This window comes from Haemaphysalis longicornis, unplaced genomic scaffold (assembly GCF_048455015.1).
Source record: "Haemaphysalis longicornis isolate Haplotype H1 unplaced genomic scaffold, Haemaphysalis longicornis Haplotype H1 scaffold_3, whole genome shotgun sequence".
NCBI classification, from domain to species: domain Eukaryota; kingdom Metazoa; phylum Arthropoda; class Arachnida; order Ixodida; family Ixodidae; genus Haemaphysalis; species Haemaphysalis longicornis.
The window spans coordinates 216,802,976-216,875,064 of record NW_027526335.1 but is presented as its reverse complement, the minus strand read 5'-3'; the positions used below and the strand labels follow the sequence as shown (position 1 = coordinate 216,875,064).

Genomic DNA, 72,089 nt, shown 5'->3' with positions numbered 1-72,089 from the left:
GTTGTAAAACAATGTTGCATTATTTTTGTCTAGGTAGGCGTGTTTTGCTTGTCTATGGACTGAAAGGACATGTCACAAGAGATTGCGGACTTGTCCCAAGGCGGAACTGAGTCAGCAATAGAGGACTTCATACTCTCCGCAAATGAAATTCCTCGTTCCTCCCCATGGGCTCTGACTCAACGTTTATAGATACTTTTTCAGTTCCTTATCTCCCCGCCGCGACCATGGAAAGAAGGCGGCCGGCTGCGACTCTCGCCACCGCGGCGCTGCGGTTGCGAGTTGCGCTAGGAAAGCGAGCGTCGTCTGCTAGCGGGGAGCGTTCCGCTCGGCAATTCCGGTCTCACAACTTGTAGCTGCATACTGCAAAAGAAATAAATGTTCGCGGACGTTTCATCATGTTATTGCGGACGTTGCAGTTCGAGATCTATTTGAAACGGACGGTATTATGGAAGGATTCGTGTACGTACGCCTAGGGATTTGAAGCGGTGGCTAAAATATCAAGAACGACAGCGTTTTAAATGAACGTTCGCGTAGCAGTGGCTGTCAAGCGTGTACACAAGTTATCTTGTCATGCCAATTGCGCAAATTTACTGCATCACAAATATTTCCTCACACAACTGTTAGAGCAGCTCTCCGTTTTGTGGACAACAGTGATATCGTCCCTCACAACAACGCTCTTCAGTTTAGACCCCCGCTTTCATTCCGGTTGCGTAAAGAACAATTTGACGACGCTGCCTCAGTTCTTTTTCGAGTGATGCCGTTCTCCAGTTGGCTGGGAACCGTATTGCAGCACTATTCTCGACTACCTGAGCAAAATCGGTGCACTGCAGGGGAACAGGCGCCTCATGGTTGGACAACTCCTCTTGTGGCTCCATGGGCAACTGGTCTCCTTTTGTAATCACTTAGCTAGTGCGCAGACGCCCCCTTCCTCTTTTTTAGACATCGCCGCCGAGTCTGCTTCCTCAACAAATAAATTGCTGGGAAAGTGGGGAAAGCAAACGGAAACTGCACCTTCCTTCAGTGTAAGCGCGGTCGACCTCGGCGACTTTACGTTAATGATACCTTAATACTTCTTCGCAACGTCCTTTTCGAGAAAATGAAGTCCACATACCTTGCGAGTCTTCCTTAGCTTTTTGACCGCGCGGGGAAATATAGATCCGATGGCGGCGCTAAAAAGTAACGCTTCTGAGTGTTGCTTCTGTATCTGCTCCTACAGCCAGGTGCGGAGCACGTTGGCATTTCGGTAAGCCAGGCTCATCAAAGAAAACACAGCGTATTGACGGAGTCAACGAAATCCTCGATGAAATCGGCACTGTTCAATAGCGCGTCACAAACTGAACGCACTGAAAGGGCAAGCTTCGCGCACAGGTCTAAAAAACAAACCATCGCCTCATGTATACAGGAGGCGACGAACAAATGCAAACGATAGGAAGAAACTCGCAGAGACACGCAATTTACTGGAGCACGCGTCTACGCTCTTCTGGAGGAATGTACTCAGAAGAACCACGTAAAGGGGCAAAAATGGTTTTGCATGCAATCTGTTTATTGTAGCAGTTTGTTGCAAAGAGCGTACACAATTACCAGATGTGTGCGCCCACCCAAGCTAGGAAGGACAGCACAACTGAAACCGAATATGAGCGCCGGGATTTCAGCGCGCAAGAAAAGCTCGGCGCGCTTGAACCTACGGCAGGCACGGAGAAGAATAATCAGCACATGAGAACGCCGACTTTGCGGAGCGTGCGTGCAACGCCGTGCAAATGCAGCGCGCGAGAGAGAGAGATTTAAAAGAATGGCAAAAAATATATGAACGCTCTGGGGAAAAAACAAACTACGCGGCGTAATTACACGTTACGTAGGGTTGGTGGTCACGTAATTTTTTTCGCTGTTGGCCTCCTTCGACCTCATGCAAATGCCGGCCCTACCGTAAGGTTACGCCCTGGCATCTCAGGTTATTACCAGCTAGCTCTGGCTGCGTACTCGAAAAGAAATAACTGTTCTCGGAAGTTGCTCAACGTTGTTGCCATGCTCTTCCAGTTCGTGATTTATTTGAAACGGGCCTAATTATGCAAGGAGGTGTACGTACGCGCAGTGATTTTTAGCGGGGGGATAAAATACCAATAAGCGCGACAGCATTTCAAATGAATGTTCACGTAGCAGTATAGCTATCAAGTGGGCCCACGATTTCGCTTGCCATGCTAATCGCGCAAATTCGTTGCATCGCGAATGATATTTCCTCATAGACATGCGCAGCAACTGCATGCTTTCTTTATGAAAGGCATCCGCGTATCCTTTGTAGTTTCAAAGAAACCAAATTGTACCGCTGGTTAAAGCTAACCCATTATCCTGGACAAATTAGGAAGTTTTGTATTTAGATTTCAATAAAATTCTGGTTTGAATAAAATCTGAATAAAATTTGATTTGAATTCTGGTTGTAGTATTAGCATTAGGAATTTTTGTTTTTGTTCACAAGTCTGTTTTGTTTTACTTATAGTTTTTTAGCATGAGGAGCTACACATTCCGTCCTCCTGCTCACAGTTGTACATTTTGTAAAGGGCACGTGCCCCATGCACGATGCGTCTTTCCCAGCCTCCTCACAAGCATCACTGCTAAAGTGGGCTGGAAAATCTCGTACAAACGTTTGCGGATTAAGCAGGTCGGCATTGCACCAAGCCCAGCACATGAAGAAAATTTCTCGCGCAATGGTGAAGACAAACGCAAGCGAAAAGAAGAAACTCGTAGAGCAGACACGCAACTACAGCGCGGCCGCAACTTTGAGACCAGCGGACCGGCCGCGCACGCCATCAACGCTGCCGCCGGAGCCGCCGCCGCCGCCGCCGACACAGCGCAACTCGCGATCGGAGCGCCCTCTCAGCGCCTAGGGTGAAGTCGCGCCCGCTTTGGAAGGCGCAGTTCCGAAACTAAAAAAGTATCTATAAACGTTGCTCTCATTATCAGGAGACTGGAGCAGGTGAAGATGGACGTGCTCTGTACAAATGAGTGGATGAAATGTCGTTAAGAATAAATTACAAGGGTGATTTTTTATGGACGTCACCTTAATGGTATACATGTCGCGACCGGCGCAGTGACAACCAGCCACGACAGCGTTTGGGCTCGAACTGATTTTTATTCCTCCAGCACGAGCGCACGTGAGCGTGCGCCTCGTGGTTCCGCCTTCGTCGTCGTCGTCGCCTCGGCGCGGTGGACACGCGCCGCTACAGGGCTCCCCCCCGTAGAGCCGGAGGCCGTTGTTGAAGACCACGTGACAGTTTTCGACGGTTGATGGTGCAAAGTTCTGGGCATGGTTGTTGAGACGGGGAAGGTCTGGTTGGGTCGAAGAGAGGCGAGGTATGCATGCTTTACGCGGTCAGCGGCGACGACGTCTTGGCGGCCGTTGATGTCGAGGGTGAAAGTCTTGCGGTGCCGCTCGATGACGCGGTATGGGCCATCTAAAGCGGGAGTGAGGGGTCGACGGGCAGCGTCGTGGCGCACGAACACGTGAGTGCAGGAAGAAAGGTCCTGGCTCACGAAGACGGAGTGGTCGCTGCGTTGTCGAGGAAGGACAGGCCGGATGTGCTCGAAAAGGCGACGAAGTTCAGCCACGTAACCGGCGGGGCCCGAAGGACCATCGGCAGGCGGAGGTGTGAGGAGGTCGCCCGGGAGACGAAAAGGGCAGCCGTACACCAGCTCGGCAGATGTGCAATGCAGGTCTGCCTTAAAAGCCGAGCGTAGTCCGAGCAAGACGAGGGGAAGGTGGTCGGCCCAGTGTTCCCTCGGCTCGTAGGTGGTGGGAGCTGCCTTGAGTTGGCGGTGTAAACGCTCCACCATCCCGTTGGCAGACGGATGGTAGGAGGTGGTGTGTATGTGGCGTACTCCCAAGATGGCAGCGAGAGCGTTGAACAGGGCTGATTGGAATTGACGCCCGCGATCAGTGGTGACAACAGCGGGGCAGCCGAAACGGGACACCCAACCACCAACAAATGCTTTGGCGACTGTTTCCGCCGTAATATCAGGTATCGGGATTGCCTCTGGCCAGCGCGTGAAGCGGTCGACGCACGTCAACAAGTAGGTGGCGCATCGCGACGGTGGTAGGGGGCCGACCAGGTCAATGTGCACGTGCGCGAAACGGCTGTCCGGTGGATGGAATGGCGAGGCAGGAGTGACCGTGTGCCTGGTTACTTTGACACGTTGGCACTGGAGGCAGGTGCGTGCCCACCGGCGGACATCTGCATTCATGGAGGGCCAGAACCACCGAGCTGTGACGAGGTGTTGAGTTGCTCGGATGCCGTTGTGACTCTTGCCGTGCAGGGTGTCAAAAACGGCTCGACGAAATGCCGGTGGAACATAAGGTCGGGAGACGCCGGCTGATGTCTCACATGTGATTGTGCCTTCGGTAAACGGCAACGGCACATCCGTGAAACTCAGCGTGGAGGTGTCAGAGCGGCGTTGCTGGAGCTCAGGGTCTTGTCGCTGTGCAGAAGCAAGCTCTTCCATGGAAATTGGTTGGGGTGTAGACGAAAGTGCTTTGACGCGAGACAGCGCGTCAGCAGCAGTGTTGATCGGGCCGCTGACATGGCGGAGATCGACAGTAAACTTCGAGACGAAGGAGAGGTGACGGATCTCACGCGACGAGTACGAGCTGTGGTTGCGCTGGAAAGCGAACGTCAGGGGCTTGTGATCCGTAAGGACATAGAAGTCCCTGCCTTCCAGGAAATGCCGGAAATGTTTCATGGCAAGGTAGACAGCCAGTAGCTCGCGCCCGAAGGTGCTGTACCTCGTCTCGGCAGGTGTCAGCCTCTGGGAGTAGAAACCAAGTGGCTGCCAACCAGAGACGAACTGCTCAACCACAGCACCGACAGCCACGCTGGAGGCGTCGGTTATAAGACGAAGTTGAGCATCAGGAACGGGGTGTATAAGCATGGCAGCGTCGGAGAGGGCCTTCTTCGCCGCAGAAAAGGCGGACGCTGCTTGCTCGCTCCACTCGAAGTGCTCTGCAGGGCCTGTCTTGGCGGCGAGCAGATCAGTGAGGGGCTGGACTAGTTCGGCACAGTTGGGAATGAACAGCCGATAGAAGTTCAGCAGGCCCAAGAACTCTCTAAGATTCTTAATTGAGGTGGGCTGTGGAAAGTCCTGGATGGCCTTCACCTTGGTGTCGAGAGGTCTGATGCCCTGTGGAGTGACCAAGTGGCCCAGGAACTTGATGGTCTGCACGCCGAAGACGCACTTTTTGGGGTTGATGACGAAGCCATATTCGTCAAGCCGAGTGAAAAGGGGTCGCAAGTGCACTTCGTGCTCGGATGGTGATGAGCTTGCGATCAAGAGGTCGTCGAGGTAGGCAAAGACAAAGTCGAAACCGCGGGTAACCTTGCCGATGGCACGTTGAAAGGTGTGGGCGGCGTTACGCAGGCCGAAGGGCATGCGGACATATTCGAAGAGACCAAATGGTGTAATGATGGCAGTCTTCGGTATGTCTGCTGGCTCCACAGGTATCTGGTGATAAGCTTTGACCAAGTCCACCTTGCTGAATATCTTGCAGCCTGCCAGATTCGCGGTGAAGTCCTGCAAATGAGGGAGCGGGTACCGGTCCGGCACGGTGATCGCATTGAGGGCACGGTAGTCACCGCATGGCCTCCAGTCACCGGGGTCCTTATTGGGTACCATATGCAGGGCTGACGCGTAGTTGCTCGAGGATGGACGGACAATTCCCAGTTCCAGCATGTGCTCGAACTCCCGGCGAGCAATGGCATAACGTGATCCGGCGAGACGACGCGCTCGAGCGAAGACAGGGGGTCCCTTCGTGACGATGTGGTGGGTGATGGTGTGCTTCACTGGGGACTCTCCCGTGTGGGATCTTGTGATCGCGGGAAAATCTGCAAGTATCTTCTCGTACACGGAAGATGGCACAAAGGCTCAAAGTCCGGTCGCCGTGGCAGAGGAGAGAATGCCATGTACTGAAAGGCTCGTCGTCATGTCCACGAGGCGTCGAGAGTGCACGTCCACGGCCAGGTTGTAGAAAGCCAGGAAATCAGCACCGAGAATGGGCTGCTTGATGTCAGCAATTGTGAAAAGCCACCGGAAGGTGCGACGTAGGCCAAAATTGACTGTGAGCGACCGCTGGCCGTAGGTGTTGATCGGCGAGTTGTTGACGGCAATTAACGGGGAGGTCATTTCTCGGCGTCGTCGGTCTAGCGAAGAGGCCGGTATGACGCTGACCTCTGCTCCCGTATCGACCAAGAAGCGGTGGCCGGCAACCTTGTCGGTGACGTAGAAGAGGCGGCTGACTGCATGACCGGGTTCACTTGCCGCCGCCAGTGTCCGGTCTCCTAGTTTCCCGTCCATGAGCAAGGCTGGCTGCACTTGCGGGCGGCAGTACCGAAGGTACGATGATACCAACAGACGCCCGAAGGGCCAGGCTCACCGCGTGTTGCAGAGGAGCCATGTTGAGAACGGGACGGGGATGGGGAGTACCGTCGGTCGCGGGATGCACGTCGGCGTCGGTGCAAGAGGGGTGCGAGGGATGACAGCTGATGGCTGAGTTCATCAATGCGGCTCTCAAGTCGACCAAGCCTGGAGTCGTCCCTTGAGGTGGAGGGCGTATCGACGACCGCGGCGATGCTTGGGGACCGGGAATAGTCCGCGATGCGGTCAGCCAGTTCCGCGAGTTGGTCGAGTGACATGTCAGCGGCTGCCGCAAGTACCAATACCATGTTCTGGGGGAGGCGTTGAAGGAAGATCTCCCGAACAAGTGGATTGTTGAGGTCCTGGCCATGATCGCCCAATAGCTGCCGCATGCGATGTAGCAACTGCGAGTGTCGCCTGTCACCGAGCTCCTCGGTGTTCAGAAGCTGCTGCAGCCTGCTGCGCTCCGACTCCGACTTGCGTTGGGTGATCGCTGCCTTCAGGTGGTCGTACGGGCGCTTCAGGATGTGGGGCGTCGAGGATGTCGGCTAGGTCGTCCGCGATGCTGCCTGGCAAGGAGGTCACGACGCTGTTATATTTCGTCTCCTGGCTGGTGATGCGATGCAGACGGAAGCGCGCTTCGGCTTGCGTGAACTATGTCCGCGGGTTCCGAGTCCAAAACGGGGGTAGAGTAGCGCTGTGCAGAGCCGCGGTTGTAGCGTGAGCAGGCGGAGCTGCTTCGTGGGCGGGCGTAGCTGCGCCGGGTCGTAGTTGGCCCGCAGAATCCGGCGAAGCCGAAGGGTCCGACATGGCGCGGTCAGAAGGGGCGAGTTCGGTCCACGTCACCAAATCATGTCGCGACCGGCGCAGTGACAACCAGCCACGACAGCGTTTGGGTTCGAACTGATTTTTATTCCTCCAGCACGAGCGCACGTGAGCGTGCGCCTCGTGGTGCCGCCTTCGTCGTCGTCGTCGCCTCGGCGTGGTGGACACGCGCCGCTGCAGTATACAGCAGTGAAATATTTTCGTTTCACCACCCGCTGGCCCGCTGGTGCTCAAGGCTCCACTTACTGCGCTCAGCATATAGAGTTTCAATGGGGCTCGTCCGGAAAGTTCCGGATACAAGATGTAGCCCCAAGTAGAGCACTGGGTCAAACATTTTCAATGCGATTTTACAGGCGGTCCCATAGGCGACACTGCCATAGTCCAACCGTGAGCCAACAAGACTGGCGACCCCGCACGGGGCAGCTTGAGCAATCTTGGTGACGGTACTGGCGATACCGCGGACCCCGAGCCCCCAAACATAAGCTGGATCCAACCGTGGCGATGTGTTTATAGGTGGAGGGTTAGAAACCACGAACGGTGGCCGTCGGAGCCCAGGTCAAGCTCCGGCGGATGGGCTCCCTGTCTGTTCACCAGGCAGGGAGCTCCGGGACCTCGTTGACTACCAGGGTAAGGTCAAAAAAGAAAGTACCCCCGTCTCCCTGCTTTCCCATGTATCATATGGCATTTTCAACCCCCCCCAGACGTGATCGGCCCCCGAAAAGGGGCCGCACCAAAGTTTCATTCCCACCCCTTCCAACAACTGTCTTTTCAACAACCGTGAATAACTATGCTCGTTTCCTTGTAATAGAGTCAGCTGACTCAGCAAGACCTGTCGCTTCCCTGTCTGTATTCCTGGTTTCGAAATTCCTGCAAAACACAATAGGCGGAAAGTATCAAGCTAAAAAGCTTAGGACGGGAGAAATCCTTGTAGAACTCAATGCCGAACAACAAGCCCGCACTCTTCTTGAACAAACCCGCATCCAAGATCTGGACATCAGGGTCACACCCCACCGGAGCCTCAACAGCTCCCAGGGTGTGATTTCTGAGGCAGATCTTCTTACGGAAACAGATGCCGACTTGCTTGAAGGTTTAAAGGATCAGAGAGTCACAGCTGTGCGCCGCATCACGATGCGCAGGGATGATAACATAATCCCCACGAAACATATTATCCTGACCTTTAACCGTTCCTCACTTCCTGAACATATCAGCGGCGGCTTCATTCGATGCTCCATTCGTCCTTACATTCCGAACCTGCGCCGCTGTTTGAAGAGCCAGCGGTTCGGGCACAGTACAACCTCTTGCCGCGGCAAAACAACGTGTGCGAAATGCGCCGCGCAGGACCACCCCACCGACAACTGTAATTCTGACATCCTCACTTGTGGAAACTGCAGGGGCCCACATGCGGCCTACTCCAGGAAATGCGAAAAGTTCCAAATAGAAAAGAAAATAATCAATCTCAAGGTAACAGAAAACATCACTTTCCCAGAGGCGCGGAAGAGGTTCGCCTCTTCCCCTCTGGGGAGGTACGCCAACGCAGCTCGCCGGGGGGCGGAGCGGCGTCTGGTTTCCACAGGGACCCAGTTCAGCGAGTCTGACCTGGTCCCTCCTACGCCCCCCCCCCCTGGGTTGCCTCTGGCAGCCCAACCCGCCACCACGCCGCTTGCTGAGGCAGCAGCGGTTGTGGTGGCAACGTCTTCCGTCGGGACCGGTGCCGCTCCTGCCCCTGCTTTCCCATCCTCCAGTGCGTTGGAGGGTACCGAGGTGATGGACACCACTGGCCCCGCACCGGCTCCCACCGCCACCGCACCGCCCGTGCCACCTCTGGCCCCCCGGACGCCCTCGGCGGTGGCGGCTCAAACGAAGGGCTCCCGAGGGGGGGCCAAGTCCGGGGGGCCCGGTCCGTCGGGCACCCCTCGGACATCCGACGGTGAGATGGATGTCGGGCCATTCCTGCCTGCAACGCAGCGCAAGGAGCGGCCACCGACTTCCAAGCCTACAGAGAGGCCCATAAAGCCCTATCCCAGAGTAACAGCCCCGAAAGATGACACATGAACACACACACACACACTCCAGTCATTCTTAAATGTAAATAATGGGAACAGACAACATCATTCAATGAAACTGTAGAGGCCTTATCAACAATCTAGATGATGTGTACGAGATACTTCATTTACATCAGCCAAGTCTCATGTGTCTTCAGGAAACACATCTAAATAGTAAACATAATAACTTCTTGAATAGCTACTTGGTTTTTCTAAAAGACAGGCACACTTGCACTTATTCTTCAGGTAGTGTGGCCATAGTAGCTGGAAAATACTTAGCGTGTCGCACCATCCACCATGCCTGAAGCTGTCGCCATTCGAACAATTATTTATCATAGGTTAATAACGGTATGCTGGCTCTACTTCCCTCCGGATTACCAACTATCGAACACTGATTTTGAGGCCCTGATAGATCAACTACCTCAACCGTACTTAGTCTTAGGCGACCTCAATGCACATAATTCAATCTGGGGCTCTTCCCGCGCAGATGCCCGAGGTCGCCTAGTTGAAAAATGTCTAACATCATCGGGAGCATGCCTTTTTAACAAAAAGCAAGCTACATATTAAAACATAAGACAAAACAGTTATTCACATCTTGACTTGGCTCTTGGCTCTGCAGTTCTTTTCCCATTTCTTGAGTGGCATGCGGACACAAACCTATATAGTAGTGACCGCTTCCCCACCAAATTGACATACAGAGGCATAGGCACAAACACTTCCCCCTCTCATAAAAGGTTCAATGAGGGAAGAGAAAACTGGAGTACATTCACAGAAACATCTAAACTGCACTACACATCCATAAAACACCTACACGAAGAAGAGGCGACCCAACTGCTCACGGCGCACATCCTCGACGCCGCCTTAAAGTCCATTCCCCAGGCCTCCGGTGCCCCACGCAACCCAAGGAGGCCCTGGTGGAACGAGGACTGCAGGCGAGCGCGAGTGGCCCAGAACAAGGCGTGGGGTGTCCTTCGCCGGTGCCCCACGTCGGCTAACTTAATTTCTTGTAAAAGAGCAAAATGCCTTGGGAAAGCGCGTGCGCCGTGAGGCAAAACAGGATAGTTGGCGCTCCTTCATAACATCCGTAAATTCATACACAGACACACGCTAGGTATGGACACGAATACGTAAACTTAAGGGACAACATACACATAGCCTGCCCTTGGTCAGCACGACTGCGGACGCACTAGAAGATCAGGCTAACACACTTGCACAACACTTTCAACATGTGTCAAGCTCTGCACACTACACAAACACTTTCCTGAAACATAAAGCCTCTTGTGAAAAGACGTTTCTACGTGACAACAACAAATCACAGACTTACAACTCCCTGTTTTCATTACATGAGCTGAGGGCTGCTCTAAGCACGTGTAAACCCTCAGCTCCAGGCCCAGACAACGTTACATATACAATGATACAGTACTTACACACAGACACTCTTGTAACACTCCTTCACCTTTACAACAAGATATTTCTTTCAGGGCACATTCCAAAGTCTTGGAGGGAGGCCATAGTTGTAGTATTCTTGATAGAAGGGAAGGACCCTTCCTCTCCTGCTAGCTATCGACCCATTGCCCTGGCCAGCTGCCTATAGCTTCTCGAGAAGATGATAAATCGCAGGCTCGTGTACTTCCTTGTGTACAACGGTCTTCTCGAGAGCTGCCAGGCAGGCTTCAGGGCGGGGCGATCAAGGAACGATCAACTCGTAGCTCTTGAAACATATATAAGGGATGCCTTTGTGCATAAACAATTTTGTCTTATGGAGTTTTTCGACAGAGAGAAAGCCTATGACACCGCTTGGCGGTACGGTATCCTCAGTGACCTAAAGTTAATCGGTGTTGTGGGCAACATGTTGAACATCCTTTGTAGTTATATGTCGGAGAGAACCTTTTGCGTCAGAGTTGGTTGTGCACTGTCAAATGATCGCGTGAAAGAAAATGGCGTGCCGCAAGGTGGAGTGTTGAGCTGCACCCTCTTCATAGTAAAAATGAACTCTCTTGGAAAGGCACTGCCACCTACAATTTCTTATTCTATGTATGTAGATGACGTGCAGATATCCTTTAAATCGTGCAACTTGTCCATCTGCGAACGTCAAGTCCAGCTCGGCGTCAAGAAACTTACCGGCTGGGCTGACAAGAATGGCTTTAATCTTAATCCCGCGAAGAGCTCTTGTGTTCTGTTCTCCAGGAGGCGTGGCGTCCACCCGGACCCAGACATCACTCTTGCGAATGTGCCAATTTCTGTGCACAAGGAGCACAAGTTTTTAGGTATTTTATTTGACGAAAAACTTACATTCATTCCAAATATCAGGCAACTCAAATGCAAATGCCTAAACACAATGAATATTCTTAAGGTCCTCTCACATCAATCTTATGGGGCCGACAAACAACTCCTGCTGTGCCTGTACACAGCGTTGGTGGGGTCTCGGCTCGACTACGGCAGTGTTGTGTATGGGTGGACTACAAAAACAGCACTCAAAATGCTCGACCCAGTGCTGCATCTTGGCCTTCGCCTCTCATGTGGCGCATTCCGCACTAGCCCTGTTGAAAGTCTTTATGTGGAGTGCGACAAATGGTGCCTAGGGCATCAGCGGGAGTACGTTGACCTGTTGTATGCATCCAAGATCGTGTCTCTGACCAACCATCCTTTTAATCGCATCATAAACGATACATCAAATTTACAACTATTTTTAAACAGGCCATCTATTTCCTTACCGTTCTCTCTCAGAGTTAGGGAGGAGGCGTCTGCACTCAATGTCCCCCTTTCAGACACGCACAAGACACCCATTCATAATTTCATCGCACCATGGCATCTTCGTCCTGTAACATGCGACCTGTCATTCACTGTTGTAGAAAAAAATAGGGTACCCAGGAATGCAATTCTGCAGCACTTCCTGTTCCTGCAGGAAAGTACAGGTGCGCAGAATTCTGTAGCGACGCGTCCAAAACTGGTTCTACTGTCTCTTGTGCAGCGCAGGGACCAAATTTTAGAGTTATCAAAACAATGAATATTCACTGCAGTATTCACACGGCAGCAGCGTATGGCATTTTACTCGTGTCAAATCACATCCTCGAACATAAGATTTCAAAGTCCATTGTCTACACAGATTCTCTAAGCGTTGTGCAGGCATTGTCATCATTAAGGTCGTCAAAAAACTATGTAATCAATGTTCTTTTAAAGGTCATAATGACTGCATATGCTTCAGATTTAGAAATAACCATATGCTGGCTACCAGGTCACTGTGGGATCCCTGGAAATGAGACCGCTGATCAAATGGCTGGTGCAGCTGCTCTCATGACCACAGCTGACATAACAACAGTACCTTACACCGACCTAAAGACACACATCAGACGACAGCTTCGTAACACATAGCAGCTACACTGGAGGCAACAAACAGACAACAAACTACACGTAATAAAACCACAACTGGGACGCTACATAACTGACTCACACAACAGATACACTGAAGTCGCCCTGGCTAGGCTGCGGATAGGCCACACACATGCGACGCACTCCCACCTGCTCACCGGAACTTCGGGACCCACATGTAGCAGGTGTGGAAAGGGCCTATCCGTAGTCCACATACTAATCACATGCAGAGCACTTGACACAACACGACACAAACATTTCCCTGAATTATACAGACGACACATTCCTTTGCACCCATCATATTTTTTAGCCGACGAACCAATGTTTTCTAGTCAGCGTGTTTTTAAGTTTTTAGCTGAGGTAAACTTTCTGCAGCTCTTGTCATATCACGTGTAATCATCCTGGCCCTATACACCAGCCATCTCCATTGTCGTTTGTTTTGCATCACTTTTACTTTTAGTCACATGTTCTAGTATTTACGGTCTCATCACAATTCAGTAACTTCTTTTTGGCGCTCGTTGCCCATAGTCGGCCTTGCGCCAATAAAACCCAACTATCATCATCATCAACAAGACTGGCGAAAACACTGAGGAATATTTGTTTGTCTGCGCCGTAGGAGCAATGCAAGTGGAGCAATGCAAGAAGCAATGCAAGTGGAGCAACTCGTCGCCGCGACGAGTTGCTCCAGTCGTTCGCACAGGTGATCGACACTGGCAGGCGACACAGACGCACCTTGGTCGGCAGGAGCTGGCGTCGGGCGAAGAGCAGGTGATACTGACGTCGTGGTTACAGCAGCAATAGGTAAAGCTGTGCTGGCTACTTCCATTACCTTGACGGCCAGGGACGTGAGCGAAGGGAGATCCATGGATGGCGCTGGCGCTGTTGCGAGGACCATTTGCACGTTCGCACGCAGGCGCTGCAGAAAGAGCTCGCGCAGCAATGCGCAGTCCATGGCTTGGGCACGTGAGCCGAGGAGTTGGGTCATGCGCTGCAGGGGTTGGCTCGGTCTGCGGTGGCCAAGCTCTTCGGTGTAAAGTAGCTGCTTCAGGCACGTGCGCTCAGATGGTGCTGTGCGTTTGAGTAGCGCTCAACGGCGGCAAGTGGATAGCCAGGGCGGCGATCTCGTTGCCGACTGCTTGCGGTGCTCGCTGGTCCGGGTCGTTGCTGGACATGGCTCTACAACTTCACTGGGAGGGATATCACGTCAGGATCACCAACTGCAGAGCGCATGCCACGGAGACGTTGAAACAGAGACGACCAGACCACGTAACAAGGTCGGTTTATTTCCAACGCCGTGGGGTCTCTATCGCGAGCCCTCCGGTGGGTGAGCGCGCCCGCGGGCCTGCGTCACGCTGCTGCCGCTGACGCTGTGGCTTGCCGCTAGAGGATCTTTAGGATATTCAGTGTTTTTAAGCATTTACTATCCAGACCTCTTGTGTGTGGAATGAATGTAAGTTTTTCATCAAGTACCACGCATAAAAATTTGTGTTCCTGCTTGAGACAAATGGAAACACTTTTAAGTTTATATCACGTTCAGGATGAATCCCACGCCTACTTGAAAATACAACGCAAGTGCACTTTTCTGGATTCAGCGTAAAACCGTTCTTTTCGGCCAGTAAGCAAGTTTGTTAACACTAAGCTGGACTTGGCGCTAGCATAGAGTAAGAGACTGTTGGCGACAGCGCCTTCCCGAGTGAGTTCATTTTTACTATAAACAGTGTGCAACTTATAATTCCCCCTTGAGGCACCACGTTTTTCTGAACTTGAACCCGCGAAAGTGCAGCGCCCACTCTAACACGGAAGGTTGTTTCTGACATGTAGTTTGCAAGCGTATTCAACATGTTGCCTGACAACCCAAAACACTTAAGGTCACTTAGAATACCGTAGCGCCATGCAGTATCGTAAGCCTTCTTAATGTCAAAAAATACGGCCATACAATACTGTTTATGGATGATTTCATCTTTAATGTAAGATTCTAAGGGAATCAGTTGGTTGTTTGTAGATCGGCCCACCCTGAAGCCTGCCTCTTCTCGAGGAGCTTAGGCAGCCTGTCAGTGTGATGGGATGATAACTTGCTGAAGAAAACTCGTGCTTCCCTTCTTTAAAAAAAGCCACTATAACGGCTTTCCTCCAAGCCATGTTTTATTGTATAGGTGTAGGAGTGTTTTCAAAGTGTCGGTGTGTAGGTGCTCTATCACACTGTGTGTAACGTTGTCTGCGCCCAGAGGTGAAGGCGTACACATGCTCAGAGCAACCCTCAGCTCATAAAGTGTAAACTCTGAGTTGTAAGACGTGGCGGACCTGTTGTTATCGCGAAAGGGCTTCTTTTCGTGTAATGTGCAGAGCTGGATACGTGTTGAAAGCGTTGTGCAAGTGTATTAGTCTGGTCTTCAAGTCTGTCCCCTGTTGCGCAAACCAGGGGTAGGCTATGTGTTTGTTGTGCTTTGAATTTTCGTCATCATCACCAGCCTACCTGCGCCCACTGCAGAACAAAGGCCTCTTCCATTATTCTCCAATTACCCCGGGCCTGTGCCAACTGCGACCAATTCATCCCTGCAAACGTCTTGATCTCATCTGCCCGTCTTTCTGCCGCCCCCTGCAACGCTTGCCTTCTCTAGGGATCCACTCTGCTACACTTACTCATCAACGGTTATCTTGCCTACGCATTACATGCCCTGCCCACGTCCATTTCTTCTTAAAGGGCTATTGAAGCACTTTTACAACCGGGCAAAACTCTACTTTTTACAATTATTACATTGGTCAGTTTGTGCCTGTAACGTTTTTTTGGTCATTTTTAGCTTGGGAACAGCGATATTCGTCGTCAAAGTTGACCCTACGCCCCGCCCACTGCTTCCTGCCGCGTCGCCGGAAGAGCGAGAAACTGAGAGGCAGCGACCGGAAGTAGCGTCATATTCGGAAGACGGCCAGCGACGTGCGCCGCCGCTTCGCTGTGTCACAGTTGTCTGGGCGAAGTTCCGAATTAAGCAGGCGTGTAATCTGCACTTTATTAATCATCATTGTCTTAAGTTGCTTCCGCGTCGATTTTTTAACCGTAATGCTACTGCGTGATTCCCTAAAGCGACTCCTAGATACAAGAGATTTCCTACCCGAGCGCCCGTAGCTACTACATTGCCTTCACGAGTAGTCGCGGGCCCGGCCGTGTCGTCGGCTGCTTTGTGCTTCGTACGCGAAGCGACGGGATCAAACAAATACGGAGGTACCTCAAGTTTCTGATCCATTATTATAAGGGAATTAGAAAATTTGTGGGACCACAGCGCTCTGGGCTTCCCGAACTTCTTGATCGTTTTCCTGATCAACGTTGTTTGCTGTGAGGACAGCGTAGCTGAATAGCTGGATTTTAATAAAAAATCAAGCAAGCTGAAAGCATGAAGCGTTTTCTGTGCGCGGAAGCGCTCCGCACACTCGCCGTTCGTGCCGTTCGTGCCGTTTCGTACGGCGCACGAAACGGCTCGCACCACACATGCCGCGGCAGCGACCGTTCATCGCTGCCGTCCAGAATCAAGACTGTCGTGAAAAGCAAGGTAAACGTGCAAGAGAGGACGATAGTGTGGTGAAAAATTGTGCTAGGGATTGTCATCCAAGGTGATTTCGAAAGAGGTGATCGAATTTGTATCGCGATGCGGAGCGCCGACCCGTCGCGGAGGCTCGTCGACGGGCCTGCCCGAGCAAGAGATGCGGCGAGAGGCCGATGGATGGCGTTACCTGCGCGCAAGAATGAGCACAGCACCGATCGCTAGAATAACTATCAACGTAGGAATAAGGTTCCACATGGCGAGAAAAGGGATGATAATGTGGTGAAAGAAAAACCCGCCCGCATCTTCCACGGGGGGAACTCGAGTAAATTCGTTGCAGAGTGGTGGTGGTTTGGGAATGCTTAATTGTTATTTCGTCTTTATTATTCTTATTTATTTAATGAAGGAGAAGCGAAGGAAAGGAGTGTAAAGTTAAAGTCTGTCTTTATTGCTTGGTGCCGTCGAGCAAAGCCTCAAGTCAAGCGAAAGCCAAGCAAAGACGCCCTTGACTGAATTCCGAACGCGCGGCCCGCCGCCTATATACACACCGCCCGCGTTCGAGGGAGAGGAGTACGGGGGAGAGACGCGCATGCGCACATTTCAGTACACAAGCGCGCGAACTTTCCACGCACCCACCACGCCATTATCACGTTTACACGCCCTGCCGCCGTTACTGTTGAGCGCGATGCAGCGCACGGGTAGCTACGACGCATGCGCGCACAGACGCGCTCCCCCCGCACCGCCGCAGCTGTTGTTGAGAGCGACGGAGCGCACGGGGTACACGCGCTCCTACCGCACCGCCGCACCTGTTGTTGAGAGCGAGGAGGGTACGGGGGAAAGACGTGCACCTGCGCCTCGACGCGACGCGCATGCGCAGTGGGCGTGTGGACGGCGCCGACGACATCGACGAGTGACATCGCGAGCCTAAGAAATGCTCCGCATTTACAACCGTGTTAAGGATAGTCATCGCAATTGTAGAGATAGCGGCGACCAACTATCTCCCTTGATGCTAAAACTAAAGTTCCCAACAGCACCGGCGATCCGTGCAACCTGAGCCGGCTGGAGCTGATGGGGAGCTTCGGGGACCAGCGTACTGCGCTTGGGTTCCTCTACCTTTTGGAGGGCGACCAACGTTCAACTCCCATGTTATAAAACGTGCGTATGTGCAGTAATGCCATGTTCCGCTCACCCGCCGAGCAGCGACCCCGCACCAGCACCTCTGCGCGACGCGGCGACCGGCGGCGGCCGCACTGCCTGTGCGCATCGCAGGCCGCTGCACAGAGCTTGTTGCCGCCTGTCCAAATGTAAAAACAAAGTTCCACATTCGAGGATGGGGAGGATAGAGGGTTGAAAAATCGTGCTAGGAATTGTGGCTAGCGCTGGTAGTGAAAGCGGCGAACCAATATCTGCGCAACTTCCCTGCACCCGAGAAACAAGTCGTCCATGAGTCGTCGGGGGAGAACCCCTTTCTAAAGCTAGCCTCGTGCGAACCTGTTCTGTTGATACTTCCCTTAAGTTCTCCTATTCTAACGAAAGATTGTGTGAGCCCTCCATTCACCAGAGGACCTTCTAGCCCGTATCTAAACGGGAACAGAATGGTATCTTCAGTCCGTGCGGTCCCGGCGCCGGCACTTCCGAATATGACGTCATATGCCGCCAGCCAATCGCGAAAGGCAGCCAGGGCTCTCACCGTGCCCTCGGGCAGGGGTCGTTTGTTTTGGCGAAAAAAGATGGTTTGGGTGCATTTACACATAACATAAACATGTTTTTCGAATTCAGCATCAGGAAAACCATAATGTAATGCCCCCAACAAATTTTGTTTGAAAAGCTCTTCACAAGCCCTTTAATTTTTTCAAATATATCCTTAACACGCGTTCGCTGACCCACTCCGCTCTCTTCTTGTCCCTTAATCTTACACCTATCATTTTCCGCTCCATTGCCCTCTGAGTCGTTCTCATTTTAAGTTGAACCCTATTAGTGCACCTTCAAAGTTTCTGCCCCGTAGGTGAGTTCCAGTAAGATGCAGCTGTCATACACTTTCTTCTTCAGGGACAATGGTAGGCGGCTATTCATTTCTGTGAATGTCTGCCGTATGCACTCCACCCCATTCTGATCCTTCTAATTATCTCTGCCTCATGGTAGGGATCCGGGGCCACAACTTGGCCTAAGTAGATATATCCGCTTACCACTTCCCCTACATCACCCCTATAGGCACCGGACACTGCAGTTTGCGCGCGACTCCAGCGCCGCCTCTCGCCGCCGCTTAGCAACTCTGGGTCGGTGGATGTCGCGACGGCCGTTCAGCGCACGTAAAAACACACGCGCTGCGTGCAGTTCGACGTTGTGTGGAGGAAGTTTTTAGGAACAAAGTTATAATTGCAAGTTGCAGGGTCCGAAAGGATCAAAAGGCTGCAGGAAAAAATTAGTGGCAGCGCCGCTACTGCTGCGCGGAGGACAGTCACAATCGCGAAAGGCAGCCTGCCATCGTTCTGTACAGGTTTCTCGCTCGGGCAGGCGTGGGAGAATAAGCGTCGCAAGAAATGATTTTAGCAGTAAGAAAAGTCAAGGAAGTCAGAAAGTCATGACATTTTTTTGTCAGTGGAAGGAGTAAACTTATGAGTACGATTACCGTTTATGCGCAGTGACGACACGAAGGGCCGTAAAATTATAACGTTTGCTTTCAGTGTTCATACACATCACGCGCTGCGATTAATCGCATTCCGTCGTAGTAGTTGCATAACACAAGGTATTACCGCTCCCGCCACTATTGTTTTATCAGCAGTAACCTTTTTTTAGCGACATCCACGGCACCGAATGGATACCAAAAGGCGGCACAAAAATATGCATTCACATCACTTCGCGGGTGATGCCAAAAGCAATGTCAACATGGTCAATACGTATCGCGCTACTGCCCTACTTTGTTCCCCGAAGTGTACATAGTTCGGCCACGAATTCCAAGCGAGAGCGTGGAAAGCTATCAAAGGCAAGGTTGCATTCACTCGCGCTGACTTCTTTTATGAGTTTTGCGTACTCTGAAAGTTGAGGTTATTATTGTTTAAGCAGACGATGAAGAGGAGAATTCTTTAATGCGTTTTGCGTACTCTGAAACTTGAGGTTATTATTGTTTAAGCAGAGGATGGCGAGGAGGAGGAAATACTTTTCTGGAGAATTTCGAACGGCCTGAACAAGCTGTATCACAATTAGCCGCTAAGACGACTTTCATATTACTCACAAAATAGAAGCCGAAACTAAACGAAATCTTTGTAAAGACAACCGCCGCTCCGCAGCAGATTTCGAACTGTGTGGAACTGAGTTTACTTTGTCAACAGCTAATAACGTTTGGAATGCGTTGTTAATTAGTGACAACACCAACCGAGCTGAAGAAGGGCAATCGAAAAAGTAACTGTAGTGTGGTTGCGCGAACAGAGGAAACAATAACACAAACACGCTTCTGTGGTGGAGCGCCGTTGTATACGCTGGCTACTGACCTGAATTGGCGCTGTAAATAACCTTTCCTTGGTTAGAATGGGACTTCGCAACGATGTCTGTGCCGTCATTTTCTTTCACGGCGCACAGGCGTACGGGAACGTACAATCTCTATAACTTCTCGCGCACGCGAGGCCGACAGTAGTACTTCAGCCCCGTAATTGTCCGGAAATCGCACAGAAGCACTTGAGACACAAAGAAACTATTTGCAAGAACAGTTTTCAAGTTCGAGACACCTTTCAAAAACAATTGCAGAATCGCAAAAACAAACCGAGATGTGCCGAATATATGAACGCGCGGAGGCCGCCGTCTGCCTCTCACCGACCCAAAGTTAGCTCAAGCTTCCGCGAGGCGGCGCTGGGGGTACTTATTCGTCGCGCCCTCTGAGCAGTGACCGGTGCCTATAGCTGCCCTTCAGGGGAGGAATTAACCGACCATTTCGGCGGGTGAGGAGACACTTTTGGCGGATGTGACGTCACGTTTGTTTCACTTCTTTTTAGTTGCGTACTCTCGTTATCAGGAGCATGAGGTGAACCTCTGGTCGGTGGTGTTTTTTTTTAAATGGCCCTTATTACTGCATACGTCCCAGGAAATTTACAGGCGGTTATACCAGCTTCTGCGCTGGAAATTACGAATTTGGGACGATCATATATTATTAACACACAATCGGCTTGCAAGGACGTCGCCCTGTAGCCGTCCAATGCGGCTCTTGAACGAAGCAGCAGCTGTGGTTGTCGAGCATCGGGTGAGCACGGTGGGCTCCCGTGCTCTTGGCGCTGTTACCGTGAGACTGTTTGGGGTGTGTTTTGGTACTTGCTCTATACTGCTAGCTTCAGGTATTATCATAGCGTCCCCGCACGGGGCACCTTGAGTAATCTTGGTGACGGTACTGGCGATACCGCGGACCCCGAGCCCCCCAACATAAGCTGTGACCTACCGTGGTGATGTGTTTTTAAGGTGAAGGGTAGAAACCTCAAATGGCGGCCGTCGGAGCCCAGGTCAAGCTCCGGCGGATGGGCTGCCTGGCTGTCTACCAGGCAGGGAGTTCCGGGACCTCTTTGACTACCAGGGTAAGGTCAAAGAAGAAAGTACCCCCGTCTCCCAGCTTTTTTTTATGCCGTATGGAAAAATCAAAGCCCCCTCCTAAACGTGATCGGTCGCTGAAAAGGGGCCGCACCGAAGTCTTGTTTCCTTCACTTCCAAGCATGAGCTTTCCCAAACCAGACAACTATTCTCGTTTCATTGTTATCGAATCTCTTGACGCAGCCCACCCAGTTGCTTCACAATCGGTGTTTCTGATTACAAAATACCTTGACGGAATAATTGGGAAAACCTACAATGCCAAAAAACAATGCACAGGTTAAATGCTCGTCGAGGTGAAAAACAAGCAGCAGGCAACCACACTCCTTGGTCAGACGAAAATGGTCGATCTGGACATGAGGGTCACACCCCACCGCAGCCTGAATAGCTCGCAGGGTGTGATCTCTGAGCCAGACCTCCTAAACGAGACAGATGACGACCTTCTTGAAGGTTTAAAGGATCAGGGCGTCACCGCCGTGCGCCGCATCACGATGCGCAGGGAGGATAAGATAATCCCGACCAAACATATAATCCTGACCTTCAACCGCTCCTCACTTCCTGAACATATCAACGCAGGCTTTATTCGATGCTCCATACGTCCTTACATTCCGAACCCGCGCCGCTGCTTTAAGTGCCAGCGGTTCGGGCATGGAACCAACTCCTGTCGTGGCCGTCTGACCTGCGCAAAGTGCGTCCAGGATGATCACCCATCGGACAATTGTCCATCATCAACCCTCACCTGCGCCAACTGCCAGGGAACCCATGCCGCCTACTCTCGAAAATGTGAAAAGTTTCAACTAGAAAAGAAAATCATCAACATCAAAGTCACTGAAAACATCACCTTCCCAGAGGCGCGAAAGAGGTTCGCCTCTTTCCCCCTGGGGAGGTATGCCGACGCAGCTCGCCGGGGGGCGGAGTGGCGTCTAGTTTCGGCGAAGACCCAGTATCGCGACTCGGACCTGGTCCCGCCCCCGCCACCCCCTGGGTTGCCTATGGCAGCCCAACCCGCCTCTGAACTGCTTGCTGAGCCACGAGCGGTTGTGGTGGCAACCTCTTCCGTCGGGACCGGTGCCGCTCCCGCTCCTGCCTCCCCGTCCTCCAGTGCGTTGGAGGGTGCCATGGACACCACGGGCCCCGCACCGGCTTCCACCGCCACCGCACCGCCCGTGCCACTTGTGGTGCCCCCGACACCAGCGGCGGTGGCGGATCAAACGAAGGGCCCCCGAAGGGGGGCCAAGTCCGGGGGGCCCGGTTCTACGGGCACACCCAGGACATCGGACGACGAGATGGCCGCTGTGCCGTTCTTGCCTGCAACGCGAGGCATGGAGCGGCCTCCGACGTCCAAGCCTACAGATAGGCAGCCCAAAAAGCCCAATTTAGGAGTCACAGCCCCGAAAGACGACACATGAACATACACACTCCAGTAGCTCTCACACTAAATAATGGGAAGAGGAAATATTGTTCAATGGAACTGCAGAGGCCTTCTGAATAATCTTGACGACGTGTATGAGATTCTGCATACCAATCAGCCAAGTGTAATGTGTGTTCAGGAAACACATTTGAATTCTAAACACACAAATTTATTGAATAGTTACCTGGTATACAGTAAAGACAGGGTTGGCTGCACACACTCTTCTGGCGGTGTGGCCATAATCGTCCGGAAATCCTTAGCATCCCACCCTGTCACATTAAACACTATCCTTGAGGCTGTAGCACTACGCTTAATAATATTTAATAGGTTGATAACGGTATGCTCCACATACATTGCTCCTGATGTTACACTTTTGAGCTCTGAATTCGAGGCGCTGGTTGACCTGCTGCCCGAACCATACATTTTAACAGGCGACCTTAATGCTCACAATTCTCTTTGGGGCTGTTCTCGTACGGATGCCCGGGGTAACCTGATAAAGAGGTTTCTTACATCCTCTGGAGCATGCCTTTTCAACAATAAACAGCCTACATACCATAACATAGGTCACAAGAAATACTCACATCTTGACCTGGCTATTGGCTCTGCAATTCTCTTTCCATGTCTTGAGTGGGGTGTGGGCATGGACCTATATGGTAGTGACCATTTCCCCACTTCATTAACGTACCTAGGTACAGGCCCGAGCAGTCCATCTTCCCTTAAAAGGTTTAATGAAGCAAGAGCTAACTGGAATACATTTACAGAGACATCCAAACTACACCACACATTCATAGGACTCCTACATGTTGAAGAAGCTACCCAACTGCTCACGGCGCACATCCTCGACGACGCCGAAAAGTCCATTCCCCACGCCTCTGGTGCCCCGCGCAACAAGCGGAGGCCGTGGTGGAATGAGGACTGTAGACGGGTGCGAGAGGCCCAGAACAAGGCGTGGGGTGTCCTTCGTCGGTACCCCACGTCGGGTAACCTCATTGTGTTCAAACGGGCCAAGGCGTTAGGAAAACGTGTGCGCCGTGAGGCAAAACGAGAGAGTTGGCGTTCCTTCATAACATCAATAAACTCCTACCCAGACACACGGAAAGTATGGACAAGAATACGCAAACTCAAAGGACAACAAACACACAGCCTGCCTCTGGTCAGCACAACAGGGGACACACTTCCAACACGTGTACAGTTCAGCACACTACACAAACACTTTCATGAAACACAAAAAACGGCCGAAAAGAAGCCTATACTAGATAACAACAGGTCAACATCTTCTTATAACTCAGAGTTTTCGCTGCATGAGCTGAGGGCTGCTTTGAGCACGTGTAAACCCTCAGCTCCAGGCCCAGACAACATCACATACACAATGATAAAACACCTGCACGCAGACACTCTTCTAACACTCTTACACCTATATAACAAGATATGGCTTTCGGGGCACACTGCAATTTCTTCGAAGGAGGCTATAGTTGTAGCTTTCCTGAAAGAGGGAAAGGACCCGTCGTGCCCCTCAAGCTACCGTCCTATAGCCCTGACGAGCTGCGTGTGCAAGCTCTTCGAGAAGATGGTAAATCGCAGGCTCGTGTACTTCCTCGAGTTACGGTCTTCTCGAGAGCTACCAGGCAGGCTTCAGGGTGGGGCGATCGACGAACGATCAACTGTTAGCTCTTGATTCGTACATCAAGGATGCCTTCGCGCACAAGCAGTATTGTTTAACTGTGTTTTTCGACCTTGAGAAGGCATACGACACCGCTTGGCGTTATGGAATCCTTAGGGACCTCAAGTCATTCGGTGTTTCGGGTAACATGTTGAACGCTCTTGTCAGTTACTTGTCAGACAGAACGTTTCGAGTAAGAGTTGGTTGTACACTCTCAAAGGTTCACGTGCAAGAAATTGGCGTGCCACAGGGTGGCGTGTCGAGCTGCACTCTCTTCATGGTAAAAATGAACTCACTTGGTAAGGCACTGCCACCTACAACCTCTTATTCCATCTATGTAGATGACGTGCAGATATCCTATAAATCATGCAATATGTCAATCTGCGAACGTCAAGTCCAGCTTGGTGTAAAGAAACTTGCCGGCTTGGCAGACAAGAATGGTTTTAAATTAAATCCTGTAAAAAGCTCCTGTGTTGTGTTCTCCAGGAAGGGCGGGGTCCATATGGACCCAGACATTACTCTTAATGGCCTGTCGCTTCCTGTGTACAATGAGCAAAAGTTCTTAGGTGTTGTGTTTGACCAGAAACTCACATTCATTCCACACATCAAGGAACTTAAACATCAATGTCTGAAAACAATGAATATACTTAAGGTTCTCTCCCATCAATCGTATGGTCCCGACAAAGAACTCCTACTACGGCTCTATACTGCCTTGGTTGGGTCTCGTTTAGACTATGGCAGTGTGGTATATGGGTCGGCGACCAAAACAGCGTTGCGAATGCTTGAACCAGTGCTACACTTGGGGCTTTGTCTCACCTCGGGTGCTTTTCGCACTAGCGCTGTTGAGAGTCTGTATGTCGAGTGTGATAAGCGGAGCCTTGAGAACCAACGAACGTACATGGACTTGCTATATGCTCTTAAAATTTCATCACTGAACAATCATCCTTTTTATCCTGTCTTTAACGATACGTCAACATCTCTGCTCTTTGTAAATCGCCCATCCGTTCCTCTGCCCTTTTCACTTAGACTGAGAGAGCGAGCCTCGGATCTCAGTGCTTCGTTTTTAGATGTGTACAGGTCATCCTTTTCAAACAGTTTACCACCTTGGCAAGTTCGCCCTGTGTCGTGCGACCTTTATTTTATGAGACTTGACAAAAATCGGGTACCACAAGCTGCAATACTGCAGCACTTTTTGTCTTTGCAGTTTAAATACACATGTGCAGAATTTTATAGTGACGCTTCTAAAACCTCCAGTATGGTGTCGTGCGCTGCTCATGGTCCTAATTTCAACACAGCCAGAACCATGAGCGTCCACACAACAATTGGTTCAGCAGAAGCGTATGGAATTTAAGTGATTGTACGACACATTCTTGAAACTCAAATTCCCAATTCCATCATCTATACAGATTCTTTGAGTGTTATTCGCGCACTGTCATCGCACAAGCCCCCTAAAACCACATAGTTAATCTTGTATTCAACACTATCATGTCCGTGTATGCACAAAAGCATGAGCTGGTCCTCTGCTGGGTCCCAGGACACGCAGGGAGCGCTGGGAATGAGTTGGCAGACGAGAGGAACGCTGCTGCTGCACTCAGGAACACTGTAGACATTACAACGATACCCTACACAGACCTCAAGCCACACATAAGACAACACCTGCGCAGAACATGGCAAACACACTGGGACGAACAGACAGACAACAAACTACATGTAATAAAGCCACACTTGGGACTGTACACAGCTGACTCACACAACAGACACACGGAAATCGCCTTGGGTAGGCTGCGGATTGGGCACACCCAAGCACTCGTATCTGCTGACGGGATCTTCTAGACCCCAGTGCGGCAGGTGCGGAGAGGCCCTATCCGTAGTGCGCGTACTAATCACATGCAAGGCCCTTCACACAAAACGACACAAACACTTTAGAGAAATCTACAGACAACATATTCCCCTACATTCATCGTTTTTTCTAGGTGCCGATGCCATTGTTTCCGTGAAACGTGTGTTTGAGTATTTGTCAGACGTATAGTTTTTAAACCTTATTTCCTATCACGCATAATGAAATCTGGCCCTATACACCAGCCATGCTCATTGTCGTTTTGTGATTTTACTTTTGTTTTTGCTGAATTTACTTAGTGTTTAAGGTTTCACCCCTCATATATGAATATTGTTTTGGAGCCCTTTGCCCCAGTTGGCCTTGCGCTATAAACATCCAACCATCATCATCATATTATCATAGCGTATGCAATGGTTGGTTTAGCGTTTTTTGTTAACGTCCCTGTTCTGAAAAAGCTCGGCTGCCACCGGCGACAGGTACGTGCCGAGATGTCGCCTTGCAAAAAATTAAATATAAAACCTAGAAATGGGGAAAGAAGTCGTTTCTTAAGCGATGCCAGACTTAGTTATTTCCTAGTAAATTTTGGCCTTTTTCGATGTGCGAATGATCGGAGTAATGTAATAGGGCTGTTATTACTAGTAATTGTGACGTCTTAGCCGTGACAGTAGAAGAATGTCTACTCACAGCATACGCGGAGCAACATTTCCTGATACGTGATGTTTGATGTTGATTTTTTTTGTAGGTTACGCAGACAGCTGTCATGCAGCCTGGGATCGGCACGCAGCCGCTGCCTGCATTGTAGACTGAAGAACCGTTCCCCTGGGGGGGCCCGTATTTGTGCCGCTACCGATTTCTTGGCCTTTCGTGGACAGGAATTAGGTTGGGATTTGTGCTCTCTTGAACTGTATAACCCTGGAGTGGTGTAGTGGGAGTGAATTTTTAAAGCTGTGCTAATGAAAAATATGCGCACTGTCCTTGCAGATTGAGCGTGTGTAGTACAAAAATTGAACTGAATGAACTTCTAATTGCAGTCATGATATATAGGAGGCGAGAGCGCGTGGAAAGTTACAAGGTGGGGTTAGCAGAAGACTATCGTCTTTCCATAGCATTTGCAGCGAAGCAAGCAGATGCGAGGCAAATTTTTTCTTTCCATTGCAATTTTAATTTTGCGCTCCTTCCACATGCAGGGACCAAGTTAGACTACTTTTCTGCACCTCATGCGGTTGCCTGCACACTACCTCGGGCAGTGCTCGGCTATAAATTGGTAGCTACAGAGCATACCTGTAGAACAATTAGGCAGATGATGCCTACAAGAAAAAGAGTCAAACCCTGCCGTAACCGGCATGTAGTAAGTGAAACGATCCTGGCCAATCCCCCAAGTGGGTATGCGCCACAAACTGCGCAGGAGGCCGCCTGGTTCTTGCTGCGGCAGGAAACTAAACATCCCCCTCGCGAGGGGCACGATCAAATGCAGAGCATTTCCGGGGGCGCATACGTTAAGTAGTTTGCGTTACGTTAATATTAATCAATCAATCAATCAATCAATCAATCAATCAATCAATCAATCAATCAATCAATCATGTTTATTTACGTGCCCAGGAACAGCCAGAGGCCTGAGTGCTGGCGCACGGGTAGTTACATGAAAAAAAAAAATACACAAAATACAAGAAACATATAGCAAGAAAAAACAAGCGACAAGACACACACAAATTGAAGTAGTGAAAATGACAGAAATAAAGCACAGGCGGAGCCTGGGTACAGGTAAAAAATAAACAAAGAAGATGCCTATGTTGCTCTGCCTGTCGTAAAGGCCACACGACAGGCAGAGCAACAAAGTTTGACAGTAATGCAACAAAAACAACGGCAAGAGTGTAGAGACAAATGATAAGACGAACAAATGACAGTAAACAGTTTCAAAAATAGGCAACTATCAGTTGGATACACAACCGCACAGAAACCAAATTCCAGAAAAAAAAGAACGACAGACATATCATAGGTGTTTAACATACTGTATTCAACAGCGCTCTACGGTAAATTGTAAAGGATTTCTGAAATATGTAAAGGCGTTCAAAGAAGCGGTTGTAACAATTCTGTATTCTGCGCACAGGAGAATGATTGGAGTTGCGCGCAGCGGTCAAGAACGGGCGATGCGACCTGGTGGGCCTTTGTGGTACACTAAACTCTAAACAGTTAAGCAGGTCTGCGCAAGAAAGGTCGCCATGAACAATTTTGTGAAGAAATGTAAGGTCTGCACGCATACGTCTGCAGTTCAAGGAAGGGATGGAAGGGACTATGGGTAAGTCAGAATCAGGATGAAAACTGTGATTGTGATGACGGTGCTTAAATATGGATAAAAACTTCTTCTGCACACGTTCTATTAATTCACTACTAGATTTGGAGATGCCGTTCCAGGCAACAGAAGCATATTCTAACTGTGGTATACATATTGCATTGTATAGCATTAGAAATGGATCTGGAGAAGAGAATTCCTTTGTAATCCGACACACATTTCCAAGGCTTCGGAGTGCGCGCCGGGTGATGAGCCTAATATGAGGAGAAAAAGAGAGGGTACTGTCGAAAAGCACCCCTAGGTCTCTAATCTCATCAACCCTTTGCAGAGGAGCTCCCTCAATACTGTAGGAAAACAGCAGACGGTGGGTTTTCCGGCTGTAGGTGACAACCTTTGTTTTAGTGGGGTTTAAAATTAGGCAGTTTTTCCTGCACCAGACCGATAATTCCGACACATGCCTCTGCAAGGCACAGCAGTCCTGAACACCGCTAATGTGCCTAAATAGTTTGACATCATCAGCATAGAGAAGAAAAGAAGAGTTTGTTAACACTGTTGAAACATCATTGATAAAGACAGAGAACAATAATGGACCCAGCACGGAACCCTGGGGTACACCACTTGTTGCAGGGTAAACACTAGACTTTTTGTAGTTAACATCTACATAAAAGGACCGGTCAAGGAGATAGTTGGACAACAAGGCAACAAGGCTTGCGTCTACACCGGACTTAGCAAGCTTGTTAATTATTAACTGATGGTTCACCACATCAAACGCCTTACTGAGGTCAAAATAAATAACGTCCAACTGGCCGTTTTCACAAACTGCAGCCGAAGCCTGTGTCATAAAGCTTGCAAGATTTGTGACCGTCGATCGACCCGAGAAAAAGCCGTGCTGATTTGGTATCACAACGTTCTTGACGCAGGCAGCAAGAACTTTGTGCAGAGCTCACTCAGAGTTTTGAGGCGACACAAAGGAGTGAGATCGGGCGATAGTTAAAACCGGCTGACTTATCACCAGACTTAAATATTGGAAAAATTCGAGCGATCTTCCATGCACAAGGAAATTTACCTAAAAGTAAGCAGTTATTATAAATGGAAGTTAAGACAGGCACAAAAATGTTGCCGTAAGCCTTCATGAGGGCTGCTGGAATTCCATCTGCACCACAGGAAAATGATGGTTTCATCCGTTGAAGGCTATCATTGACAATTTTTTCATCGAACCTAAGTTTTTTAAAATTAGAGTTATTAAACGATAGGCGTTCGTCGTTTCCATCTGGCAGTTGAAAGACAGAATGAAAGTACTGAGCAAAACTGGTGGCAACATCCTCAACCTCTTCACCATCGGAATTAAGCAGGCTAACGTGTTCTTTAGACGCCTTAGAACGGCCGCGTACATACCTCCAGAATTCAGCCGGTTTCTGAGACGCAGCAGCCTCTAACGATTCTATATAGAGCTGGTGGTCACGCCGGTAGAGGATTTTACAAAGTGAGCGATACCGACTAAACTCCGCTTTCCACTTGTCAAGCCCAGAACGCTTGGCCTTTTTGTGGGCGCTATCCTTTATTGGGCAAAATACTGAAAACATACAAGGAGGCAGGCCTGCCAAAGCCGCGTTGGGCTTGAGCGGCAGCGCCTGGCAGACAACGGAAACCGCAAATATCAAATAAACACTGACACAACTACAAATAATAGTATGAGCAGAACGCTTAAGTATACATACAAGGAAAGAAAGAAAAAAAAGGGAGAACAAGTTGACTTACGACACAGATTACACCCGATAGAATACCAGCACTCGAGATTTAAAATACCAGCTTGTTTCCTAAACGGATCACAGCTTATCAGAAATTAGTCTACAAGAACTCGAACGTCATACAACTCACAAACAGCGTTTAGCACACACCACCTGATATGGTTTGAAAGAACGTGAAGTGCTGATTAAAAAAATGGAATTGTAAAAGTTCAATAGTAACAGGACAGAAAAGTCTATAGCATTGCTTTCAAGGCTGAAGGCGTTTGAAACCCATAAACACAATTTCGGCAAGACTAGACCCTAAAATGCAAAATATGTTTACACGACGTAATATCTTTTTCAATGAGCGTTTCGTTTTTACAGCAAAAATACTGGGCGGCAATCTGTTAAAGTAGAAAGGGACATAGTAATGACGCATTCTTCTACCGTACCTAGTTGAGCAACGAGAAATGCAGTATAAGTCTTTCGGTCGTAAACAACGAACTGGTGTATATGGCTGCTTGAATGTGCTAGTCCAGAAATGTTTTATTATGACAGTTTCCATTAATAATTGATCAAAATTCGGTAAAGACAATACTTTAAAGACGTCGGCCTTATCTTCATAGCAGAGTATATAGTATGCTACACTCTTTAAAATAAATCTGAGAATTCCGTCAATGCTAGCTTTCCAACGAAGTGAACAGTGACCGTAGACTGTTACACCGTAGCGTAGCTTGCTGTAAGCCAAGGCATGCGTGACAGTTTTCCGTACAGATATAGGCATGTAGTATTTATTATTATAAAGCAGAGCCGATACAGCCCTAAGTTTTTTGCACAAATGCGAAAGGTGCGAATTCCAGGAGAGGTCAGTATCGATATATAGGCCGAGATACTTTACAGAGGGTACATATTTGATAGGTTTACACGTGCAACTGGAGCAATCAGATGTATGTAGCACGAACGAATAATCAAGATTCACTTTTTTTAATGGATTATGAAAGCAAATTAATTGTGTCTTTGCAGCGTTGACTTTAATTGAGTTATCTCTAAACCAATCCATTATGTTCATTGCTGCTTTTTGTAGTAACACCACCGCCGCCTTACACTCTTTAGCGGAAGCTATCAGAACTGTATCATCAGCATATTGAAACAAAGAAACTGGCACAGCGTTGACAACATCATTCACATAAATATTAAACAGCAACTGGCTCAGAATAGAACCTTGAGGAACTCCAGCTCTTATTAATGAATCAGCACTTCGACATTCTCCTATTTTAACTGACTGGTATTGTCCCTGAAGGAAATTTTTAAGCACCAAAAGGAAGACAACCGCGGAAGCCAAGTAAGGAAAGTTTCTCTAACAACAGATCATGACAAACACTGTCGAAAGCTTTGCTGACGTCAAGGAAGAGGCCGCAAGTGACATTATTACGTTCGAAAGAAGAGTTTAAAAGATCAGAAAAATCTTCCAGTAAAGACTGCGTTCCCCTACTTTCAAGAAAACCATACTGTGTAGGCGATAATATGTCATGTTTTTCTAGGAAACATCGCATAGTTAAGAACAAGTGTTTTTCTAGTATCTGGGCTATGCTCGATAAGATGGAAATGGTCCGGTAATTTTCTTTGTTAAGACGGGAGCCGGATTTATAGAGTGGAAAGACAGTTGACGTTTTCAATTGCACAAGTATATCACCTGTTGCAATAATGTTGTTCAAGAGATGCAAGAGAACGTTTTTTAAGGATTCAAAATTTCTGCGTAATTCGTTAATCGCAATAGTGTCAACACCAGGCGATTTATTGGCTTTAAGGCTATAAATTATCATTCTTAAATTGTTTTCATCCAAAAATGGAAGAAAGGCTGACTCCGAAACGCTAGAACGCAGAGTGCACACTCCTGTACTGAAAGGCAAACTACCAGACATTCGTAAAAAAAGGGTATTGAATTCGTTAGCAATGCTTTCATCATTACTGGAAACATTAAAAGGGAAATGATTACTATTGCCGCTGCGAATGCTACCTTTTCTAAAGTCATTAATCAAACGCCACGTTTTCCTGCTGTCTGAGCGTGCGTCGTCGAATTTTTTCCGAAAATGAACCCGCTTAGCCGAACGAATCATGGCATTAACTGTGTTTCGAGATTCCTTAAACTTGGAACGCAAAAACGCACTCGAAGATGCTCGTCTGAACTGCGCCCAGATAATATCTTTCTCCTTTATTGCCGCCGAAATTGGCGAGGTCATCCATTTATTTTCTGAATTCCTTTGTTTAATTTTAACTTTGCGCGTAGCTGTCTCCCTAAAGCGATCAAGCACTGTAACAAGACTATCATAGATTTCAGCTGGTACTGTATTGACAAGAAATGTATCCCAGTCGTGCTGCGCAATTAAATTATCAAAAATTTTGTAGTCAGTGATCGAAACTTCTTTGCTATGGTATGACTGCCCCTGGGCAATCGGTGGAATAGCCAATGAACAACAAACAAAGTAATGGTCCGCGAGTTTTGATTCTACGACTGCAGATTGGACAGTACACCTTTGAGTTCGAACGTTTATATGATCAAGACATGATTCCAAGAGGCGGCCAGATAGGAATTCAGAACGAGTTACTTTTTGAACAGTTTCCTGCAACCCCCATTTAGAAATGACGTCAAGATAATCGGAAACCAAACCGAGAGTTGGACGAAGCAGGTCAATATTAATATCACCTGCCATAATTACATTTTCTTCCAGGGACTGCGCAGATAGAGCTGAATCAAGCTCCGAAAAAAAATGCGTCCATTGCGGCAGGGTGGTCGATAGATAGAAAACATAGCCAAACAAAACGTGGGCGTGCTTAATCACAACGCAACTACTTCGGCCTGAGTAAATGACAGCGCTACCTCTGTGACAGGCCAAGTGTTTTTAACGAACACGGCAATTCCTCCTCCTCTCCCTACTGGACGCGTGTAGGAGAACGTTTGGTAACCTGGAATGCCATATTGTGGCATGCAGTCTGACGTAACATTAATTTCTGTCAATATAAAACAGTCGTAGAAAAAAGGAAACGGCGAGGTTAGTACTCGGAATTGATCCCAATTTTCGCGCAGACTTCGGATGTTTACTTGACAAGCCCGGAAAGCATTGCCGGAAGTTGCCGAAAACGACTGTTGAACTCCTGCAAATGTCGTCGCTGTAGTGTCGAAGACTCCCATAATTAAACTATCTTTTCAAGGTCAGATAAATTGTCGATGCGAATGACAGGTGCACCTTCGCATTTTTTAGCCAGAACCTTCCCGTTTTCCGTCCAGATGAACTTGAAGCCCTTTTCTTTTCCTCGAAATCGAGCAAATCGAAATAGCTCGCGGTTAGTCCGTGTCAGGTTCTCATTGAAGTAGATTCGTGGGAAGGTATCAGACTCGAGAGCTGCAAGACCCTTTCGGGCGTTCATCCAAACTTGCTTCTTAGCTGTAGTTTTCATCTGGACAATAATGGAAGGAATGGCATCCTGTCTCGCTGGTAAGCGATGTACTGTTGTTATATCGGTCTTCTGGAAGTCGGCAATGTTGAGTTTGACGGCAAGGTCAGTCATAACTGCAACTAGGTCTTCACCCGGAGTTGCCGGAAAACCATGTATTTCGAAGTTGACTCGCCTTGTGTATTGCTGTAAGTCATTGATTTCTGTGCTCATCTTATCAATCGTGTCGTTTTGCTGTGATACGGTCAAAGAAGGGGACGCAACTTCTGCCTTAAAGTGCGTCAATTCCACCTAGTTGGTGGATGTGGTTTAAAGGACTTTGTCGTACGTTTCCGAGAGAAAGCTTACTGATTCTACAAGCTTTTCACTAGTCACCATAAAGGCTAGCATTACTTCCATTTTCTCCGCCAATGTCGCGACAGTGGCTGTCAGGTGGTCCAACTTAGCAATGACACTCGATAGTTGCGTACAAGATGGCTCATCTGGGTTTGATGAATCGCCTGTGTTAGACCGACAAGCTTGGCAAATCCAGGCATCGCGTTTGGCTGCGGACATCTTATTATACGGGGAATCGGTGACACTGGAGCAGTTTTTACCCCCGCACGGGGCACCTTGAGCAATCTTGGTGACGGTACTGGCGATACCGCGGACCCCGAGCCCCCAAACATAAGCTGGATCCAACCGTGGCGATGTGTTTATAGGTGGAGGGTTAGAAACCACGAACGGTGGCCGTCGGAGCCCAGGTCAAGCTCCGGCGGATGGGCTCCCTGTCTGTTCACCAGGCAGGGAGCTCCGGGACCGCTTTGGCTACCAGGGTAAGGTCAAAGAAGAAAGTACCCCCGTCTCCCTGCTTTTATACTATGCTTTATGGTATTGTCTAACCCCCCCCCCCCCAACCGTGATCGGTCCCTGAAAAGGGGCCGCACCGAAGTATCCTTTCCTCCGTTGCCGTCGTTAACCTTTCCTGAACCGGACCATTTTTCTCGATTTCTTGTGATGGAATTCCTCAATCCAACCCACCCTCTTGCATCTCAGTCAGTCCTCTTGATCGCCAAGTATCTTGAAGCCATAGTAGGAAAATCGTATAAATGCAAAAAACAAAGGTCTGGTGAACTCTTAATTGAAATAAATGACAAGCAGCAGTCTGCAAAGCTTCTAGCTCAAACTAGACTGGCTGATCTTGACATCCGGGTCACACCCCATCGGAGCCTCAACAGCTCGCAGGGTGTGATATCCGAGACAGACCTTCTGAACGAAACCGATACGGATCTCCTTGCCGGCTTGAAGGATCAGGGCGTCACTGCCGTGAGACGCATCACTATCCGTAGAGACGACAAGGAGATTCCCACCAAGCACATCATCTTGACCTTTGACCGCGCAGTTCTCCCACAACATATATATGCAGGTTTTATCCGGTGCTCAATACGTCCGTACATCCCGAACCCGCGGCGCTGTTTTAAGTGCCAGCGGTTCGGGCACGGTACGAACTCTTGCCGTGGCCGAACGACTTGTGCGAAATGTGCGGCGCACGATCATCCTAGTGACAACTGCCAATCCGATACCCTCACCTGTGTAAACTGCGGGGGACCGCATGCAGCGTACTCCCGCAAGTGCGAAAAGTTCCAACTCGAAAAAAAGATAATCAACATCAAGGTAACCGAGAACATCACCTTCCCGGAGGCGAGAAAGAGGTTCGCCTCCTTCCCTCTGGGGAGGTACGCTGACGCGGCTCGCCAGGGGGCGGAGCTCCCACCGGCTCCCACCGCCACCGCACCGCCCGTGCCACCTCTGGCACCCCGGACGCCCTCGGCGGTGGCGTCTCAAACGAAGGGCTCCCGAGAGGGGGCCAAGTCCGGGGGGTCCGGTCCGTCGGGCACCCCTCGGACATCCGACGATGAGATGGATGTCGGGCCCTTCCTGCCTGCAACGCAGCGGAAGGAGCGGCCACACGAACACACACACTCCAGTCATTCTTAAATTTAAATAATGGGAGCAGAAAACATCATTCAATGGAACTGCAGAGGCCTCCTTAAAAATCTTGACGATGTGTATGAGATTCTGCATGCCAGTCAGCCAAGTATTATGTGTCTCCATGAAACCCACCCCAACTCTAAACAAACAAATTTCTTAAATAGGTACATGGTATTCAGAAAGGACAGGGTTGGCTGCACCCACTCTTCAGGAGGTGTGGCCATTATCGCCTTGAAATCATTAGCATGCCACCCTCTCTCTTTAAACACGGTCCTCGAGGCTGTAGCGATCCGTACGATAATATTTAACAGGTTGATAACGGTATGCTCCATCTAGATTCCTCCTGATCATGCACTTTCAAGCTCTGATTTCGAGGCGCTGGTCGACCAGCTTCCCGAACCATACATACTAACAGGCGACCTTAATGCGCACAACTCTCTTTGGGGCTCCTCCAGAACGGATGCCCGAGGTCGCCTGATAGAGAAGTTTCTTACATCCTCCGGAGCATGCCTTTTCAACAAAAAACAGCCTACATACCATAACTTAGGACACAATACATACTCGCATCTTGACTTGGCTATTGGTTCCGCAGTACTCTTTCCATGTCTTGAGTGGGGTGTGGGCACGGACCCATATGGTAGTGACCATTTCCCCACTTCATTACGTAGATAGGTACAGGCCCAAGCAGTCCATCTTCCCATAAAAGGTTGAATGAATCAAAAGCAAACTGGAGCACATTCACACAAACATCTCAACTACACCACACATCCATAAAACACCTACACGTTGAGGAAGCCGCCCAACTCGTCACGGCGCACATCCTCGACGCTTCCGAAAAGTCCATTCCCCAGGCCTCCAGTGGGTCCCGCACCCCAAGGAGGCACTGGTAGAACGAGGACTGCAGGCGGGCGCGAGAGGCCCAGAGCAAGGCGTGGGGTGTCCTTCGCCGGTACCCCACGTCACATAACCTCATTTCTTTTAAACGGGCAAACGCTTTTGGGAAGCGAGTGCGTCGTGAGGCGAAAAGGGAGAGTTGGCGCACCTTCCTCACTTCCATCAACTCATACACTGACACACACAAAGTATGGAAACGAAACGAAGAAAACTGAAAGGACAACAGACACACAGCCTGCCCCTGGTTAGTACAACAGGGGACACACTGGAAGACCAGGCTAACACACTTGCACAACACTTCGAACACGTGTCGAGTTCAGCACACTACAAATTCATTAAACACAAAGCATCATGTGAGAAGAAGTCCTTGCGAGACACTAATAAGTCGAACTCATCCTATAACACCCCCTTTTCATTTCATGAGCTGAAGGTCGCACTCGGTACTTGTAAACCTTCAGCTCCAGGTGCAGACAGGATTTCATACAAAATGATACAACACTTACATGCAGACACACTTGAAACACTTCTTCACCTCTACAATAAAATATTTCTTTCGGGGCACTTCCCACGCTCTTGGAGGGATGCCATCGTAGTGGCTTTCCTGAAGGAAGGGAAGGACCCTTCCTCTCCCGCCAGTTATCGCCCCATTGCCCTGACAAGCTGCCTGTGTAAGCTCTTCGAGAAGATGATAAACAGGAGACTCGTGTACTTCTTAGAGTACAACGGTCTTCTCGAGAGCTGTCAGGCAGGCTTTAGGGTGGGGCGATCTACGACCGATCAACTCGTTGCGTTAGAGTCATATATTAAAGATGCTTACCTCCATAAGCAGTACTGTATGACAGCATTCTTTGATCTTGAAAAGGCGTACGACACTGCTTGGTGGTATGGCATCCTCAGCGATTTGAAGTCCTTTGGTATGTCGGGTAACATGTGGAACACGCTTGCCAGTTACCTCTCTGAAAGAACGTTTCGCGTGCGAGTTGGAACTGCACTCTCTAGAGTTCATGTGCAGGAAAACGGTGTTCCGCAAGGTGGAGTTTTGAGTTGCACGTTGTTTATTGTAAAAATGAACTCTCTTCGGAAGGCTCTGCCACCAACCATTTCCTGCTCAATCTATGTAGACGACGTGCAATTATCCTTTAAGTCTTGTAACCTGTCTATCTGCGAGCACCAAGTCCAGCTTGGTGTTAACAAGCTAGCTGGCTGGGCAGATAGCAACGGTTTTAAATTTAATCCAGTGAAGTGTACTTGTGTTGTGTTTTCGAAAAGGCGCGGCATTCGGCCGGATCCAGACATCAAACGCAATGGTGTCTCAATTCCAGTCAGAAATGAACACAAGTTTTTAGGTGTAGTCCTTGACGAAAAGCTCTCGTTCATTCCACACATAAAACAACATAAACATAAATGCTTAAAGGCCATGAATATACTCAAGGTTGTCTCCCACTCTTCATATGGGGCTGACAAACAACTTCTTTTACGTGTGTTTACCAGCCTGATAGGTTCACGATTAGACTATGGAAGCGTTGTTTATGGGTCAGCAAGTAAGACATCCCTCAAAATGCTGGACCCAGTACTTCATCTGGGGCTCCGGTTGGCATGTGGCGCCTTCCGGACTAGCCCGGTCGAAAGCCTCTACGTGGAGTGTAATAAGTGGAACCTACAACGTCAGCGAGCATACACAGCTCTCCTTTTTGCTTTTAAAATTTCATCTATGCCACACCATCCTTTTAAATCGGCTTTTTATGATACGTCTATGACTGCACTACTCCTAAACCGACCATTGTTCTCTGCGCCCTTCTCTTACAGAGTTAGAGAGGAAGCTTCAGAGCTTTCTGTCTCCTTTTTAAACACCATACAAAGTTCTCAAACAGATTTTATAGCACCATGGCATCTCTTCCCTGTATCATGCGACACATCCTTCACACATGTAGATAAAGACCGAGCTCCCACATGTGCAATGCTGCAGCACTTCTTGTATTTGCAGCAGAAGTATCAATTTTCTGAATTTTATACGGACGCCTCTAAAACTGCCACCTCTGTGTCCTGCGCGGCGCATGGGCCCGGCCTTAATGTCACTAGGACTCTTAACAGTAATACCAGTATCTTTACGGCAGAGGCTTATGGTGTACTTCTTGTTGTTAATCATATCCTTCAAAGTCACATCCCACAATCCATTATATATACAGACTCCCTCAGTGTCGTGCGGGCGTTGTCGTCAACAAAGTCTTCAAAAAATCACGGTGTAAATCTAATAGTCAAGGGTATTATGTCTGTGTATGTCCACAAATTTGAACTAGTCCTTTGCTGGGTCCCTGGCCACTGTGGTATAGCCGGAAACGAAGCAGCGGATCGAATGGCCGCTGCTGCTACACTCTCGAATACAGTAGACATAACCACATTACCCTACACCGACGTGAAACCACACATCAGACAACAACTTCGCAAAACATGGCGAACACACTGGAGCGAACAAACCGACAACAAGTTACACGTACTAAAACCACAGTTGGGACCATACACCACCGACACACGCAATAGATACACTGAAGTCGCCTTGGCTAGATTACGGATAGGCCACACTCACGGAACGGACTCGCACCTGCTCACTGGATCTCCAAGACCTCTGTGCAGCAGGTGCGGAGAGGCCCTATCCGTGATCCACATCCTCATAGAATGTAAGGCACTCGACACTACACGACGCAAACACTTCCCTCAACTACACACACGACATATTCCACCACACCCATCATACTTCTTAGGAGATGATGCCATGTTTTCTGTTCAGCGCACCTTTAAGTTCCTATCAGAAGTTCACTTTTTACAACTTATCTCATACCACCCATAGCTTTACCTCTGGTCCTATACACCAGCCACCCTATTTATTTTTTAACCACTCTTGTTCTTCACCCTGGCCCTTTACACCAGCCGTACTCAGTTTTTAACTGATTTTATTTCGTGTTGTCTCCTCATCAAATAACTTTCTGTTTGGCGCTCTTTGCCCGTGTCGGCCTTGCGCCAATAAAATCAAACCATCATCATCATCATCAGAGCAGTTTTTACCAACATGATAACTTTCCTTACACACTGAACAAGTCAGGAACTTGTCATTTAAACACTTGGAGCAGACAACGCACAGGGAAGACATTGAAATGCACTGAGATGCAGTCAGCGGCAACAATCAAAAAGGTACAGGCATTGGACAGACGGGCTCACCTGCCGAGCGAAAACAATATGTTCAGAACCTAGAATCGGTTCGCCGCTGACTGCAGAGAGACGTAGCTCCGATGGCGTTTATGTAGGCGCTGACAGGTATCACGTGGCTGCCGCTGGTGGCACCCGGTAATGACGACGATGCTTGAGCAAACTCTAGGAAAGCCCCCTCAGAAGGTCCGCATGCGCAGAAGGGCGTTCTTGAAAGCTGCATCCAAAGTACATCTAGTTGATCCGGGGTGCCCCGTGGCTTGCCTGGGAATCCTGCCGAGCCAAAACAATATGTTCAGAACTGGGAATCGGTTCGCCGCTGACTTCTTGCGGTTGCACTTCTTGCTGTTGGTTGTTGTATTGTAATTAAATGAGGAGACGTAATTACGTGGTCACGTGACATCATTTATTAGAAGGTGGGTATGATTATTGGGGCGCAGTGGGAAGAGCACCATGTACCTCGCGTTCCGCCCACAGGTAGTGAATGCGTTGTATCAGCAGCTTCTTGACGTAGTTTGAATGAGTCAAGGATACAAGGCGCGTTTGTAGCCCTCTATTCTGTGTCGGCTTTGTGGCGCAGTGGCTAGAGCACCTTGCGTTCCGCCCGCAGGGTCGTGGGATCGAAAGCAGGCGTCGGTAAGTTAAATTGTTTTTATATAGTGTAAGGGGAGGGGTGCGGACTACGATGGACAACTAGAACGGGTGACATCGTGAGTTAAAGAAATGTCTGCATTTAAAAGTCGCCCTTTATACCCGTTCCACAAGTACACGAAAAATGACATGAAGTGCTTAATGCCTTAAGTTTTAATGCCATTAATTCGCTGCTAGACGCAAAAATCTAATGCCATACGCTCTAATGTCATTTTCGGTTTGAGGAGTTCCATACAACTCATTTGCCTTCATGAACGCCTTAAACCTGCCTACCTATGAACGCGATGGGCACCAAATGAAACCAACGAAACTCTCAGCTCCTGAGTGTTGATGCGAAAACGTAGCTGAACCTCGAAATAAGACGTCCTTTTTTTGTATTCTCTTGGTCGTGAAGTTGAGTAGAAGACGATTCACTCGTGCTTTTCTGATGGACATGAAAAGCCAAAACGCCCGTATGTACGAGATCTCGGGCGCACGTTATAGATCCCCAAATGGTCCTATTAATCCGGAGCCCCCCACTGTGGTGCGCCTCATCGCCTGCGTTGCATCAAATCAAATCGAACTGTATTTCAACATCAAGTGATACAGAGGCTTGATGTTGCTTGATGCTTGGCGCGTTAAACCCTACAATCAATCAATCAATGTTACTCATCGTTTTGAATATTTCGGATTTGGCTTCCGCTGGCAGACGATAAGAGCTGCTGAAGCCACTTTTAGCAACGGCTCATACCATTTCTTAGAAAACGCTATTTCTCAAAATGCTTTCTTTCAAAATAATTTTTAACCCTATTAAGAAGTTTTTCTTTTGTCTGAAAAACTCCTAAAGAAGAGTGCATTTCTCTTTTTGAGCATTATCACCATCATGCCGTACAAATTTATAGCCTTTGCGTTTTCGCATGTAGCACGGCCCACCCAAATAATTTCATTCGGTATCTTAAGGCCTTCAACACTTAATGTCATTTTTCGTGAACGTGTGGCACAGGTATTAGTCCAACATAGTTTGATCTTGAGTATGGTGTTGTAAGTGAAATTCTCCACTGTAATGGCAGTATTCCTAGTTAATTTAAAATACAACTTCCATAAAGTGTCCTTTGGTATTTGCTATGTGCTGTTTGCACACCAGACCAGTTGTGTAAAATTCTAACGACCAGCTGACCAAGTTTACGAAATGGCACATGCCTTTTGCCTAGTGATGTCTTGAAGAATTCACTTATATCATTGTGCATTTGGAAGCTTATTTCAGAGCCAAAGTTGATTTCAATCAGTGTTTGACAGGCGACTTGTCGGGTTAATACAAAATTTCAGAACCACAGCAACCTGTGCCTGTGATGACAGCAATGGCATTCTCCCCATCTTCCTATAAGTGCCTTGAAAAAAAAATATCCTTTAGACAATTGGTTTAGGGGCATCCCCCCAAATGAAGTCTCGGCAAAGGGAACTTTCGACATCCACCAGAAGTGCAGCTGTGTGGGTACACATGAAATCTGTACAGTTTTCTCTGAAACATTGCTGTTGAAAAATTCATCCTGGTGCACACAGCTGTGTTTCAGGCAGATGTAAAAATACAACATTGTAGAACCCTCCTTTGTGCTGACTTCTAGATATCTGTTGCCTTGGCTCCTGGAAATGAGTTTTGAGGTCTGGACAACGATTTCTAGCGACCTGTTGTCATACCTTCACGTGTGATATATGCTCGGTGCCGGACGCCATTTAAAAAAAATAATAACAAGCTTTGGTCGCCTTCACAAGCAGTGCCTTGCCATGGGAAAAAATTGGAATGATGTGCTGGGTTCAGTACTTGCTTTTAGCAGCACACATGCTGTGATAGCAGCAACACAAGTGGTCCACAAAAAAAGTATTCGTAATTTCAGCTGTCGCTGTAAAAAGTAATTGTGACTTTGCCTGTTTTGTTTTGAACAATAGAACGCTCTTGTATTAAAAAAAGAAATGTGCGCATGCAGCACGTCAGTTGCTTCTGATTCAATTACAGCCAAGCAGAGAGGCAAATTTCGCTTGCTGGTGGCTTTTCATGGGTTGAATTTTTTCAGTGTTTTTGAAGCATTGTAGAAACTTTATTGTGTTTGTAATTTTAAGAGGTGGTGTTTCATGAAGCATGGTTGTTATTAAAAGTATAGCATTGTTGCCTCATATAATGTGAATTCCCTATGCATATGGTGCATGGGAATCCTAAAACTTCATTTGCACATTGGAAAGTTTGGCTATGAAAATAGGTCATATTTGGAACTGCGCACAAAAATAGAAACTACACTGCATTGTGTGCACCTGCCTTTTTAGTCTTTTTGTGCACAATACAAATGTGAAGGCATCATTTGTACTTGCATGCATATTGTATACGTGAGAACACAGTTTAAGTCATTTAAAGGTAATTTCATGTGGTGGTTGTTTGTGGTACTGTGTGGTCTGCCGCTGCACCACTTTATAGGACCTGGAAGTTTTTGTAAGGTATGACTAAGAAATTAAACAGTTATTTTGAAATGTTGTTTCCCAGTCATACCTTATAAATACACCCAGGCCATATAAATTGGGGCAGTGGGAGACCGCATACCACAAGTCGGTTAGTACCTCCTCAACCAGATAAATGTCTGCCTATGTTCACCTTCAATTTCATAGCGTAGTTTTTCAATTACAGGATTGGGGTGCGTGTTCATGCTCACAACATTTTCCCTCCATGCATCACAAGGACAGGAGTGCTTTTTTTTTCATTCCCTGAATCCCCAAACAACACAAATGAAACAGCCATCATGAAAATGAACTGTATTAAATTGAAAACAATGGTGCAGAATATCTAGTATATAAAAGAGAAAAAATTAAGTAAAGAGACGTTTGCTCGAGTATTATTTGGAGAGGGAAGAAAATTTTTTGTGATTGCCTTCACGGAGCTCATTGTGTTTCTGGTCGCCAAGCAATGCACAATAGAATGTTATCTGGCAGTGTTGTTGTGGCACTTAGTTTGATGTTGGTGCTCCTGCATATTGGTGGTCAAAGGCAACGTGGGCAACAACTTCCGAGCCACTTGAAGCTGATAGAACTTCCTGGATTTCGGCGCACTCAAGTGCAGTTGGCTTAGCCATGCGAATCGCTGATTTGCTTGGCTTCAGCTTGGTTGTAGCGAACCGTGGCTGTTTATCTATTCGAGAATTTTTGGCAGTGCTTGGCTGTGGTAGGTGCAGAGCAGTGGTAGTTGCAGCCACTTTGTTCAAAGCCTGCTCGAGCAAGGGTTTCAGCCAAGATGCCACTTGCTGGTCTACATCAGGCTGCAGTAAGTGGCTGCGGAGTGCATCTATGACAGGGAGGCAGCTTCGAGTCTTCTCAATGCCTTTTTCTGCAAGATGGTTCAGTGATGTTAGTGACCTCATGATGCTTTCCTCAGCTTCATTCTGGTCACTGCAGTCCTGCAAAAGATGGAGAAAAAACAGCCATACATTATAAGACAGAAGATTACATTAAAAGCTGTACAAGTTTTAAATTCACGTAGTACCGACTTGAACAAAACAGTTCTTAAAAAGCGTAAGTGCTGTTTTAGAAAACAATTAGTATTTGCTTATTGTTGCTATAACAAGTTGATGTACACATGCAGATGAAAGTGCTTCCCGTGAGTTAATTATCTGCCAACAGTTGTTATTTGATGACCTTAATTTTGATGCCATGTTCGTGATAATGTCCATGTAAGCCTACCTGAGCTTCTGCTTTTCCTTTTACATCGTTCATGTTCCTGCTCTGCAGATGTTCGGAATTTCTAAACACTGCGTGGATGTGTTCGCAAATGTTTCTCCTTAATTCATTACCGGGGCATGAGCACGTGACATTGTGCACAAAGACGTTGCAATCAGGGCAGGTAAACGTGCAGCTTTTGCTGCATATGGCAGCCTGGTGCTCCGTGACCACGTAGCGGGAAAGGCTAGACTGTAAAGATATAATGTACTGTCCAATCTTTGCTCTCTGGATGTAGTGAGCAGCAATCTTGCAGCCAATTTCATGCGTGCTCCTTGTGTCCCGTGCAAAGGCAGTTTCGGCATTTTTTGCAAATTTAATTATTCGGTCAAAGATTTTGTTTCTTGTGAGCGTTAGTAGCACTGAAATGAGCCGGTCAACTCTTTGGTTTTGTTTGCCATCAAGGTAGCAGTATTTTAGGACCATGTGCAGGGCCTCAAGTCTCATGTTCGTGTTAATGCCTGCCGCTCTTCTGTAGCAGGCTGCCCAGCATTTTGGTCGGTGTCCGTAGTGTTTTTCAATATACTCCTTGAAGGTGATCAGCCCGGCTCTTCGGTTCCTTCCAGGTCGCACCAAGAGTAAAATCCTTCCAGCAGGGCTTGGAACTGGTCTTCATCCAGCGTGCCCATGACTGTCCTGAGGGCCTGCACAGTTGCATGAAATTCTGCTGTTAAGGTGAGCAAACAGTATTTCTTTATGGAGATACTTAAACTCATTTAGGTGCCTGTTAAATGTTGTAAAAGCAGCAGTTGCATTGCTGCTCAGTGTCTTTACATAGCTATTTGTAACTCCCAGAATTCAGCTTCATTGGGCTTTCCATGGTTTGGTCAGTGTATGCTTGAAGCCTGTTTTGTCCCACTTATCAGCCTTTGCTGATACACTGTATTTGTACTGCTTTCCGTGGCTGTTGAATGTCTGCATACATAGAGGGGTACAAGTATATTACTTCGAGAATACATATACCGCATTTCCCGATCCATAAGTCGCACTTTTGTATAAGTCGCACCCCCCTCAGAACGGCAGTTTTTCGGAAAAAAAGAAAAAAACGTATATGAGTCGCACCGGTGTATAAGTGTGTACAAAACGCACTTGTTACTCATGTAAACCCGTAGAGGATCAGTTCATTAGAAAGTTCAGCGAAAGTACGTGGTTGCGGCGGCCGCCGTCTCTGAACGCATCCCACGGTAAGCAGTGCTGGACGTGCATATACCGCCCAAAATCTAGACAGAACTAATTTCTCAAAAATGGTTTATTGATACACACAGATGGCATGTACTTACAGATGGCGTTTAGGCAAAACCATCGAAGCCTTCTTCCTCCGACTTGCTAACAGATAACTGATTCATTTAGACCATAGAGCTGTGCCTCTTAACGTGTGCCGACATCACGCAGCGCACAGGCACGTTTTCGAGCGCACCACAAGCAGCCGCCGTGTACCAAATTAATCCCATACGTAAGTCGCACGGGTAGATAGGCGCACCAACGAAAATTTCATAAAAAAACTACGACTTATACACCAGAAAATACAGTATATCACTTTTGGCAGGTGCAGCGATCTCTGGATGCTTCACAAGTGTGGACACTGTTGCAGTACCACTGCGTTATACTTTTTTCCACATTACTAAAACTTGTGCTGCTAAAAAGTGTGAACGCTGAAAGGGCTGTGCTACCACTTTAAAGACCCCCCATTTTTGTTTTGAGCAAAACATTACTGTTTCTCGAAATCTGGCAGCTTTTGTGGCATCTATTTTGAAGACCAACACCGGCTGGCCATCACCCACGATCATGAATGCTTCAGTCCATTCCTACTGCCAACATTGTATGTATATAACAGCCATTAGCAAGTATGTTATCATTAACACAGGAGATTGGTGACATACCTGTTCCCTACATAAATCTACCACTATTCCCAGCTCTTTTCAGTGGAACACAAATTGCCACTTGTATGCCTTCTGCCAAGTCACAGCTCACAGCTTGACATCATTCTTACCGATAAAAAGTCTGTGTTTTGGAAAAATGGCCGCATGAGAATCGCCCACCTTAATCAAAACGTTGATAAGAGCCAGAGTTGGTACAAAAAGTACAAGTATTCAATGAAAAGAAATGTGATGTTTTAGTGTCCCTTTAGTTGAGGCCTTCTCAATTTCCAAGCCCTGGATAGTACACAGAAGTCTAAAGGTGTTTGTTGGGCTTTGTCGATCATCGGAATAAATGTACAAAAATAAAAAGAAAACTGAGTATTCCTCAATTATTTGGGGCTCATAACGAAGAACGCATCGGGCAGTTGCTAATATTTGCTAAGAGCAAGCAGGGAAGTAATGCTAACAGCGCGTATAGGAAAGTGAAATGGTCAGTTTTTCAGTGACTTGTTCATTTTTGTAAGGGGAATTTTCAGGGCAAAACCGTCGTTCAGTGTTTTTGATGGGTCTATGCGTAAAGAAGGAAGGTTGAAGCAGAAAGGAGGTGGAAGCAAACAGTATGAACTTGACGCTGCCACTTACGTGCCCCTGGGGAGCAAGAAAACAAAAAAGGAATAAAAATCCAACAGAATGAGCACAACACAGCAGCCCACATGCTGCTAAAGGTCATGGAGGACGCCTTTTCATTGGTCTGTAGAGAGAAGACCATGCGAACATCTAAAACTTGAAGGCTACAAGAGTATGCTATGAACACATGCATAGTCAGCCCCTGATTATATTGGCGTCATTCGCCTGCAACCCAGCAGCATGTGCAGACCGAAAAATGAACAAAACATAGAGGGCTTATGGCGAGAAATGTAATAAAAGAGATCACGCACCCCACTCTCTACCGACGACGATGGTTGAACACGAAGCATTCTCGTGATAGATCCTTTGGTTGGCCAATTCCACACTGCGAGTAAGTGCTACTCTGGAGGTACGCACCACTTTTCTAGATTAACCACAGACTCTGGTGTGTGCACTCCTGAGGCCTGACATTTGGGTTTGGTGTGTACGGCACGAACCGGCACCTGCTGCTTGGCGTCCGCTTCGACCGCGTCGAAATAGAGCAATTGGATAGATGCCAGCTTCATAACGCAAGGGGGAACCAGGTTCTATAGACCTTATGCAAAAGCTTGCACCCTCTTGCGGGAAACGCGTGTGCTTCCGCCATGTTGGGGGATTCCCGGATCTCCTGATACCGCTGTGTACATGATTGCCCGGGGTTAGCGACACGCACGTCGGCATTTATCGTTGTCCAAGATGCCCAAATACTGCCGTTTAACTTGCTGTGCACAAATATGATACGAGGACGACCACGGAAATAGCGTACACATCTTTTTTTTTTAATGCAGAGCATTTCAGTAACTCACAATGTCACCCGCATTGACGTCCGTAGTCGTAGTCCGCACCCCTCCCCCTACACCATATAAAAAAATACTATCCGGCGCCTGGTTTCGATCCCTCGACCCTGCGGGCAGAACGAAATGTACATGGTGCTCTACCCACTGTGCCACAAAGCCGACACAGAATGGGAGGCTACAAACGCGCCTTATATCCTTGACTCATTCAAACTACGTCAAGAAGCTGCTGATACAACGCATTCACTACCACCAACTCCCCAAACACTAAACGTTTACGCAATACACCCACCCCCTATGCGACGCATTTACTCGAGTCCCCCTCGCGGGGAGATGGGCCCAATTTTTTTTTTATTTCTCAACGGAAGCATATGACTCGAGCCCTGCCTGAAGTCCCGCAGTAATATTATTCCCTTCCCTTCGCGCAGTAATATTATAGCTAGATCGCATGCATAGTCACGAAACAAATAATATCTGCAGGACTAAAAAGGTCCCAATGTAAGCTATTTTCTAGCCCTGTATTTGCCGTGGAGCACTCCTTTCTGCGGGTTGTTAAGGCGCACTGCATCGGTCAGCTCGTACTTTATCGTGTGGGATGAGGTTTGAGTCTGCCGTTCGTGCTTCGCTCACCCGCGTTTTCTTTTTTGTTGAGGGCTTTCGATAGGCTTTTATGGAAGTACTATGCATTCTTTCGTTTGCCAAACGTTACAGCAAATAAGGAATCCGCGAGAGTTGCAACCTTCATGTAGCGCCATGAGTAGCGCCAGTAACGTACGTAGTAATTCCGTGTATCGGTCGTTTACCAATCGCCGCCTGCTGTTCGACCGTAACTTATTTTCCCAAGATAAAATTTTTCGAGAGGAATTTTCTAAGTGCTACTGTGTACCCAATTTTGTTGTCCACGGCGCGAGTAAAGGACGCTCACCGGTCGCCGCGAGGCACGCGCTCATGAGCGCTCGGCATTTTCTCGCTCTTTATGGTTTTCGCAGTTTTTTTTTGCTTAAGCCTTTGCGTGTGCTGGAGACACTCGACGGTTGCCGTGAGGCACGCGCTCACCAGCAATGCATAACGCGTTACACACCACACACGTTACGTGCGACACATTACGGCCAGCTGCAACTGCTCCTCTGTTAAAAAATGTCAGGTATGCACTTTATTTATTTTTTTGCAGGTTTCCTCTGCGCCCCAGATGATCCTTAGCGTATAGCTATATCGCGAGTGCCCCCCCCCCCTCCCCCATTTCAACCTGAGGACAGCCGGCAAGTTTCGAAGCGTTTCAGGAATGATTTTCTGATAAGCCTGCAGGATCCGAACCAACACGGATGTACTTTCAATGGTTTCGTTCCCAAAGCCGAAAAAAACATCCTCCAACAGCTTCCCTGCCGGTCCCTCCCTGACTGCTTTTTCGATGCATAATGCGTATTTACGAAGTCGCCCACAAATGTGGGCGACAGAGAAAGGTCCACAGATCACCTGTAGCTCACTTTGCTGCGCTTAAATATGAATATAAAAGGATCGCCAAGCCGAGAAAGCCCCTCATACGCTCTGTAACAAGCAATCGCGCGACCGCTATCCCCCAACATGGCGTCGCGGGCTCGTTTCGTTTTTCTTCCGGTAGATGGCGGCACTTTTGCATAAGGTCTATTCCGGCCACAAGAAGCGTTTTTTTCTTTCACTTTTTACCCACAATCATTCACCATCATCATCAGAGAAAGGTGGCTTTCCTGCAGGACGTATTGGCGTGCAACGGCATCAGCAAAGACACTAAAGCCGTAGACACTAAATGTCCTTGGATATCTAAGCACATCTTATTGTGTCCTGAGATGTTTTTCTCCAGTGTCAATAGGCACTGTCATCTTTTCACTTGGCACACTTTGCTTTGCGATCTGCCTGAGCGCTTCCAAATGGCTTTGATTTATTTCCTACCACAGCGGCGCTGCTTTTTCTGTGGCCATGTAGTAGGAGGTTTGGTGACATTGAAATTTGTGGCTCTCCTATTAATGTTCACTTCTTTGGCTGCGTTCTTCCGCTCCCTTCCTCTGCAGTGTACTTGCGTGGAGAGCCACCTGTCAATACTACTGAGTTTATGCTCATGCTATGGACTGCTTCGTGCAATGGAAAGCTTCCTAAGGAGCTGTCTTTTCATCCCAGGTGCCAGCGTTGATGCAGGCTTTTTGGTGAAATGGATATTAACTTTTGTTACCACATTTATTCAGACCAATCACCAGTAACCAATGGTTTAAATAGACGATTTCACATTGTTTTTCGCGGACCTCGCACCCCTAAGGGGGTTAGTTTAGGCATTGCACATTTAGAAACATTTTAAATGTTCTATCTATAGCGACATTCTGATTTTTGAGAGGCAGTTTTTGTAAACAAACATGTTCATGGTATTGCAAAAGGCAGTGTGCTGCCGCACTTGCGAAAAAGCATGTTGCTCTTATTTGTACTGCATTTACGTCACATTTTAGTGATTAGAAAGCTCCCAGGAAGTGAAATATCAACCTTGTCTACTTTGCAATCTGACAGCGCCAAGTGGTGATGGTTACTCGAAATTGATGCCAGCTATTCAGTATTGAGCTTTGATTGGGAGTCCAGGTAGTTTTGTTGTGCCAAAGCCTATTTCCGAAGGTCCGCCACATTTCTTAGGTGTGGACCTGGCATTTTCAGCCAGTTTCCATCAGTTCTGGTGCTATTTTTGCATTACCTAGATTTGAGCCGATTTTCCATGGCACCTGTGTTGCCCACTTGTGTTCCTTGAAAATGCATGCTGCTTTTGGTTTCGCTTCACCCACACCTTACTTCTGGGATAAGACATCCAGGTGAAAGCTAGAAGATAACCCTCATTGGTAGGATATCAGTCCAGGCAAGGAGAGGGCCTCAAATCGACCTTGCGTGTCGCCAGCTGTTTCGTTTCCATATGTGGGTGTTTACGGATGCGTAGTGTTGGTTTTAAGTAGAACTGCCAACTGTGACAAAATTTTGAGCACGCTTGGTATTGTTTCGTTTTAAAAGTGTTACGTGGTTCTGAAATGCAGGAGGCTCTTAGCATTGAACAATTTTTCTTGCGCAACAGCTCAGTGAAAGCTTGCTGGGCAGCTCCTAGCGCAGTGCAGCTCATTCCTGCTAGCAGAGCTACAGTTGCGAGTCCTAAGATGATACTAACCAGCACATGTAAGTTTTCATAGACAAGGGATGATGAAATGATGGTGAATGTCCACAAGCATTCGCAACAGAGTTTGTTTTAATTTGAAGCATAATTTTCGCATCGTGTTCTCGTGCAAAACTTTGTGCTGGCTGTAAATTCAAAGCGAGCCATTGGCAAGGTTTGTTTGCATCATCTGGGGAGGAATTGGTGTCTGTAATATTGTCAGAAGTGCCGGATTTCATCCAAAGGACCATCCCAAGTTGCAGTTTGGAACGAAGGTTTAGCTTCACTGCATTTCAAGAGCGTAACATACACCAAGATTGTTTAAATTTATCTGATGAACTATTTTGCACAACTGAATGTTTATGCACAACTTCTTTATCATTTTCTTTGAGTTCTTGACAAAACTAGTAATTTTTTCACCACTGTTTTTTAAAAACATCTTAAGGACTGGTGTCACTAAAAAAGGAATTCAATCATCTGCGTTTTATGTTGCTGAATTATGTCCTTCACCAATTTATTTAACACAAGAAAAGTGTTTTCTTGGATGCCTAAAACTTTGTCAATTTCCCATGGCAACAAAAGAGTTAATGTTGTCACATTGAAACAAGCAATTGGGCATCCCACAAGTAGTTTGGTCATGAAGCCTGTCATATGCCCTGTCTTGTAACTTTTAAGAAAGTTTACAATTTGGATCGAAGGGTTAGTTAGACTCTCGTTCTAGTTAATGCTGTTAGTCTATAGTTACCGGATGGTAGTTTCAGTTTTATTTCCAAAGTTTTGCTTTTGGAACAAGATTGCTCCTCTATTCTTTTTACTGGAAAACAAAAACATGGGTCCAACCTCTGAGGAAGCATCGTAAATACCTTGTATGTGAATGCTTGAAGTTGCTTGTCTGGCACGTGTTTCCTGATGTCCTCACGCCAGTTTTTATCGACATGCCAGGCACAGAGCAGGCGGCGCTTGGCATCACCCATCACCTCCTGCCAGGCGTTGTAGAACGATGGCGCGTCGTCGCTCATGAACACCTCTGGTGTGATTGTTCCAGTTTTTTCCTTACTGGCTTTGAAAAAGGTCAGCATTGCTTTTTTGTCGACACGATTCCTAATGCAGTAGGCCATGAGAAAACCTGCGCCGAACTCATCTACGCAGACCATGGTAATAAGCTGAAAGTCAAAACCTGCAAGGTGGGGAAAAAAACTGATTACATTAGTGGTATGTCCAGCTTTGAAATACTCAATATTTATATTTTGAGGTGCAACCGATGTCATTGACGTGAATTTTCTTTTATTTTTTTCCTTGCTTGCTTGATGAGTTGTCACATCTGTATTGTGGTTCCCCAAACCCCTTGCTTTGGCTTGTCTACGAAAAAAAATAGTTGTCTCTCCCCCTCTCTTGAGTCTTTTGTTACCATGTACGTGGAAACAATGTCGAGACAATCGCAATGCTTTTGTTTCTTGTGGCAGTGTCTTTTTCTCTTGGCAATAATCAATAGCAATATTCACCAAGCTTTATTTTATGCTTAGGTTCACAATACAGGTGGTGCTGTTGAAAGAGCCTGTATTGAGGTTCTGTTAAGAAGTGGTAGTGGGTGGCCTCGTTCAGTGAAAATTGTTTGAATAAACACGTTTTCAACCACTGCGTAGTTTTTACACTCAAGACGCCATAGCGTGTACAGAGGGTAGGGTAATAGGTTATTTAACGTGAAAAACATACAAAACCTATAGTTGAAAAAGCAAAAGATTGCCAATTCAGGATAACAACTCATATTCACCCAATTATGTGCCCTTGCTTCATATAATGCTTAATCTTTAGGCTATATATAGGTGAGAAAGGAGTTTCTCTTTAAACCTATATGATACCAAGATTCAGAGCATTTAAACTGGCTCATCCTTAGCTATAGCTTATATGGAACCCCCCCCCTCTGTATACATGAGATTAACTCATTTAGTTTAATCGCATTTTTAGAGCTTGAAAAAAAGTAGTCGAGCTAAAGGTTTGTATGGGACCACATATATGTCATTAAACTCAGGGTAGCTTCAGTGTTCCTGATTTGTTTTGTTCTTGAGAAAGCGAATTTTGGGTAATTTCACTACTTTCTTGCTTAAGGGGGGACGTGGCTTTCAAAATCAACTTTTTTATGTCTTTGTGGATTTTGATGAACATTGGTACAGCAACTGGAAATGCTTCTGTAATAACACAATAAAATTTTCAAGGTAATATTTATATAACGTTTTTGTTTATTAAATTTTTTTTTGTTCCGCTTGTACCGAGCTTGAGCGACTTATAAAACATGGTAGAAAACTTGTTCGCGGTACTTTGCATTCCGAAATGAATGGACGAGGTCGTGGCAGTTTTAGAATTTTTTTTACAACACAATGTTTTTTATTTTTTATTTTTTTAGAGGTTAATGTGCATCAGGCATGTCGAGTGTGAACGACTATGTGAATAAAAAAATCACAAAAAACAAATCTGAAAAACCAAGAGTGTCACGACCTGAACTGTTCATCAAGGAATGTAATGCAATAAACGGAATCAAAATAGACCCAGCAGTCACGAAGAAATCCTTGGAACAAGCGACACAGGTGGCAAAAAAAAGTGTTTTGAGAAAACGGCTTCCTAAGTTGCAACATAGGTTTCGCTTATCAAAAGTCGTCACGGTTGTAGCCTTTCATATCCTTTTGAACGTAGGGCTTCTAAAAGGCCTTGCCTTGAAATTGTAGTGCCTTTTACAGCCTTTCTCTTTCCTTTTTTTGTAGGGCTTAACGCGCCGACGCAACGCAGGCGATGAGGCGCGCCGTAGTGGAGGGCTCCGGAATAATTTTGACCACCTGGGGATCTTTATCGTGCGCCGAAATCTCGTACACATGGGCGTTTTTGCTTTTCGCCTCCATCAGAAAAGCCACCGCCGCGGCCGGGAATCGAACCCGCGACCTCGTGCTCAGCAGCGCAACGCCTTAGCCACTGAGCCACCGCGGCGGGTCTTTCTCTTTCCACAAAACATCATTTTCAGCTCCTCTGTGAAGAGTACATAGCCCAGTTAGCAGACCAAACTGAGGGGGAGATGGCTTTCAATGGGATTTCAATGCCGAGTAGGTTAGCTGGTTGGCTGTATAGCACTGGACAACTTCCCTTTGCAGTGTTGTCCCCATGGCAACAAGTGAAGCATTTTTTTACTCAAGTTTGAAAATTTCTGGCTTCTTTTGTTTTATTACTTTACCTGGTGCAGCAACTTAGTACTCATACGTGCAGGTGTTCATTGCCAAAAGTTTGCATACCACAAGGATGCCAATGAGCCACTTTGAAGCTTGGTATAATATTGTGCATAACTCCAACTTTGATGGAAGGTTTTTTTTTCACTACTTTTGACGTTCAAGGCATCCATTATTTCCCGCACCACAGTCAGTATGCCCTAAGCCATAGATTATTAGAAGTGATTATTAGAAGTGCACGGGAAACGTTGCGCAAGAAAGAAGGCACGCTCGCGCGCATTGGAGCGCACGCTTACCGCGACATATTGTACTTTGATTATCCCTGATATGGCTTGTCAGGTCGCTTTTAAGATTAAATCTAACGTCGCAGGCATTAAGTACAACTACTGGCGTTCAATAGTAACCGGTTGAGCAGTTATTGTGATGCTCCAATGCGCGTCGGCTATGCCGTGCGCGCCGCAGCGTTTGATGCGTCGACCGTTTCTTTCCCAAGGCTAGCGAGCCCACAATCAAAACGCAGCAATAACTAAGCGTGTAAACATTGCAAATCCGACTAAAAGTTCACTTCACGAACCGCTATCGCCAGCGCGCCCACTGCGTCACCCTCCAGGGTCTGGCTACGGTAGAGTCACGAGCCACACAACTTCCCGCAATCTGGCTCGTGATCTCAGGCCTTCCCATCGCGATAACGTCCCTGTTTAATACCACAGACTGAACAGAAACTTGGCCGAGCGAAGCAGTGAAAATGAACTCAAACCGCCCACGCTATGCAGCTCAGGCGGCCGGCGTCTTGCATTCCACCGCAACACCCAATCAGGAGGGTCGTCTTAGCCCGGCCTGACCGGAGGACGAATAGCACTTCAGCATCTATTTCTAGCTTCGTTTGTGCGTCGTTTCTTTACCTGCAACCGAAAATTATTTCGTAAAGTCGAGAACTTGCTATCATTGGGACTGTTTGTTTACAAGCAGTTGATGCCATAAATTTGATGTGTAAAGGGAAGCATTTCCCAGAAGCTCCCATGAGATTGTAATTGCACCAGCCGCAGTGCTCGCCTGCTGATAATTTAGCAATGAGCTATAAGTTCATGGGAGAGACAAAAGCAATAAAATTCTGGGAGCTCTTGGGGAAATGCATTTATTTCATGGCAAAAAAAGTGTGTGATTTTCACCTGCGAGAAAATTCACGCATGTGAAAATTCACGAAGGTGACCCAGAAGCCGCTGAAGCTCCGGTTTTCGCGCATGCAAAAACTGAAGCTTCAGCGGCTCCTGGGTCGTCAGCATCTTCTGACACCTCTTGTGCGCCGGAAACTAATCGTACGATTTCTTCATTGTTCAAAATCTCTGTCGTGTTGTCGTATGTGTCGGTGCTCAGATAGTTGTGGAAGCTCAGATCTGTTGCCACCTCGTTAAGCTGTCGAAGTTATTCCCAGGAACTGGACGCAATTTCTTGTTGCTCGTGCTGAGGGCTTGTGGAACTCTAAATACTTTATTAAATCGGGAATGGCGAATCTATTTTGTTAGTTCGGGTTCATAAAAGCATTGTCGGCCATACGGACACCTGAAAGGGAATCTGAATTTGTTCGTTAGATCGGGAAATTCACAAGATTGGGTTTCGTTAGATTGAGTTTTGACCCATCGCGGTGGCTCAGTGGAGAGGCGTTGTATTGCTAAGTTTGAGGATGCGGCGACTGCTTTTCTGATGGAGGCGAAAAGCGAAAACGCTTGTGTGTACGAGATTTCAGCGCACGTTAAAGATCCTCATGTGGTTTGTATTAATGCGGAGCCCTCTACTACTGCACACCTTATCGCTTGCACTGTGTTGACCCGTTAAACCCTACAATCAATCACTCAATAGATCGAGTTTTGACTGTATATTGATCCATGCTGTAACATCAAACAGTGCACATGCAGCTAAAGTCACCTTCAGTGCCCACCTTTTGGGGCTGACATTATGATGATGCATGTCATGTTGTCAAACGATTGGCTTCTGGATCTAAAGGTCACACATACACTTATGTGCTGCCGTTTGTGTGCCTTGCTTTCCTGCATAGCTGGTGTGTTATGCAAAAAGCCATCTTTAAAACATGTACATGCGGAGAAAAAGTAAATATACAGGTCCTGCAGCGATGCCACATATCTGGTTTGGAAGCAAGATTTGGCAAAAAGGAAAATAGATGGGGGGAGGGCAGGGAGAGAGAGAGTTTTTGAAAAAGCTTTGTGGACCCCTAAAATGCCCTAATGGACACCCAATTTAGAACCACTGCCGTGGATGTTTGCATATCAATCTCCAAGTAGCTGTCGCTAGTGGCCTAGGTCACTGACTGCTTATCTTTTCATTTATGTCAGAAAAAGAAAAAAATATTTTTTTTTATTTAGCTATTGCTGTGCAGTGGAAAATATAAGGTATGGCAGTACACACGCGTAAGTAAAACTGCAGCAGAGCTGCCTCGTGCAGTGCTTCCTGTGTTTTCGTGTTTGTAACTTTCTTCGTTTACCCCACCATTCTTACTATTATACAAAGAATGTGTGCTGAATTTAAGCTAAAAAAGTTCGTTCTGCAGACTTATAGTCCCTGTTTAGTTTCTATTGAATTTTTCCAGCCTCATCCAGTTTCAACATGCTTTCGACATTACGTCTTAAGTTTAGGGCATGAAAGTAGCTGGCGGGTCGGGTCGCTTGGTCATTCTTTTTTTCCTAATTATATAGCTTATTTGAGTGAAGTTTATCTTAAAAGTGGTGTCAATGTTGTTCTAACGAGGGGATTTTTCGAATTAACGTAACTTGCGTTTTGTCTGCATGGAACCTTTAAAATAGAGGCATATAGTACCCAGTGTTGAACGTACAATTCTTGAGCAAGGTGACCATGTGTTGCAGCAGCAATTGTATAGCTTCTCCGTGAAAGCGGCCCAGGTTGTGCTATTCTTACCATTGAAGCCTTTGAAATGCTCCGCTATGGCATATGCTTGTGTATGAAGTACTAAAAGTGCAAGGCTAGTATAGCGTACATTTGTTTAGTCACTTCTTAACCTTGATATTTCAGGGATAAGGGATAAGTAAAAATGTCCGCTGTAACCTTATGACTAGTACTGTTCATAATGCAACATAATTCACTGAGCACTGTACACGAAATGCTTATGTTGAAGGAAACAATGTTATACTATAAACTACACCAAGATGACACATTTGAGCAAGTTAAGTAAGTTTTTTTTACCAGCAATGGCAGCCTTTTCATTTTCAGAGAGCAAAATGTGGCCGAGCTTGAAGTTGTGGCCCTTGTGTGTGCTTTGATACTGCACACTGACTGCCTTGTCGCTCTCGGTGACTGTCATTGATGCAAAGCACCTTTGCCTACATTTCACACTGCCCTGGCTTTTCAGATTTCGCTTCCCTGTGCCTGTAGAAGACAAAAACATTATTTCACATATATGTGTTACTTTTACTTTAGTGGCATAAATTTTGTTGGAACTTTTTTCCTCGAGGACAAAGAAGTGATCTCAGATGTTAGTAGAAGATGCCAATAAGGATTGATGGCGGCGATCAGACGTGTTGTCTGTGATACAGTCGAGCCCGCTTATAACGAACCTGAGCGTCACACCGCCTCCGTTCGTTGTATCCCGAAGTTCGTAGTAAATGGGCCATAGTCAAAAAATTATGTCAAAACACAATTTGTTTTTTCGCAAACAAGTCCGTGATGGTTGCTTGTTTCTGCAGTGCAGACTTGATTAGGGCGGTCTCTGCAGTTTATTTAGAGCAGCCGCGTGATCTTCGCCGAGGCCCTTGGTGTAAACAAGTTGTTTAAGGTTTTCTATGTAGCCCATTGAAACAGGCGCGCTTATTGGCGCAGGCTCAGAAGTTTCGTCGTCGTTCGCGTCCGATGCCCCGTGTCGCTTCATTAACGATTAACATTAACGATTCCTCCGCACCTTACTAACCGTACCCTCGTCTGTGCATGGTTCCGCAGCGTCAGGATCTTCATCGGCACAAACGACATCGTCCGAGCCGAGGTCATGGCCAACACGTCGGAGTCGATGGCTCGCTGCCACAAATCGCCGCCGGACTGGCCATCGGAAGCATCAGGCTCGGCTTCAGGTTGTGTGTCGACGAAGCCTCCCTTACCAAAACAATTCCGCACGCAAGTGGCTGTCACCTTCGATCAGGCAGCCTTCACCATCTCTACAGCTGAATACAGCGAACCTCGAAGCGGCAAGATGGCTCCCGGGCGGTCAACAGCTATGATAAAGCGCTCCACAAAGCGGGGCCTATACGATGACTTAAATGCACGTATTATTCCCAAATCAAGCGGCTGAACTTTCGAAGTGGTATTGGGTGGAAGGAAAAGCAGGGTAACTGCCGTCAGGAAAGTTTGCACGTGGTGCGCAAAGCAGTTATCCACCCCGAGCAGCACGCGCCTGCCTTGCCTCTGCATGTCACGGTCGAACTCGCTGAGCCAATCCCCGAATAAATCGTGCATCATAAAAGCCTCACGTTGTGCGTGTAGCGCACGGGCATATACCACCTAAAGAAACACGGCTTTTTCGACTTTCCGATGACGAAGGGCACGTGGCGGTCGCTGCCATCCATGTTAGTGCCGGAAGAGCTGTGACGCCAACTTTGATATGCTTCCCGCCAGTGCACGTGTCGCCTTTCATACCGTGCGTTTTATCCGGCAACATCTGGTAAAATAACGCAGTTTCATCTGCGTTGTAGACACCTCGCTTCGCATAGCTTGCAATAACTTCTCCGTTTTTTTCAAGCCACGCTGGAACCTCTTGGTCACTTGCGGATGCCGCCTCGCCGACAATCAAATTAAAAACAATGCTGCCGCACCTTGAAGCAATGTAGCCAGCTATTGCCTGGGCAGAAGTCGGGAAAATCCCGATCTGCCCGTTTTGCCTGCGAGGAGGTTCAGGAAAGCGACCTGCGCCGGCAGAGCTGGGCAGAGGCCGTCATTTAAACCCACATAGCGGCGCCGGCCATTTGCTGTAACCGATCGGCAGAGCTCAAAGACGTTCGTTTTATGTGGGATTTTATGCCATTCAAATAACGTATATTTTGACGGTCACGAGCGTTTTGTTCGTTATAAACGAAAGTTCGTTTTAAGGGGGGCCGTTATATGTGGGCTCGACTGTGTAACGTAAATACAGTTCTTTTCCCTTTACCGAAGGCGTTGCAGTCCCGACATAGTGGTGCTGAAATCCCGTGGGATGAATGAATGACGGTATGTACGCAACGGTTGCGAGCAATGCCTGGTAAGAACTGACACAGACTTCATCATGACAGAACTACGACCGGAGCCTAGTGGAGATTAACTATACCGAAAATGAAGTGCTAAACATGCTATTATAACGAAGCGGAGATTGCCATTCTGAGGATGGAGACAACGAACGATAAGATTCTCAACTTTACCGTTAACCTAGACCAACAGTACAGCGAAATCGGGAAGACCGACGACGTTGAACCATTTCTAACTGGTATGGGCGCTGAACAAGAGTTTATGGACATTGCTGAGTTCCGTGGCTACATTGCAGCATGACAATCCATACTGAAGCAAGCGATGCAGTTCCCATGTGGTTTCCCAGGCACTTTGTCTCAAGTATGAACGATCCGCATGCCATAACATCCCTTTTACCTAGCAACGCCGCATCAGTTGACACAGTGACGTTTCTCAGGGCGACACGTGTCTTCAAGCGTCAAGCAACTGCACAAATGCATCCACCAGTATCGAGGACTCTACTAAGAACACCGAGATGCATAGAAAGACGCCGACAGCTCAACCTGAACTGGGAGCACAAGGTATGCCTGCCGAGAAGTATGCATGCTCTGACGTCGTGCTTGACCTCGCTGCACCAACCTACGGTAAAATAAGTGTACCGAAACCGCCGGGCAACATGAAAGGTTCCCACAACCGAGATGCTAGTAGCTCCGACCCTGGCATCCCTTCTAAAAGTAGTGATTCTGATGAGAAATACTTCAGAACGAAATCAATTCCCTGACTTCCTCCAGAAAGCAAGTACAACATGTGGGACTGCACAGAAGAGCCTGACTGGTACAAACACAATTGGCCAATATGTGAAAACCAAGCCAGAGGTGACATCATCTGCGATAACGATATGTTCCAGAAACAACGTTTACCTGACATGGATGTTGTTGAATAGGTAGAAACCTGAACTAACCAAACGTGGCTGAACAAAATATGCAACGGCAGAAGGAGACTTGAGAACAACATTTGCGCCACCACCGGATTTGCCTTTCAGCTGTCTTAGTGCCCATACAGGAAGGTGGAACAATTAATTTGCGGCGCAAACAGCATGCTCGGAAGGCATCAGGGTCATCACCGCGAGCATGGCAGCGTCCACTCTTGGAGGGAAGAGCAGGAACACGAGAACCACATGAACGTGCCCCCCACTCTTCGCAACACTTGGAAATACAGGCGCAAGAGCCCGCAGCGGCACGACCGTTTGTCCACAACCATTACAGAACGACCTGACAGGAAGACCCGTCACTTGTGGAAGTATAAGAGCAAAGGCGTGCAACGACAATACCGTGCGCAGCCATTGTGTTATTTGTTCATCGCGGGGGGAGGTTGTTGAAATTTTATTTCCCAGAGGAGAAAGAAGTGGGGGCACAGGACAGTAGAAGAGGTTGGTGGGGAACGATGGGGACGATCGGACGTACTGTGTGTGTACTATGATGTAAATACAGTTCTTTTTGCCTACCGAAGGCGTTGTAGTCACTTCAGACAAATGGCGTGAAATCTCTTCGCGGGAGCTCACCCTGCTTAAATTTAAGGAATTTAAAGGTCCTTGGTTCGATCCAGGGTTTCAGCACTACTTTGTCGCGACCACAACACCTTCGGTAGACAAAAAGAACCGCATTTACATCATATTATTACACACATAGTACATCCGACATCGTTCTTCACCAACCTCTTCTACTATCCTGTGCCCTCACTTCTTTGTCCTCTCGGAAATAGAATTCCAACAAATATAAAGTATTTAGTATCAGAACAGTAGGCGTGTTTAAGGTTGTTCGTTTTCAGGTTGTATATTATCTGAAAATCGTGGGGTAAAAATCGGGTGGTATTTTTCAAACTGATAATTAGGGAGAAATCAGGCTTTTTTGTGAAACCATTTGGAAATTCTGGATTTTTCGGGTTAAATCTACATACGTACTGAGTAATACACTCAGTTTATTTTATCAGTAGACATCACGAGCTTCTTAACTGTAATGCATTAAAATTGGCGTTTGCTTCAAGCTATTCATAGGCGAGATATCAGGGTTTTCTAGCAAATACTTTCCAAAATTTGGGGTTTATTTCGAAATGGATCTGTAATGATGGCAGTAATGAGCACTAATAGCTTGTAAAAAAATCATTGTTTTCACAAAAAGCCGGTCATGAATTTTTTAAACGTCTTGTTTGCGTACATTATCATCTGCACACACAACATGTTGGTCTCCATACAAGGCCTTTCTGATTATTGAACATGTCTCACCTGGGAGAAAGTTCTTTCGACATCACAGCTTCCATTACCTAGGCACGGCCATGTCAGTATAGCATTTGCTAAAGAGTTGCAAGCTGGGCGAGTTGGAAATGCATCTTGAATGAAACCAGGCGCAAACGTAACAGGACGCAGAAAGGAGTACACAGGACAAGCGCTGGTCTAACAACTGAAAAATTTATTAGGCAGAAAAGAAATATCTAGGCAGAAGATGCCACACCCCCAAACACCAAAAAACAAACAAAAAAACCGCAGAAAACTGCGCAAACAATATGGAACATTGCATGCCAAAATGGAAAAACAAACATGCGCCAAAATCAACTCACGAGCCCCTGAGATACATGATCTCTTTTGCATGAAGCATTACACTTGCTTGGCTAACGCACTTATCTTTCCTATCATGAATGTGGTACGCCTCAACGATTTCCCGTGTTATCTGGCGATTATGCTTGAACAAAATGGCAGTCTCAGAAAAATTCGGAGTGCAGCCACATTTCTTGCAGTGAGAAGACAATTGCGACGAGGCTGCCCCTTTCAATGATAACTGATGCTCACGTAAACGCACATTCAAGCACCATCCAGTTTGTCCCACGTACGTGCGCCGGCACGGGAATAGGGGAATACTGTAAACAACACCCATAGCGCATGACACATAGCGGTTATCATGTTTAACCTTACATCCTACTCTTTTTCTGCCAGGACCGCCGCTTGCCCTACTAGCAACTCTGGCACAAATAGAGCGTAGTTTGTTGCGGGCGGTTATAGCAACCTGAACACCGTATCTCGAACCAACTCTCTTCAGCCTGTGCGTGATGCCATGAACATACGGAATGACAGCAATGTTTCTTTTTGTTTCAGCCACATCTTCAGCAACCTCTTTCTTTGTTCCAGACTTAACCAGTTTCACAAGTTTTTCGCAAGCCCATGACAACACTGCTTCAGGAAATCCAGCCTGCCGCAACTTTCGCACTTGCTCTACGAAACTGTTTTCCATCAAATGCACACAAGACTTAGTGACGGCAGACCGCAAGCATGATAAGGCAATTCCGTTCTTTACTAGCTTGGTGTGACCAGACGAAAACGGCAACAATGGCTTCACAGATCGCGGGGCGTACATCCAACAAATTTTCCCGTTCCCAAACCGCGCAGACAAATCTAAATACTGAATACACCCTTCTTTCAATGCTTCAAAGGTGAATGATAGGCCAAGCCCCCTTTGTTTGAAAACCTTTAAGATGTCAACCGTTGACCGGAGGCTGGAGGCTTTGTCAAAAATGACCAAGTAGTCATCCACATAGCGGAAAACTTTGTGCACCATACCTTTTAAATCCTTATCAAGAAGTCTGTCAATTTTTGCAAGGAAAATGTCGCTCAAAGTACTCGGAGTACCGAGCGTTGGAGTCATGCGGATACTCAATGAGTTCGAAAGCTGTTTTGCGGGTGCTTGCTTCCACCAATTACTGGTTGAAAACGGCGAACCGTCAGCTTACAATTGTGCAGACTGCTTCTTTGAAAAGATTCATTGGGGGAGAAATAGGGTCTAACCCAATTCTCCTGATGCATGTTTGGGGTCCTGGGTTTAAATATAGGGGAATATCTGGTTTTACCTGAAAATGAACAACCCTATATATACTCTAAATAAAATTTCAGATGTTTCTTGCAGACCTCAAGCATCAAAGTCAACTAAAATTATTTAGTGTGTTTCAAGTTGGATATGTGGTACAGAGATATTTATATCATAACAATTTGTAATCTGTTTTATCGATCAATTGAACCACAAGTGATGTTTTGCAAGCTGTCAGTCTTTTATTGTGTGAGTTTCCTTACCCGCTGTCTCTTGACTTATTGATACCAGTGAATTAGCACAGGTTTGTCTGTGCAATATCATAGGAACAATTTTGTCCGATACACAATTGTTCTGACACACAATTATTCCGTTTTACAATTGCGAAGTGTCACACCATTTCGTTTTCTGAACTTCTGTGTTTGCGTTTTTTTTATGAATGCAACATGCAGACTATAGTAAGCAAGGTCATCGAATAACTCTTGTATCTTATAAATCTTGATAGCAAGCTCTTTGTGCCCTACACCTCTTCCTGCATGAAACATTCGTTTTTTTTATTCAGCTGTCGGATTTTAAAAGTAGCCAGACGAGTGAGGTGGTATTCTCACTCGCAAGACAGCCAGAGAGTAGTATTTGGGACTTGTTCATATCATTGCGTGTGCAGTAGTCATGACAAGAATTATGGTAACAGTTTTTGGGTGCAATTCAAAGTTTTATGAAGTTTAAAGTAATCCATAGCCTTGCACTACGCATGTCTCAAAGCCTAGGTGCAGCTTTGTCGCATTAAAGCACCAGAGTTCCAAGATTAATTTCCGAGTGTTTTTTTTCTTTTCTTGTGATGTTCTATAGGTCTCCCATTTGAACATGCATTGCTAGTGAAAGTGCCAAATGATGGATGCACTATACCTCGTGAAGCAAACTGGCCTGAGCGATGGCAGTTCAAGTACATGATTGTGTCTCCTGAAGAGGCACACCTTTTCACACCGGTCTTCATCACAAAGCGATTTGTGTGTCACTTTCAACTTGGTCCTTCCAAGCCTGGAAGGCTATTTGGAGAGAGAGAGAGAGAGAGAGAGAGAGAGAAACATTTTATTTTAGAGGCATGTGCATTCAGGAAATGCAAATCAATTTTTTATGTTTTTATCAAACACAGCTCGCTTTTAAGGGCTTTCATTTAGGTTCCTACAGTTACAGAGTATGCGAGTAGGGTTTTCAAATACAGTTAAAGCTGGATGTAACAAACCTATATGTTACGAATTCCTGGATTTAACGAAGTTTTTCATTTCCCCGTTTCCACTTTCATTGAGGACCATAAGTTCGCAACTTCTATATAACAAAGGCCTTGCAACGGTAAACCTGGATGTAACGAATTCGATATGCTGATGAGTCAATGTTTTTTCTTCACTTTTCCCGAACAATGGGCTGGCGAAATGCACTAATTCAGCGAATTTCTCCCACACCGCAATCTCCCGTGTGTTTCCACGTGTGAGTGCGGTGTCTATTAGGTGCTTGGCCTGCCTGTGGGCGTGTGGTCTCCACTGATATCTGTGGTATGGGTTCGTGGGTGATGAGTTGTGCTGCCTAAAAACAAAAAGATTTGTCTTTTCAAGACAAGCTTGCGATTTTAAATGCCGTCTCCGCCGGCGAGAAAGAAGGACATCACCTCCCTGTACATTGTCCCAGCTAGCACCAGCTCAACAACTTTAAGGGCAGAAAAGAGCATCAAGTTAGCGAAAAGGCGCCCTTTCATCATAAGTTTGGTTCTTGAAACGCGTTAAGGCACCGAAAAGTATGAAAAAGCAAAAGTAATACTTTTGTTCGTTTGCGAATTTCGGGGCCGTGTAGCGGCACTTTTTCAGTGTGAAATTTACCCTTGAACAAGAGTGAGTTCAGCATCACTGATGTCTCGCATATTGGTTTTGTTTCTGCGTCATTTACGCCAGCTTTAACTCGAAACCCGCATGTAAAGAAAACCAGGATGTAACGAAAAAATGCGAATTTTTGTCAACTTCAATATATCCAGGTTTAACTGTATTTCGTAAAAAAAGAGTCAAGTGAAAATAATGAAAATAATATTTTTTTTCTGTGGTGTACTCTTCCCTGGCTGGTGCTTTGTGGATAAATGCAAATCCCATTGACCACGAACGAAAAATCCTGTAGCGCCACCTTGCGACGCCCGCTGAAACCCTCTAAATCGTTATGCGGGGCCCCAACAGATGGTGTGCGAGCAAGAGGGGAAAGCGAACACCGCTCGCTAGCCCCGCCGGAGGGCACGACGACGTCAGTTCTTGGGTGCAGTGCTTGGTAATACGCTGCTGCGCGCGCTTGCTCCTGGTACGCGTGCGATGGATGCGCGAGGGTGAGCATTACAGCATCTACCTCATCGCCCATTGCCATAACGCTATAGCGGTCCAAGCTTAACGGCGGACTCATAAGCGCCTCCAAGATTTCTTTTGTGTACTTCACGCGAGATACGTACTAGAGTAGCGAGCGTCGGATGACCGTTTTCGCCTACGGGAAGTGTCCTCCTGAACAGCGCCATACGCAGCAAGTGCGCTAGATCCAGCAGAAGCTCCTAGCTGCTCGCAAGCGCAGGCGGGCGTGTGTAGCCTTCGTTTGGGTACACAACATTTGTAACTTATGCAAAATTCAGCTAGCTGTCTTTTTTTGAAGAACAAACAACCATAAGGGGAAAAATACATCAGCATGCTTGATATTTATATTTATGTCGCCTTTTAAAACTTGGTGCACCGATTTTGTTTTGCGATTTCGTTTACGCGAATCGTACGAGGCCAGATATCTACAAAACACGCACACACACGCCCGTACACGTACTTACCCGATGCGGCATTAGCGCACCTTCCGAAACTATGGACATTTGGAAGGGATACTAAGTTTCAACAATGCGAACATTTCTGGAAAACGGGCTTGTTGATGTAAAATGTGCACAATATTACTTACCTGACATGGTAGGGAAGTTGTGGCTCTCGTAAACTGGCTTGAAATTGTGCCGACTGGCATGGTGAAATCGTAATTCAGTCAACGTAGGGAGCTTCTGCTCGCATACGTCGCAGGTATACCTTGGTTCGGAGAGATCGAGCTTATGCACTCTTTTTACGTGCCTTTTCATGCTGCCCTTGGTTGCATATTGCGTGTCGCCAAACGGACAGGGAGATGCTGAATGTTCCTCCATGTCGCCGCGGTCGTTGTAGGATGGCGCGAACATTTTCGCGAGTTCCCGCCGAATTTATAGGCAGCGAAGACGGTGCCGCCCTCTATGGTTAATCTAAACAGAGATATTCGCAATATAGCTGTTAATAATTACATGCATTTATGCACTCGAGCTGTGTCGTTGTACTCACAAATGCACTTGTCGGTCTCGGTTTCCGTTGTGAACAACAGTGTATAACATAGTGCGCGTTACCCAAAATATCTGAATTTTAAAGGGGCACTGACACAAAATTTTGAAGGCGAGATAACGTCGGAGATAGATTGGTGGGAACACATATACATCATCTGCAAAATATCAGCGGCGAATACAGCCTAGAACATATTTAAAATCAATTTTGAAGTGTGCGAAACGCAACCGAGCAGCCAGCAGAGGACCACGCGCAATTGTAAATAAACAACATCCAAACACGTCACGAGTTTGTGTTTGCCGCTTCCGCACTACCGGCGTTTTACGCGGGCTCGCCCGGCTCGCCGCTCCAATCGGAGGGCCGGAGGGCGGAGCTTCTGCTCTCGAGAACGAACGACCCGATCGTTGGCGGCGGAGGCTCCGTGATTTCGTCAGCTAATCGGGCAGCTGGCCGCGACCAAAGTGTCACAGCGATTCCAGGCACTCTATTTCTATTACTGTTTATTACCATTGGATGCGAAAACGCGCCGGAGGCACGAAAAGCCCACTGAGCTAGCCGCACGGTCGCTGTGCAGGCGGCGGCCACGGCCGCGAAGTGGCCCAGGCCGGCGCAGGTAGCTCGAGTGATAGCTTGTTGCCGCTGCACGAAATTGTCCCCAAGTCCCGGCCATAGTGGCTTACATAAGAAAGGAGCTAATGATGCGATGGCGGGTTGCATCAAAAATTGTCATCTGCACCGCTTACGAGAGCGGCACTCGAATATCCGCCGCAGTGCTGAGCCGAACACATCTGTAGGCGGACCTGTAGGCAGACCGACCGGCTGCTCCCAGCGCGCGTCTTGCCACCCACCGTCTCGAGCGTCGCGCGTCGTTCTTTAGCCGCGGTAGCATTTGCACTCGCAGCGCCTGCGTCACATCCACGGTCGCTTTTTAATTAAGCGCCTCACGAGATCAGTACGTGGGGGCATTCGCAGAAACTGCCGTCGATGCGGATTCGACAGTGCTACGGCGGCTCTGCTCTGTGATATCCCTCCGACGGTCACGTGGTCAGCTTTGTTCAGACAAAATCCACAAAATCCACAAAATTCATCGTTTCACGGCACTCGCTGAAACCGAAACTGCGACTGGCCGCATTTAAAATCCCTCTAATTAAACAACCGTCGCACGCTGAAGCAAATGAGGTTTTTACAGGTTATAAGTAGGTCACTAGCTACTTATCGCAACGAAAAAAACAAGATGCTAAATTTTTGTGTCAGTGCCCCTTTAATGGAAAACAAAATTGAAAGGATATTCTTAGGGTGCAAGTTATGTAGAATAAGATAATTAATTTATATAGAGTTTCACGCTGGACATTTCACGCAATTCTGGACGCGCCAGTTGCCTTTGCCGCACGATTGCCGGGAGGGGGGGGGGAGGAACGGGGGGAGAGGATGTGCGGCGGGAGAGGCGATATTGAAGCAAAGCAAATTTGTGGATGTTTGCCGCGGCCAGCACTGCTAGTAATTATTTCTACAGTTCGTGTGATAAACAATTTATAAAAAGTCTGATTTACATGCCTTACTGGACTAACTAAATGTAATGTTTGTATCGACATTGTAATGCTATTTGCAGCCGTTTTATAAACGGACATAGAGTCGCAAAAACACGTGCTCACTTTTAGCTGACCAGCATATACACGTATTGCGAAGAATTATAATGGTGTTATGTTTCCTTATTGATCTCAATGAGTTCTATGGGTGTGTAGAGCAAGGTGCATATATGTCGCATTGCTAGTTAAGCCCCTTTTTTGCTGTTGTTGTCCTGGTGGACCTTACACCATGCTACAGCCTCATTTTTAAGACAGCCATTAGCAGGAAAAAGAGGGGAACTCTTTCATGCCTGCAAGGCAGCAGGGTGCATAAATCACTGCGCATGCCCAGAAATGTGTTTGAATTTCATGTAAAGACATTTTTCACGTGTATTTTTCAGCAGGATTTTCAAAGAAAGGTCGTTATATTAAAAAAGAAATTCGAACTATATGTGCTTGGAGTGATGATTCAGGCTTCACAAACATCATCCAGCTTCCCATTAAAAAACAGCTGCAACCCTAGCATGTTGTCTTGGGGATGGTGCACAACATTCTAAATTTTCGACAGGCGCTCCTTATGGTGAAGAACATTTTCCTGGATTCTTTTTCCCTCTTAGTTCCAAATTATGTCTCAAGAATCAGCTCTAACACTGTGCAGAGAACTTGACGGCATCAAGATCAGCCACTCCCCCCCTCCCTCTCCTTTTTAGCTGGGGTGTTTCAGGGTGTTTCCCTTTGAGAAAGTGGGATTTCTTGAAGGAAGCTGTTTAGTAAATTAAGTGGCGGGCTCAGGGTCCTGATTGTTCCCTTTTTCTAGTGCCACAGTAATCCATTAGGTGTGCATTACAAAGAAGCTTCAGAGTGTGTTTTCACAAGAGATGGAACAGGCGTATCCTGTCGACATCTTTAATTTTGACAGAACCGTTATATATTGCCGTTTGTTCTCATGGGAAACATACCTGAAGTTAGTTTTGATAAAAAATACTTTGCTTACCTAAAGAAAAATTGCCAAAGCCGGCTCGGGTGGCAGGTGCGTTGGACAAGTCACGCGAAATTCGAAACTTTTCTGGCTGTAAAACACGAACTATTGCAGCTATTTCAACAGTGTTCTTTTCTGTGGAGGCTTTGCATGCTGCCAAATGAGTTCACATACTATTTTTATTTCTGGTACAGTTTTTTAATAAACAATAATAAACTTGACACTTTTTTGAAAATTGCCAAAATGTCGGGCCCTGTTTCTCCGCATCTAGATGAGCTGTGAACTTCAGTTCTTTAAGTATTATTTCTAAATTCTTTTCCATTTTAAGTGCCAATTTTAGTGTATGTAGAAAAATTATTGCAATATTAAAAATGCGCTGCATTGCAGGTCAGTTGTGCATTTGTGCCTACTTTGAAAACCGACACAAAAAAGGCCACCTTCACTTTTTTTCACAAATTGAAGCCAAAGTTTTTCTCTATCACAGGCTTGAAAAAACATGTTGCACTATTTTTGTGGCTTTGTAGCTAAAGGGCACTAAATATGTGACCTTGTAGCAGTATAGAGGTGATATACTAGAGTGGTCTGTAGCAAACTTGTGATTGCAACTTAAGGCGAGAAATGACCAGTGCAGCTAAAAAATCATGAAAGTGAAGTAGAGGTCATTATGCAATCTTGAAATGAACCATTAATAAAGTACAGAGCAATTTAACTAGTATAAAAATGCTTTCCAAGTGTTGCACTCAAGCTAGTGCACTCACATTTTTAGGATGCATCTCATAATGCACTTCTCAGTGTTTTTTTTTGTGTGTGTGTGTGTGTGCCTTTGCACACTCAGATTAACCGGGCTGTTAAGATTACATCCAGGCCTCTGGGAAGAGACTACTGTGACTTGGATATACGCTAATACAGTAGAGCTTTAGAAGATCAAGAGTTGGAAGTGGTCCTTGAATCTTGTGAGTCGACATGGACACAAGGGAAAAAAAAGACTGACGAACCCGCCGCGGTGGCTCAGTGGCTAAGGTGTTACGCTGCTGAGCACGAGGTCGCGGGTTCGATTCCCGGCCGCGGCGGCCGCTTTTATGATGGAGGCGAAAAGCAAAAACGCCCGTGTGTACGAGATTTCGGCGCACGTTAAACATCCCGAGGTGGTCAAAACTAATCCTGAGCCCTCCACTACGGCGCGCCTCATCGCCTGCGTTGCGTCGGCGCGTTAAACCCCACAGTCAACCAATCAAAATAGACTGACGAAAGCACTGTCATCTGTCTGGTTTATTCTTGTTGAGCCCATGTTGAATACGCGCTACTTCAAGATTTTGAAGTCCAGCTTGAAACGTCGGGCAGAAATGTTCTGGTGGAAAGCCAGAAATACTGAAAAGTGGCGGTTGTTCCACTTGCTTCGTTTAAGCCAGATATGATCCTTCTATTTCACAGAAAAACAGAAACCAGCCATTAAAACATCAAATAAGTATGATTATAGGTGCAGTGATAGATAACAGCAGGGACCTTGGAAAAGCTTTTCCAGCTGTGGAGTTTCTGCATTATCATTCCCTGTGGCTATTCAGGCAAGTAAACGACTCCCAGTGGGCTCTAGGGCCCAAGGGAAGTATAGCGGAAAGTGCGAGTTTCTCAGTGATTATTTCAACTTCCAAAAATAAAAATAAAACAAACTTCTGCAGCATGAGAGATCTGTGCACTGTTGTGTTGAAGCAGTGCCTCCCTACAGGAAACCGCCACTACCTAGGTACGTAATTAATGTGCGAGAGCAGGTTCCGCCACTTTAAGGAACTGACAGTGGATTCTTCAGACACGTCGGCATCCAAGGAATTGTTGGCTCCAGTGCACTTAGCTTATGAGAGCTGAAAACGTATGTTCACAGTTTAGAAATTCTATGTCAGCGCAAAGTTACTGAAAAAATGGAAACACCGTCAGGGGAGTTCCTATGCCAGGTGAGAGCAATAGGACACTACAAAAGATTTTATGAAAAAAAAAAAATTCTGATCGAGTTTGATGGCAGCGCATGAGGCAGCAACCGAAGCCCCAACATCAGCAGAACGGTCGATGAACTTGGAGCTGCATTTGACGTTTGAGACATAAAAAGCACTGTCGCCTGCTAAGACTGTACGGCGTCGTCCGTGCTAAGATCCCTTGAAATAGGGTATGGGGTTACAGAGAACTTAAAATTGTCGTCGCCTTAAGGTTGCAGTGACGACACGAGTGTACACTGGTTGCGAGAACCACATTTTGAAGCAAGTGTGTGTTCCCGATCTATGAAAGGAAATGCCTATAGTGCAAAAAGAAGGATCATTTCCTTCCAGTTAATTCAGCAAATTTTTATCGCTTCTCATGTGTAGTATCTTACCCAATACCATTATTTCTTTCATCATCTTAATCTCAGCGGTCCTAAACAGGCCAAGTTTGGAATTGTCTGTTTAGGCACGGCCAGTAGACCAAGCTAGCAATCATTAGTTTCAGAGTCAGATCTTTTACGTCGTATTTGTGACGGTTCGTTTCAAGATTGCATAATCACCTCTGTTACATATTTAAAGCGATGGGGACAAGAAGAGGACGACGAACCTTGCATGAACTGCGGGTATGGGGGCAACGAGGTGGCGCGTGCCATCATCATTAGGTTTTTTAGGAATGATTCTGGCCGCAGACAATAAAGTGGTCCTCTCTCTACGTCGCCCGCTCCACGGTTTTCAACCCCGCACGGGGCACCTTGAGTAATCTTGGTGACGGTACTGGCGATACCGCGGACTCCGAGCCCCCAAACATAAGCTGGATCCAACCGTGGCGATGTGTTTATAGGTGGAGGGTTAGAAACCACGAACGGTGGCCGTCGGAGCCCAGGTCAAGCTCCGGCGGATGGGCTCCCTGTCTGTTCACCAGGCAGGGAGCACCGGGACCTCTTTGGCTACCAGGGTAAGGTCAAAGAAGAAAGTACCCCCGTCTCCCTGCTTTTATACTATGATATATGGCTTCCAAATTTTCCAAATCCAAAGATCGGCCCCCTAAAAGGGGCCGCACCGAAGTAGCCTTTCCTCCGTTGCCAACGACGAGTTTCCGAAAGCCGGACAACTATGCTAGGTTTTTGGTAATCGAATCTGTTGATGCGTCGAACCCCCTTGCCACAAAGTCTGTCTTCCTGATCTCCAAATTTCTTGAGGGCATTGTTGGTCAGTCCTACAAAGCCAAAAAACTCAGAACAGGAGAAGTTCTTGTAGAAGTGAATAACAAGCAGCAAGCTACAAATCTCTTGACTCAAACTCGCATCGCAGATCTCGACATCAGGGTCACACCCCACCGCAGCCTTAATAGCTCCCAGGGTGTGATCTCTGAGTCAGATCTAATGAATGAAACTGACACCGATCTGTTGGAAGGCCTTAAGGACCAAGGTGTGACAGCAGTGAGGCGTATCATGATTCGTAGAGATAACAAGGAAATCCTAACAAAACATGTAATATTGACTTTTGACCATTCCACAGTTCCTGAATCAGTAAATGCAGGTTTCATTCATTGCCCCGTCAGGCTATACATCCCCAACCCCCGCCGGTGTTTTAAATGCCAGCGGTTTGGGCATGGCACTACCGCCTGCCGTGGTCGACTAACATGCGCCAAGTGCGCACAACACGATCATCCATCAGACAAATGCCCATCGCAAACCCTCATGTGTGCTAACTGCCAGGGGCCCCACGGGGCCTACTCTAGAACATGCGAGAAATTCAAACAGGAGAAGGAGATCATCAAGGTGAAAGTCACTGAGAACCTTACCTTCCCAGAGGCGCGAAAGAGGTTCGCCTCTTTCCCCCTGGGGAGGTACGCCGACGCAGCTCGCCGGGGGGCGGAGCGGCGTCTCGTTTCCACAGGGACCCAGTTCAGCGAGT

The 72,089-nt window shown here is 47.2% G+C and overlaps 1 protein-coding gene across 1 annotated transcript; it reads right to left on the bottom strand.

Annotated features, from left to right (window-relative positions):
* Nucleotides 1–39,409: 39,409 nt before the first annotated feature.
* LOC144175708 (uncharacterized) lies at nucleotides 39,410–57,820 on the bottom strand. Its single transcript, XM_077704747.1, has 5 exons — nucleotides 57,725–57,820; nucleotides 57,177–57,296; nucleotides 50,917–51,191; nucleotides 43,523–44,168; nucleotides 39,410–39,448 (listed from the first exon to the last, which is right to left on the bottom strand). Exons 1-5 carry the CDS (start codon nucleotides 57,818–57,820, stop codon nucleotides 39,410–39,412), a joined length of 1,176 nt encoding a protein of 391 aa, XP_077560873.1.
* Between the last annotated feature and the right edge of the window lie 14,269 nt (nucleotides 57,821–72,089).

Bases quoted from the DNA above. Each gene is read 5' to 3' on its own strand.
- LOC144175708 (XM_077704747.1), bottom strand. From the start codon at position 57,820: ATGGATGGCAGCGACCGCCACGTGCCCTTCGTCATCGGAAAGTCGAAA. The intron at 57,297-57,724 runs GTGAGGCTTTTA...TCCGATGGCCAG, and splicing joins CCGTGCGCTACACGCACAAC to TCCGGCGGCGATTTGTGGCA. The intron at 39,449-43,522 runs GTAGGCTTACAT...TTGGCTCGGCAG, and splicing joins AAGGAAAAGCAGAAGCTCAG to GATTCCCAGGCAAGCCACGG.